The sequence below is a fragment of the Anguilla rostrata genome, chromosome 3, assembly GCF_018555375.3.
Source record: "Anguilla rostrata isolate EN2019 chromosome 3, ASM1855537v3, whole genome shotgun sequence".
Lineage (NCBI taxonomy): Eukaryota > Metazoa > Chordata > Actinopteri > Anguilliformes > Anguillidae > Anguilla > Anguilla rostrata.
The window spans coordinates 61103440-61164387 of NC_057935.1; the positions used below are offsets into that span (position 1 = coordinate 61103440).

General features: G+C 43.5%; 3 protein-coding genes across 7 annotated transcripts; 2 read left to right on the top strand and 1 right to left on the bottom strand.

The window, feature by feature from the left end:
• Positions 1–827: 827 nt before the first annotated feature.
• On the bottom strand, positions 828–12197 carry mepceb (methylphosphate capping enzyme b). Of its 2 annotated transcripts, none has more exons than XM_064329059.1 (6): positions 11959–12197; positions 11387–11666; positions 9277–11271; positions 6765–6983; positions 4923–5046; positions 828–2514 (listed from the first exon to the last, which is right to left on the bottom strand). In XM_064329059.1, exons 2-6 carry the CDS (start codon positions 11486–11488, stop codon positions 2459–2461), a joined length of 2496 nt encoding a protein of 831 aa, XP_064185129.1. In that variant the 5' UTR covers positions 11489–11666; positions 11959–12197; the 3' UTR covers positions 828–2458. The 2 variants fall into 2 exon arrangements, with proteins under 2 accessions (XP_064185129.1, XP_064185128.1); XM_064329058.1 differs by having other exon boundaries at positions 11785–12197.
• Positions 12198–13482: 1285 nt separating this feature from the next.
• On the top strand, positions 13483–32712 carry LOC135251516 (zinc finger CW-type PWWP domain protein 1-like). 2 transcript variants are annotated; one of them, XM_064329057.1, is made up of 17 exons: positions 13483–15214; positions 16405–17132; positions 17924–18014; positions 18633–18699; positions 20508–20686; positions 21323–21433; positions 21928–22048; positions 24527–24602; positions 24930–25034; positions 25768–25848; positions 27678–27750; positions 29288–29316; positions 29616–29682; positions 30301–30366; positions 30679–30777; positions 31396–31518; positions 32105–32712. In XM_064329057.1, exons 1-17 carry the CDS (start codon positions 15199–15201, stop codon positions 32605–32607), a joined length of 2535 nt encoding a protein of 844 aa, XP_064185127.1. In that variant the 5' UTR covers positions 13483–15198; the 3' UTR covers positions 32608–32712. The 2 variants fall into 2 exon arrangements, with proteins under 2 accessions (XP_064185127.1, XP_064185126.1); XM_064329056.1 differs by having other exon boundaries at positions 13485–15214; positions 20505–20686.
• Positions 32713–34251: 1539 nt separating this feature from the next.
• On the top strand, positions 34252–60004 carry zgc:158659 (uncharacterized protein LOC791141 homolog). Of its 3 annotated transcripts, none has more exons than XM_064329083.1 (22): positions 34252–34852; positions 39515–39758; positions 40139–40301; positions 40832–41041; positions 41836–42086; positions 43707–43958; positions 44300–44385; positions 44821–44926; positions 45735–45887; positions 46341–46472; positions 46795–46919; positions 47484–47565; positions 47912–48076; positions 48269–48372; positions 48913–49084; positions 49589–49695; positions 50664–50785; positions 51268–51346; positions 53109–53279; positions 54994–55111; positions 55376–55527; positions 56018–60004. In XM_064329083.1, exons 2-22 carry the CDS (start codon positions 39570–39572, stop codon positions 56289–56291), a joined length of 3213 nt encoding a protein of 1070 aa, XP_064185153.1. In that variant the 5' UTR covers positions 34252–34852; positions 39515–39569; the 3' UTR covers positions 56292–60004. The 3 variants fall into 3 exon arrangements, with proteins under 3 accessions (XP_064185153.1, XP_064185155.1, XP_064185154.1); XM_064329084.1 differs by lacking the exon at positions 34252–34852 and adding an exon at positions 36970–37258; XM_064329085.1 differs by lacking the exon at positions 45735–45887 and having other exon boundaries at positions 34253–34852.
• Positions 60005–60948: the final 944 nt, after the last annotated feature.

Here is a 60948-nt window from a genome sequence, read left to right on the forward strand (position 1 = left end):
ATGAAGACAAAACTGTTTGTACATGGGCTGCGAATGGATAACTGAACAGTGCATACATGTGAGGTAAACGTGTACTCTTTGTCAGGAGTCATGAGTTAATTTGTACAACTCTCTGATCTCGGTGTAAATTAGATGCCAGCAGATAATGGTAATTTCCCTCTCAGAATGAGACAGGGCTGGTCTCAGGCCTTTGCTTCTCTGCCGCGTGCCTGTTATTTTTATGTGGGGATGGTCGATGATCAGGTAATAGGTGACTTATGTACATGGTGACTCATCTGTACATCTTAAAGCGTCTGGGGTTGGAAGTGCATTCAAAATTGCACAAAAATTTAAAAAAGGACATAGCATTGTGGAATACCTCTGGTAGATTTATCTGTCTGCAACAGCTGCCTATGCAGTGCATTCAGCACATACTTCAAAGCCTATGACCGTGCAGCTCAGCTAGGGGACAGCGGAGGGAGAGGCAGCCGCTGACAGCTCATGATTTGGAGGACCTGCATGCTAGTGTTCTGCTAAACTGGTGGAAACCTACAATGAAAGAAAAAGTGGAATCTAAAACGGCAGATAGCAAAGATCCTGCAATTGCTCAGCCATTCATGAAGCATATTGGAGCAGAAGGGTGTGACTTATGGACCATTTCAGCTTTAGCATGAAATTAACAGTTCAGGAGAAGCAGCATTAGCAGTGCTTCCCATCTCCAGTTTTAGCTCATTTGGGGCAGTTGGACCTGTTAGTAGAGACCTGGAGACCATAGTAAATCGCATTATACATGAATATCTGCAAAGTAAAACAAGGGATTACAATGTACACGGACAGACAGCAGGTGATCCAATTGGAAACAGGTTTATTTTTTCTCTTCATTGTTTAAAACATTGAACGTTTTCAAAAACCTTTAAATTGTGACCGTCTGGAGGGAAGATGATCTTAAAATGAGTACGGACCTCCCTGTCACTCAAACTCACACACAAACCAAGCTGAACTGTGTTCCTCCAAATGTAGTTAAAAAATACACGAGAAACACATTGATGACCAACGCTCTGAGGTTTCACAGCAAAATGATGCAGTTGATACAGATGAGAATAGTGCTATGATTTAATGCTGAGGGGGAAAACGTGGTCCCCACACATTTGATCCACATGGCACCATTCTTCTCTCAACCAAAAGTCATGTTCAGCATCTAATAGTCCCAACAAATCCAAAAAATGTAAAAACAGGCTTCCAAAACGGGTTAGACCTGGTGAGTATCAAGATAAGCAGTGCTCCTTTTAATTATTTTTTTGATGCACAAGAGTTGGTTGCAGAATAAACAGTCTACAATGTGTAAGATTAGGGTCGTTTTGCACCGAAATGTCATCCTCTCTTGAGTGTGGCCTGGATTCAACAGGTCTTTGAAAATGGAGCGATACAGTCCAACGGTGTGTCCTCCACAGCACTAGAGGCCTGCAGTACAATCGGCACGTGTTGTGCAAGCCCATGCTGGCTGGACAGGCTGTACTGCTTCAGGCCTTTGTTTGGCATCACGGTTTGAGGCTTCCAGGACCACCTGGTTTTCAGTCACACCTCAGGTGTTGTTTCGATCACTTTCCTTGGGGGTGGGCGGGTCATGTCTGCGCCCCATAAGTTAACCTCCTCAGCTGACACATTCTCAGAATGAGTACAATGTTTTGTGACAATGTTCCAAAGGTCTTAGCACTGAGGTAGCGGCACAGAAACCCGAAGCTGCCTGTCCTCAATGCACTTATTTACCTTGCTCTGTCCAGAATAAAGCTAAGGTTTTACACTGAACATGGGTGGTTCATCCGAGCTGGCAAAAGAAAACCACCCCTTCAAAAGACAACCACAGCTTGACCAAGGACCAAGTTGGGCACCCCTCATCAGTTCTTCTATGAGACTCCCCCGGTCAGAGGGAATGAAAGTGATCTCATCACCCAGCAGCTTCAGAAGCTGGCAGTTACATAAAGCACTGTGTGCCAGTGAACAGGGACCGACACTGAACAGAGTGAGCTGTCACATCTTTACAGTGTTATCACCTCGAACAGATGCAGATCCACAGTGAGAAACAAACGCGTGAGGATAATACCCATTTTCTCACAAAGAAAGATTTGTAGCTGCACTTTTATATAGAAACCGTAGAATTGGAGCATAATGCTTTCAATGCTGTGTATGTGTGTGTGTATTTGTTAGTAGTCTGTTCTGAGTTTTTCACAATCTTAAAAAAAATTACAAGTTTCTGTTAAACAGGCAAATAAATCTAAAGCATGTCTGTTGGATGTACACCTTAGCATTTATCTTCCCTCTACTTTCTCCCCCTTTTTCCAAACCTCTCCCATTCCATTTTTCAAAAGTTAAAAATATCCATCAAAAAAAAAAAAAAGGTTATGCTGGCTTTTCAGATATAGGTGGATGAATGAAGTCTTGATTCTTTTCAGGTTCCATGTTTGTTCATCTTCCAAATGAGTCATTTCCTTGAGCAAGACGGTCCTTTGTGGAACAGGTAGATAGGCCTCTGAAATCCTGCAAGACGGACAAAGGTTTAACTCAAATAACGATGTGGCAACAGAGAAATACTAACAGCCTTTCAGTAGAGGCGTGATTGATGGAAAATCTGTAATAATGGCAGTAATGCAAGAACAGTTATCGTTTATTCAAAGAAGGTTGTGCAGCAGTCTGAAGTACAGCTGTTGACACACACGCCAGGAAACCCCTCTACGTTTTACATTTTCATCAACCTACCAGAACACGCATAACAAAGCCACAATGCCTTGTTTGCGCAAAATAGATTTTCCCTATAAGGTCAAATGAGATTTGAAAAAACAACCAATGTTTTTCAGACAAAATATGCTAGTCAGTATTTTTCAGAGTTACGCAATTTTAATGAAAGTGTGCATAAACACTTTTAAAGTGAATTTATGTGCAGTTTTTTCCTCGCTTAAGGCTGCATGTTATTCTACAGTTTGAGTGCCCGTTATTACTTGCAGATTTATGCATGCACAAACCTCTTCCAGTACTCAGAGTATAAACACGCTCATCTGCATATGACACTTTGCTTCTTAATCAAAACATGACCATTTCAATTGTACATGAACAGAATGTCAAGCTACACTATCTGCATGAATCATTGTCAAGTCATGAAGTGACATATCGTGTACACCACATCACACCTCCCCATGTTGCTCTGTGTGTAAAAGGCTCTTGGTCCAAGTACAGGCTCGAGCCTAGCCACTAGCCAACTATGACAGAGTAATAGGACACTTTCTTTGGAATTGTGCAAGCACACATACATTTGATTATAGCTGCCAATCAAATCACGTCTAAAACTAAAACCTAAAACTAAAAACAAGTAAGCCTAAAACCATGCACACAATTATCAAAGATTATATACAGAAGGAAATCCAAGGCTGGGGAACCAGTCAATGTAAATTGGACAAATGGGTGGTACAGCAAGGGAAATATCTGTACGAAGTTACACACCACTGGAACATACCACAAATTTTAATTATGCGTGTGCATTATTTAATCATTTTAATTATTTAATTATTATTAATGTTCAGTTAATGGCTACCACCAGGTCTCTGACAGGTCCATATGGCTGTACTAAGCATTTGGCAGAGGTCCCAGCCTGCCTGCCAAATTTGGTGAATTTGCCAACGCATACAGCAGACAATGAAGAAAACCAAAAATAAAAATAGGGCCCGTGTATTCAAGATGCAAGGCCCCCTAATGAATATTGGAAATGAGATCCCTGAATGATCACATACCATAAGCCTATTACTTTTTTAAGACTGGAAACCTACAGGTTTTTGGCAAAAAACAACCATTTCTTATCCAGTTTATTAAGGAACGGCACAACATTATGATGTTTTTTTTTGTACATCCAATTAGAGCTCTCGACTCATTTATTTACTGTAAGCTTCTGATTCAGACTAACAAATGTAAGAATTCCGTTTTTTATGCCCCCCCCGCTCCCCATTTTGGAATGCCAGATCATATTTACCGGGAGAGGGCAGACAAGTTACGTGCTCTCCTCTCCTCAAGCCCCACTTCTTATCGCGCTGCAGTTTGCAAGGCAGGCTCGCACGGACATGAGCCAGAGGAAGACCCTTGATGCACAGCTTAACAGGAGGACTTGGGAGTGCTCTGTCAACCAGGGGGAGGGTCACTGGTCCACAGTGAGATGCCATCATCCCCGCAGACCGGAACCCTCCCTTGGTGACAGTAGAGCCAATTGTCAGCAGTCCTGCAGGGCTGCAGGGCTGCAGGCCTCAGACAGCGTGGGTACAGTCCGGATTAGAAACATAAGAAGTCAGTGGCTCTGTTTCCAGGACGCAGTGCACCGGCTGCCAAAGCTACCGTGTCAGAGAACAAGTGCGGGCAGATCAGAGGCTTGCGACTGAGGCCCCTGAAATTCAGCAATAAGTCAGGAAGCTCCCTGGCAACTGAAAGTCTCCCTCCCTGGGTAATGCCTTTGCTAACTGAGTCCACAGGGCCAATCACAGCACAAAGGGATAAATGAGATGTGCTACAGCTGTGAACTGTTATTGTATTCTATAAAGCCTTACACACACTTACTGGTAAGCAATATTTCATACTTAGCCTTATTATTCTTCTCATAAATAAGTGAAATCGTGTAGGGTCTAAATTAATACCAATAATTCAACAAGTGGAGTGAATGGGGAATGCCGAATGAAGCAGTAAAAATGAGTTTTTTTAAAAAACCTGTCATGTTCGTCATGCCCAACCCTCCTACAATTTATAAAAACTAAACTTGTTTTAGTAATGTCTTGCAAGATTATTGGCTCATAACACAGGACATCTTCTGATCACCACTCTCCATTCTGGCTCCCTTTCTGTAATACTGAGAATTACTGATGGAGAGGCAGGTTTGTAATGGATGAGACAGTTGGAAGTGGAAGGGAACCAACCTCTGGAGGAGCTCTTAGGCGTGCCAAGGAGCTCATAGCTGGAAAAGCCCACTTCTGATGTCAGGTAGGAGGTGAACCGATCTGGCTTGAAGCGGATATTGTAGTAATTCTTATAGGTGGTCTCCTGGAGAGGTATGAAAAATAAAATTATCACAAACATTTGTATTTACCACAAGATGAGAAGGGGACAGCTCCCTGTTATTTTCCACCATTATCTGAACATAGATAAACCTCCTCATGAGAACATGGTCATCATTTAGAGCACCTAAACAGTTACACATTTTTAATAGTTTTTCAAATCATAACTGAAGCTACAATCTAAGATGGCTGCTACACTTCACATTTAAAACAATGTAGGATTGCTACACTACTTGCAGTCTTTTCATGGAACAGGCACATAGCATGAGAATCCTAGCTGAGCAAGGATGTGTATGTTTTGACTTGCAGGGATGATGTTAATGTGTTTGAGCCGGCACAGCAACCTCCTGGTTTTAGCAGCCAAGGGCCCTGGAGACCAGCACAGCAGAGGCTTGTGGGGGAAAGGGGGGAGAGCTACTTCTGCACTCTCCTCTCCCTTGGGCAGCAAGGCTTTGTGGTTTGTCACAGCAACTGACAAGGCTTGAATGAGCTTTCCTCCATTCCCATTTGCAGCTTGATGAACCCTACTGTGGGTCGTGTTTTCTTGACCCATCAATCTCTCACTGATTTTGACCAATTAAAGTTTTGTACTGCAGTTGCGCAGAGTGGGCAACAAGCTCAAATGAGCCAATGATTTGTAAGCCTCAAACATCTAAACTTATCGAGTATAGAGGCTCACAAAGATTTAAATAGCCTGCCTATCCATTATCTCAAGTAATAACATTTTTGAATGAATGCTTCCCTCAAATGAATCCAGGGGAGAACTGAGCAGGGTAATATGCATACTGAGGACAGGTAACACCAGTCCTTAAACTTGTCCATCCACAGTATGTCCATTACAAGGCTTGTTCACTCCAGACTCATTTGAATGGACCATACCTAGTAAATAAGGTAAGTTGAAGTCTTTTCCAAAGAATAACTTCAATTAAACAATGAAAACTTCAAGAAGAACAAAAACCAGCAGGTCATGGAGGACTGGAGTTGTCCTGCCCTGCAAATCATATTCAGTGCTTGATAAATGTCAAGTTTGGAACAGAACAATGACAAAATGGATGACAATGAAGACGGCAGCCCAGGTTTTAACATACTGAATGTGAACTCTCAACTAAAATGAACTGAAACACTTTGACTTTCCTTTGCCTCAGTTCACTCTGAGAAACTTGGAAAGGTATTTCCCTGACCAAAACCATGCACTGCAGCCTTGGTCAGCAGTACAGAATAAACCTATGTGCAGCGGAAAACAGATTTTCTCCAATATGTTAATCTAACACTGTTGAATGTCCTCATTTTACATTATATGAATCATATAACTGAGTAATCCGTCCAAAGCCTGGTTTAGTGGCTGGGGATTTTTTTATTCAGAGGTTATCATAAGATCTTTGCATAAGAATACGGAAGCTGTATGAGATCTTCACAACCCTCTGCAAATCCACAATGCTATGTAGCCATCTCCTATCCTCCCACTGGCTTTTCATTCCTGTATATGCCCTCACAGTGCCACAACACATTCAGATTCTTTGTCTGAACTTTAAATCCTTTTTTAATCTCTCCCACTTTGTCCACATCTTACGGTCTTCCTCCCAAATTCATGCCGTCTCCTTCCCCGTCCAGACTCCTTTGCCCATTCTCATTCGGTGCCTTTCCCTCTTTCGCTTGCTCTTCCCCTCCCTTCCACCCTCCCTCCCTCCCTCAGCCCTCTCTCACCGTGAGCCTCTTCCTCTTTCCGTACGAGGCCCATGGCTGTGGCTCCAGAATGAAGATTCCTCCAGGCTGCAGGTGCCTGAAGGCCCGTTTGAAGAGGCGCTGCACCCCACCGTCGCCCCAGTTCAGGTGCACCCACTTGGTCATGCTCAGGCACAGGATAACGTCATACTCCGGCTGCTGGGTGTGCAGGAGCGCGTCACTCTCCAGGACGTAGTTTCCCTGCGAGGGAGGGAGGGAGGTTCATGGGGGGTTGTCAGGCAACCCCAAACACCAGTCTTCACTGAATTCTGATACAGACTTACTTTTACATTACAGCATTCCTGAAAGTCTGCTACATATCAAAACGGTTTCCCTATGAAATGGCCTCTTGCCTACCTGTACGGACATGCCTTTCTGAAAGCCAATGAAACATCCCATCATAATTTATCATGTTCACATTACTGGTTTTTTTGGGCTCAAATGTCTTTCATGACGAGTGTAGTAAATTTAGAAATGTAAATTTACAAAATCCAGAATGACAAACATGTCAGAGGCTGTTTCATAAAGTATTGTTCAGAGACTAAATTCACAAGCATCCACAATTTATTCTTTCTTAAATAAGCACAAGCAATAATAATTTTCCTTTCCTCCACAACATGCTCATGGTACTCCATGGGTTTTAAACTCAGTTATTTTATGCAAGACTTGGCTTCTCTTAATTAAATTTTACAAATGTAATCAATCTGACTCTTCTTTTTTGATTAGTCAGAGGATGCTGGGTACACAGTTTTCAAATCAACAGTGACTTAAATTTGTGCATGTAAATAAACTAATTTCCAATCTTCTCTTTTGGGCAAGCAATACGGAGTGATAGCGAACTATTTATTTAGACTGATATACCAACTAACTTTTTTCTTTCTTGTACTGACCTTTTCTTAACACTGAGAAAACTCATCCACCATCTATGTAAGCTTTGTTATCAGGCTAATCAGGCATTAATAATAAAATCCAATCCAACCAGGTTTTGGTCTGCATAATGAGTAAACTGTCTTATCAAAATTGAAATTAGTAACAACTTGACAGTTGTGGGTAACAATAAAACAGGAAAAACTTGACCTTTCACAAACACCAATGAAATGAGGGCTGTTGACAAATGCATGCTGAAGCCTGCAATCCGAAATGCACGCAGACACAGTGTCATACTCACACCCCCAACACATTAATACCCTCCATTAACACACAGCTACTAAGCAGCCAAACGTTTTTGCATACACACTCACACAGATCAACAAATGCATGCACAAACAAGACAGCAAACCCACATACCCATTAACACACTAAATGGCGTGCACACATGCCTCAAATCCCCTCTCACAGACTTAAACATGGGGTTTTAAATCACCTTTCACACAGTCACACTATAAAAATCGAAAATCAACCGTATGCATGAAGAGTCATTGAGTGTCTCTCTCTCTCTCTCAGCTGCCTGCTAACACTAGCCATGTTGTGAGTGTGAGCGAGAGAGAGAGTGAGTGAGAGAGAGAGAGATAAAGCAAGTCAGCAGTAAGGCAGAGGGGAAGTGTGCAGCAGTGGGCGTGATCCAAGGTCTTTCGGAGAGGACGAGGAGACAAACAACCCCTCCCCCCATCCACCACTCGCAAGGGGAAATACTGAATTCCATCAACTGCTCATCAAATTCCACCCTCACGCTGAGATACAAAACAAAAGTGCAGGCCCAACGCTGCACAAACAGAAGGCCCCTTGTGCTGGGGTTTCCATTCGGACTCCAGCTGTCTGCAGAGACAAACGCGATCTCAGAGTGCTCCGTCACAGCTGCCTGCAAACTAGTGCAGCTCGGGGCTGAGACCTGGTAGGCCTCACACAGTACTCCGCTACGCTGTAGAGTGCCAGCACAGATACTTCAAAGAATATGGACTTTACACCATCACACAAATACAAATACACATACACACTGACTAACTACTGCAATTACGTATAGACGTATGTATACACACACACACACACACTCTGAGCCATGTATGCTAGTTTGCCCCGTTTTGTCTAAACAAATAATTGGAATGTGCATCTTTTAACAAGCAGCTGTGGCACTTCTCGTCATGCTACGCCAAAAACGGAACACACAGTTTACGGTCAGCGCCTGGGTGAATTAACCTTCTGAAGGGATGATTATGAAAAAGGTCAATTTTGTAACAATTTAGTATTTGTCCATCAGGGCCTGGAGAAATAAAGGCTCTCACAAGCTTTGCGGTAGCTTCTGACCCATGTCTGACCCAAATATATTGTTTACATACCAACACACTGATAAGGAAGTAGTATCCTGCCACAACACTTAAAGTAAACTATGGAGCATGTTACACAACCTTAACACAACACTGACATGCAGCTAATCAATCCCAGCACATGCGATCATTGATTGAATTGCGAAATATTACATATGGCAGAGGCCAAAATTTCATTTTCACCAATAATGCAACTAAGTTAATAATCAAGCCCATACACAACAAGCCCTTACCTTGACAAAGGAGACATTGGCAGGGAAGTCCCCAGGGATGGTGCGTAAAAGGGGGGGTGCTGCAATGGGGCCCCTACAGATCCGCAGTGAAATAGGAAAAGGGCGGCCTATGCTCACGGGACCTCCAAGGGGCTCCCTAGAGGCCACAACACGTTCTGTCAGTCCCACCTTTCCTGCCTTCCCCGCCTTCCCTGTACCCCTCTTTTCTGTGGGACCTGAAGTGTCCATTGGTGTAACCTCTTCTTGCTTTTGTCCTGCTTCCTGTTTGTCCTCCATTTTGTTTCCTCCCTTTTCAGTCACCTTTGCTTTCTGCTCCTGGATCCTGTGCTTCTTCCTCTCCTTCAATCCCCCCTCCTGGGTTTTGACTCCTGTTCCCTCCTCCGCCTGCCACCCCACCGCAGTCCGTCGGGCCTCTTGTGCCTGCAACTCCGACAGGTAGTGCCTGATGTTCTGTCGTGCCGCATGAATCAGTCCGCCGTCAATGTCCAGGCCTAGAATGCGGGCAGGGCGCCAGTTGGTGGCGATGGTGAGGGTCACGTGGCCTGTGTTGCAGCCCAGGTCTAGCACTGCTTTGCCCCGGAACCATTCCGGCTTCAGCACGCGCAACCGCGAGTCCTCACTCAGACCCAGGTTGCGATAGCCATAATACTTATTGTAGTTGCCATACTGGAACTTCTGCTGTTTGCGACGATTCCGAGGCTGCTGGTGGCCAGACTTACCACTTGCAGGGAGGCTCCCTGCTCGACCGCCCCCTACTGGTGTATGGAAGGTTTGTGGTCGCTTCCCTGAACCAGGTCCTCGCCCCTTTTCCACGCTCCCTTTCTTAGCCGGCTGGGTGGGGGTGATCGATGAGTCGGACTTGCTGGACGTGCGCCGGCGCTTGCGGTGCCGGGATGAAGGAAGCTGGTGGGTGGCCGAGGATGAGACGGGGACTGAATTTGCCGAGCCTTGTGCCTGAGACTGGACAGTGGAGCTAGTCACAGCATGTGACTGGCTGCGTGGCAGGATGGGCTGCACAACCTCATCCCGGCAGTTGATAGAGGTGTTGAGCTCATATGGGCGAGGGGACTCTGGAACAGGTGTGAGGTGGATAACAGCGCCCTCCTTGGGGGCCTCCGGAACCACACTTGCTGCTGCACCCCTGGATGCAGGCAGTGATTGCAAGGACGCCCCTCCAGCTGCTGCAACACACCCCTCGGCGGGCTTACCCCTCTCAGACAAAGAGAGGTCAAGCTGTGCGGTTGCCATGCCTCCTCCTCCTCCTCCATGATGCCGGTTACGATGTCTCTTCCTGCCCCCGCTCTTCAAAGGTGACACAAGGATATCACTGTTCCCCCCAGCACTGTTAAGGTTTAAAGGGTCTGTGATGTCTTTGGGAATTAGTATTTCCACGGGATCACGACTCTTAGCAGGCAATGGCGAAGACTTTGGCGTCTCTGCATTCAGGGCCCGGTTCACCTCGTCGTCCAGCAAGCTGTTGAGATTCAGTGGGTCAAAGATGTTTCCACCCAGCAGGAAGTTGGTGGGCAAGACCGGGTCGCTCTCCGAGTTAGCCCGCCGCCTCCTCTTGCTGAAGCCCGGGTGCTTGAAACCCACATTCATGCTGTAACGGCGCTTGTTCATCTTCTGCTGCTGCTGTGGTTGTTGCAGCCCGTTTTTTGGGCGAAAATGGTTCCGAGGCCCTAGGCCCATGCTTTCAGTGCGGCTGCAGCCCCCAGAAGAATTTGATTCATTAGTCAGCTGCTCTGTCAGAACCACACTACCCGAAAAAGCAGCTACGGTGCAAGCGGTGCCATCTTCCAAGCTACCAGATGTGGCCACCAAAGATTTGGGGGCATTAGTGCAGCTTCCAGTACATTCTGTGAGCTGTTGGGGTTGCTGATGCGTCATGGGGTCCACTCTTCCATCACCAGCTAAAACAGTCTCTTTGTCCACTGACATCTCGATCATCTTCCACTCAGTACTGCGGAGACTGATTCTGGAGCTGACGGTTAACTTTGAAAGGGAATTAAAGAGACATTACGAAAAGTCTTTCAAAATATGCTTCTACAACTCATCAATAGATACTTAAAAAAGAAAAACAAAACATATTAGCTGTCTATGTACTTACTCTGGAATGCCATTTTCTTGATTTGCTTAAAAGACTAGTCTTATTTATTTTGCGGTAGGCGTGCTCCCTGAATTCATAATCTACAGTACACTGAAAAGACATGCGTCTTCAGAGCACCGGCTGCATAACTTCCCCGCTGTCTGACAGTAGCTACAAGCTTGGAGCACAAGCCAGTAAGCCACTCATCACAAGCTTTGCAAGAAAGCCAGGAGAGAAAACGCGTGCGTCCAACGACGTAAATCCACCCTCTCCTCTGCGCGCGTGTATGAACCCGCCTCCTCTGTATTGAGAAAAGTGCAAACTATTTACATAAACCCGCCTCTAAAATAAACGTCACCCAAGCTAATGAATTATTCATTAGCAATGAGAGCTCTAGGAAGGAAAAAAGGCACACGCACACACATTCACATAGGGATAGAGCGATGGGCTCTCTCACACACAACGCCTGGTCGCCGCTCTCTCCGCCTTCTTTTAAGCTTGGCTGCCCCAGCCCTCCCTCTCGAATGACAGTATATTCTACAAAATGAAAAAAATCCACCCAAAACTGACTTAGCGCGCAAATTTTTTTTTACCTCGTCTGCAAGTTTCCGTATTCAATACATTTTATACAAAAGTATAATACGGATCAAAATAATGAAGCCTGGAAGACCCCCCTCCAAAAATCGATAGATTGTAATATAAAAAAATAGTTCAAACTCGCAGTCAGTCTGTGTGTGAGTGTGTATGTTAGTGAGCTCGTTCTCTCAACTCCCCTACGCTCAAGTAAGTAGACCAAGCTTGAGCTGCTGGATCTCGCGCTGCGTTCAGCCCCTCTACGCGTTTTATATGCTGTCGTAGAGCCTTAAAAAGACAGATAGACAGCCATTCTAGCCAATAGTTTAGTGCTCTGGGGCTCGTCCTCCCGATTGTAACCAATGGTATATACGCAGAGGCTGGCGTTGACAACAACCCCCCTTCTAATTCAGTAGGTATCTGATTCGATGCCTGTTGGTAGAAAACTAGCCTTCATTAACACAGGCAAATGCCGCAAAACGAAAGCTTGTTTTAGAATGAAAAGCGTTCGTAGGCATTTAAGTAAATTTACATCACGGTTATGCGCACTAGATAAATCATTTATTTAACTTTTTCACTGGATAACAGGAATCTGACCTGGACACCTATTACCCGTGTAAACAACCTTCGGTGTTGTGATGTGTTTTTTTCGTTGATTATCTTATCATTTCAAGACAGGCATCTCAGAATATGTGGATAGGATACGCATGTGTATGAATTTGGTATATACGGGTAGTTATTCCCGAAATTAAAAGGTATTTTACTCCAACTCGTTTCCCGCCCCTCCCCCCTTCTCGCTCCCCTCTTTCCTCTGTGTCGGATTGCAACTGTATGTGTGGGATATGTAGTTTTTACATTCTTTCCTATCGTGTTTGGGCCGCCAGGCGCAGCTGTAGGTTTGCACGCTGTGAAACCGATTGCGAGTATTAGCTTAGTACAATAATATTGTGACTTGTGATAATTCCAATACTTATCAACAACAGTTTAACTAGACATTGTTAGATAATAGTACTTGGATCATTCTTCAATACTTAAGTTATTTCATAATTGACAAACAAATGACGTTATTATCATTTAATATCAAACCCAATGATGATGGTGATAATGATTTTTATTTTTACTGTTGTTGTACTGGTTATTTGTAGTATTAGTAGTAGTTGTAGAAGTAGTTGGTTTGCTTTTGGTATATTGTGTGCTGGAATAGGGGTAAGCAGAAGGAAACAGTGGAGTGAAATTGTTCAGTGACTCATAAGATACATTTTTTCTAGAAGAAAAATGAATCAGTCTTGCTCTTTGGATAACAGCACATAGGTCTGAATGTGAAACCTGAAACATTGTAATATTCATCAATTTTAAGTACAATTTAGCAATTAGCTAAAGCCACTTACAACAGTGCAAGCACTTTCAACATGGTAAGTTAACACCAACAGAGCTAGAGATATGCAAAGTTGCAAACAGATACACAATTCTTTTTTAAAACATCTAATGAACTTAGTGTGTTGATAAACTGAAATATTGCTTGAGATTCCATCTGAAAGGTGGATTTGCGACTTTTGCAGAAAACAACCAGTGTCTGCCTTCCTGATTGGGGAAGGTCATTCCACAGCCTGGAGACAAGAGCAGAGAAGAGTCAGGGATGCAAGGGGCAGTGGGAGGATGTCTTAAGAGATCGGGCAGCCAGATGACAACAAGAGACTGAAACCTGTCTGGTTTTAATGTACGCACTAAAAGCGTCTGTGTTAAAGAAATTTGTACAGAGTACATTTAAGTCACAATTTGACGCTTGTGTACTCTGTTAGAGTTTAATTAACGCTAGACATTAATGTATATGGTGAAACCATTGTCTGAAGATAGGAAGGAACTGTGTCATTTACAGTTTGGAATGCCACAGAATGTTACAGAAATTTTAATTGAATGTAGGCAGCTACTGGAAGTTGATCAAAAGTGGCCTGAAGACCAGGCAAGCAGCAGGATTCTGGACCAGTTTCAGTAGCCTGATGGCACAGGACAGAAAGCTGGCCAGCAATGCATTTGCAATTGTCCAAGCAAGAAATTAGGAGTGCTTCAACAAGTAACCAAGTGGGCTGTTGGGTGAGGAGGGGCAGATTGTTCTGATGTTTGAACAGAGAACCTGCAGGGTCATTGCAGTGTGTTTTAAGAAGCTTAGCTGGTCATCCAGGGTCACACCAAGTTTCTTAGCTGAGCAGGAGGGAGACACTGGGGAGCTATCAGTAGTAATTGAGGCATCAATCCACTGGGAAAACTTTGCCAGGAGGAACAAGACTTCTGTCTCACCCAGGGTGAGCTTCAAGTGATGGATGGACATTCAGGCTACAATGTCCGTTAGGTGTGCAAAGGTATGGGCTGAACTTGTCTGAGGAGAAAAATGAGTAAAAGCGTTGAGTATTATAGAGTTGAGCATAGCAATGATTTGACTGGGCCAAGTTATAGCTGTAAAAACAGAGGAAGAAATGACCAAGCACCAAGCCCTGCTGTGGGCTAGTCTGGATATACCATCAGGATGGCTTGGGTGCGCAAGGAAAAATAAAAATATAATGGGAAATTGTGATGAGTAATTCACAAATCTTTCAAATGAATGAACTGATTTTCTGCTGTTTGCAGGCAGTTTACATTCTGCACAGCAGAATAGTTAGGCTGTCACAGATATATATGCAGTATAAAGCTAAATCCTGTTGACCTTTTAAATTTCCTGTAATACTATAGCCGGCTATTTAAGAAAAGTTATTTCACAAAAACCTCAATAGCCTGTACTCAGTCATAGTGGGGGGGAATAGTGGAATTGACTACCCAGGGACCCGGCAGGGAGGAAAAGTGGGGTGGGTGTCTCAAGAGGCCTGGACTAAGGGGAAGGTGGCCCACAGAGACTGTATTTGCACAGGGCCCAGAATTCCATGCTACACCTCTTCCTGTATCACCCCTCCTTCTTTAGCCTAAATAAACAAATTAAGGCTAAATTGATACTGGTAGTATTTGCATTTGGAGTGTTACCAGACAAGTACACATTGAAGGGTCCAAATACTGTGAGGTTATGGGTGTTTTTTTTTTTTTTTTTTTTTTTTTTTGTTTTTTATTCACCTGAGACCGCCTTCTGCTGTGCACGAGCCAGTGATATTCTCAACGGCAATCTGAGACAAGAGCGCGGGAAACGTCTTCACAATCAGCGGTCTCGAGATTAGAACTCAATGCAATCTAGCTAATCCTGAGGAGACGCGAGAACGTTGCAACACTCATCCAAGATTATGGATACAACACGGGGTAAATATATTTATTTAAATACACTTTTTGAAATAAGTATGCATATTTGCAGCAACAGTTTGGTTGGTATGTGTAATACATAGCTACTAAAGTCTGAACTACAAGAAATGTAGGTAGGTATCTTAGCTAGTTAACGTTCGTTAGTTATGTCTCAAAGAATGCCTTCGAAAGTGGCTTTATTTAGCCTAACGTTAGCCTAGCAATGTTAATTTTCGCTAGATTAGATACTAAAAATCAGACGGTTAAATATTGTTTCAAACGGTTGTAACACCTGCGGGAAATTGTGTCTAACCAGCCTCTTTTGAATACAAATGTTTTTGTGATAACTTGCTAACTGCGCTATCTAATATACGACGTTTGCAAAGTTGGCAAAGTTATCATGCCTGTAAAGTCACTGCTGTAAGTAATCACTAGCATAAATTCGCTAATTCGGAATTCGAACAGAATGTGAATTCATATGTGGACGGAATAAGGTTGAAGGAAAGAGAAGTTCAAATGGGAATGAATACAGTTAAACTTGGGAGCAGTGGCGTTGATTTTCGTTTGAACATTGGGGGGACACGTCCTACCCGTCCCGCCCGGTTCCTACGCCAATGCTTGTGGGTGTGTCAGAGCATGGTAGCGTTAACCTGTCACTTAAATTAAAGTTACAGAAAATACTTTCGGTCTGCAAGTTACCATACACAAAAAAATGGTTCGTTGGATAAATAGAAACAAATTGCGTTAGTCTGGCTCACCTGTTTTTTAGGGTTTCTCATTTAAAGTTCAAGTGAACCTAATATTTTCCAATTGTGAAAACCTAAAAAATAAACGTGCAACAAATTGAAGTAAAAATTCTGGGTTTGTACATGAAACATTTTTTTTCAGTGTAGCATCAGAGAGGTCATTGGAAAATAAGGTTTGATTGTCATTGGGCCAGGTAGCCCATGAGAACATATAGGCCGAATTCAGATCCAGAATAAATCAAATCTGATACATTTGCCCAATACACTGACTGCTTGAAGGATTTTTGCTTGCTAATGAAACTGTTCTTGCTACTTTGCGCAAGAAAGTTATTTGTTCAGGTTGGATTTTTAGCCCAACACCACTTGGTGTTCCAGATACAGTGCACAGCTTTGCTGGAAAATATGTATAATTTAACACGTCCTATTGTACATTTCCTCTGAGAATGCATGTGTGTCACATCTAAGGTCTAAAGGAAAAGCCCAGGTTTGCCTCCCCAGTTGCTCGAAGTGGGCAGAATGAAGGAGAGAGGAAGAACCAGATCCAAAAAGAGGAAATGATCAAAAAAACAAAAGAAAGGGAAGAGAAAGAAGGTCCAGAGGGAGAAAGAGAATCTTTTCATGCCTCAGGAAAAAAAGAGTTTGAAACGGGAGAGGTTTTGGAATGCAGTGAAAAATCAGAGATAGGCAAGGGTAATAGAAGCACAGGTGTAGAGCCAAAACAAACAAAGATCTTAAAATCAGAGAAGAAAAATCTGTCTGCAAAAGAGGTGAAAGGTGGAAAGTTTACCAAAGCTAAAAGAAAGAGAACCATAGGGTGTGTTGCGCCAGATGAAAATCTGGAAGCAGAAGATGCAGAGTCAGGGGTCGTGCAGGGAGATGGAGGGGGCGTGGCTGAATGTAGGGAGCAGGAGGCCGACACAGGGAACTTGCTGGAGGAAAAGAAACCCATGCTGTCAGGAGGAGCCCAAAGCTCAACATCAGTGGGGAAGAAAAGCAAAACCAAGAAGAAGGATTTGGGGGTAGAAGTGCAGGAGGAGGAAGGGATTAAGAAAAACAAGAGCAAGAGTATGAGAGCAGAAGGAGGAGATAAGGAGAAGCGGAGAGGGAACAGTGTGGAGTCCAAGCAGAAAGCCAGCCAGGGAGCTACGACAGGGCTAGGGAAGGCCAGGGTGCAAAGTGTCATCAAGAGCCAGGTAACAAAATTAATGGCAAGATGTGATTTGGAGGTTTAGATGAAAACCAGGCGAATGGTAGGAAACCACAGGGCATATTCCTGGGAGTAACCCCAGTCGAGTTCTCTATGAGAATGGGAATTAGGACAAATAAGTGTGGAGTCGAATATGCAAAGAGGCATGTAAGATAGGGCAGCGTTCGGGGAGAATCATTATAACTGGGCGATTTGGGCTGCAGTGGTCGCTGTGTTGCACAGTTCACTTGTTCTGCAGAATGGAGTTATGACAGAGACATGCATACATATAATGCGGAAGCCCCACTTTTCACAGACGAGACGGGCTGTCTTTTCCCCAGTAATCTCAGGGCCAATTGGTTTTGCTCTTGATGAAAACTGGAGCGAGCAATTGTGCCCCCCAGGCAGCTGAAGCACACATCGTTATCCGCCTCCTCCACTTCTGTCATTGCTGGCAGTCCTGTGGCAAGGGAATTTGTTCCCAGGACAAATCGGTGTTAGTCTAGAGGTACCAGTCTTATAGCAGTTGTTCAGTTTAATAATACTAGAAATTGTGGTGGTAAGTTGCAGTGTAGTTACATTTTTTAAAAAATGATGTACTTTAAATAGTAATTGTTGCGTTTTGTTTTACCACCATATGCTTAGTACATTTGAAAATAAGTGACAGAGAAAGACTACGTCAAAAATTTGAAACATGCATGTAAAGTGTGGATCACTGCTTAGAAATGCAGAAATAACGTCAAATGCAACAACACCGGTCAACCTTTGTCCTCTCCGTGTGACTTTGTCTCTGAGTAGGAGCCCCAGCCCATCAGCTCCCTGCTGTCTGACAGCCAGTACAATGAGATCTTCGAAAGTGTGCTGGACTCCTCACTGGAACACTGTCTGGGTAAGGTGGCACATCTTTACTGTCTGTCTCTCACTGCCCTCTCGGTTTCAGATTACAAAGTTACAGGGAGATATATTTAAAGATTATTGCTAAACAGAGAGAAACAAGTTATCCAAATATTAGACTCGCTAAAAAAAGGGATTCATGTAGGCGATCAGTTTTATCATAATAACACTATATTTGGTCAATGTACTACATAAAATACTATCGTTTGTTAGTACCTGATGGCCAAATAAGAAATGTAAGTTAGTAAAGATTAACAGTAGTTTACCTCAGAGCTTTAGTTGTTAAGTTAAGTGTTTATTAACCAATGATATCACTAAACCAGTGGTAAACAGTAAAGATGTGAATAGTGTTAAAGGAGAAAAACTGCAGAAAGTGTCGAAACCTTTTAAATTTCATGTGTGCCATTTTTATAAAACAGTCCAGTGCACTTATCTTCTAATTACCTCTCCAAATTACCAAGGCATGTGTTTCATTGCCCTTTCTCTTTTATGCCTTTGACATGATTCCTTTTAGCTAGATTTATTTTGGGTTCTGTCAACACCATGAAGCCTCAGTTGACCTGTGTAGTAGTTATTTAAATGACTAAATGTTAAAGCGTGTCCGTGTGTTTAGAGGATGCCAGGGCAGTGCTGAGTGAAGTGGAGTTGTTGCAGGCCAGTATTGGCAAAAGCTGTGAAAGGTAAGAAAAATTACTCTCTCCCTTAAGGATAATTTAAAATCACACTTGTCTTCATCTTTGGTTAATTCATAATGTCAGGTATAATTTTATTTAATGTATTATTATCTCTTGGACACTCATATTGGATAGTAAGCCAACTGAAACAATTGAGTCCCATGTGTGCTGCTCTTCCCACTTACCCTATCATTACCTGTCTGTCAGCACAGTAATATTCAGAGGCAATTAGTGTTTCTGTTCGCTGATAATTGTTGGTCTCTGTCCATTTGAGATCCTTGGGACCTGACTCAAACTTGGCCGTGAGTTTGATTTACAGAAAATGCCCCTCAAAATATCTTCGCTTCAGAAGTTTCACTCACTCAAGAGGGTGCAGAATCAGATTTATCTAGTAGCAAGTCTTGTGTAGCCATTCATAATTTGATAGCTGCCAAGCCAACGTAATATTCTGATAAAAAAAGCACTGAAGTGAAGAGCTAGGTAAATGGAATGACTATTTCGCATCAGACATCACGATGCAATTATTTAACAAAAACACCTCAAGCTGCTGCAAGCTGAGCAAAAATCGTATCCGAAAATCTGTCAAAAGAACACCCACAAGTCCATTCTGATAATACTCCATAATTATAGTGTCAACCATGAAAATGATTTTTTCCACTATTACATTAAAGTTGGGCAGCAGGAGTTGCTTTACGGAAAAAAAAAACTGACGAGATGTTTGCCATTTGCTGGAAAGACATTCAGTTTTTGATTGTGAACAGGCCGTCCGCACGTCTCTGCTGATAACATAAAATTTTACATTTGAACATATCAGAATTATTCAAGCCAAAATGAAGAAGACGGGTTTGCTCTGCATCTTCCTGTTAGGCTTGCTGAAACTACAATATCCCATAATGTATTTCTTTCTCCAGCTTTCAGAAATTCTAGAGCTACGCATGAATGGGAAATAAAAGAATCGCTAGTTAAGTTTCCAGCCAAATGCTCTGCAAATGTTAAGCGGAGTTCCAAAAGTTGGCTAAAGAAAATGCGAAACAGTGTGTTTCCTTCAAGTACTGTGAATATTCTGATGAGGGCACAACTAGATTGCGTAATCAGAAGAGTGCCAGCCAAACACATGCTGCCATTTTTTGGGCTTTCTGGAGCGGAAGCATGTGACTTAGGTCGCCGGCACATCATAATTTATTCCAAAAATCCCCTCTATTGCGTCCTCTTTTTGTGTGATATTTTGGCATCTTTTCGAATTCCAGGCGTTCCCAGTCACGTTTACTTATGAGCAAATTCAAATTTTGCATAAAAACAGTTGGATGGGAACCCCACTACTGTCTTTAAATTTGAAAAAAATATTCATCTTTGTGATGTAATTCACGTAATGTACACAAATGCCGCATTGCACTCGGATTTCCGAACTTGGTGTAAAGGGTGGTGATGAAGCATACGTTCTTCAAATCAGGAACTTGCTGACACTATGTGGAGAGAAACTGTAAATGTTCTGCCTAATGGAATCTTCCATTAAATCCATGATTTGATCTTAAATCTTATACTGCTAGGGTTAGGTCCCTGGTATCTCTTTAAGATTCTGCAGTCATTGCCATCCTAGAACCAACATGTCTGATTTTAGGGGCCTGTTTTTGCAGTCACATTCCTTGCCGCCACTGGTATATTACTGCCCTGGGAGTATTTGTGTGAGCGTGCCTGACTCCTAATTGGTGCCTAACTCCCAGTTCGTCCGTCCGTTACAGGGATTGCATTTTTAGCATTTGACTGCCCTATTGTGACAGTTGTAAGGTATCGGTGGTATATTTGTTCCCCAGCAGTGCCATTGGTGGAAACTGGGAGGGAGAGCTTGAATCGAGCCAATCCGGCAGGAGCAGTCGGGGCACTGGTCAGGGAAAGAAAGGAAAACTACAGGAAAAGAGTGTGGAGAAGACCAGTGGCGAGCAAACTGAAGAGTGTGAGCAGGAGCCCAAAAAAAGCAACTGCAATGGAGATGAATGTGAGTGTGAGCCGACGTTCGCAAAAAGACGCCATCTTCTGGTTGCGACTTCATTCTGATGAGGTGTTTGAACGTGATGATTTAACTGCATTACAGATGTATCGCTCCCAAAGTGCTGTGTTTTTCAGCTGGCATAATAACACAACAGGAAGCTCTGTGTGTGAGAGCTTGTTGAGACCTATGCATTAGCGCCTTACCTTCACTTCTTGATGCTCATAATGCTCATGGTTGGTTTCATGATGATGCTCATGGAACCAGCCATGTAAATGGAGTCTAAAAGAAGAGTAATCTCCTGAGAGGTTATAGGTAGGTCACCGGAGTTATTGTCGGTATTTCATTTTCAGTGCAGTAAAATATGTGACCGTAAACATGGAAAGGTGTAAAAACTATATTCATCTGACTCCCCTGATATATAATATATGATTCAAAGTGTTTGCTGGCATTGATTTTAACATGTCTGCGTGTGTGGAATTGGACACTGCTGTTGGGTAAATAGATTTTTACTCCAGTAATGATGTAGCTGTGTAAGTATGTTGAACATGTGCGCGTTGTGAAAGTGCAGAAGTACAGCAGTCCTGGGCGGAGGCGGCTTGCTAAGCCAGCGAACGCTAATGTAACGCGTGCGTGCGCATTTAGATGACTTGTGGGCCCAGTGCAGCAGGAACAGCTGTAAGAAGTGGAGGAAGCTGAAGTGGCAGGAGGACCTTTCAGTTCTGCCGGCAGACTGGGCCTGCTCCCAGAACACAGGTACTCTGCGCACGTTCACACGTTGACCCTTGGCTCAGTCAAATCCGCAGTGTTCAGACTCTCGATATTATGACCGTACTCCTCTGAGAGTGGTTCTTTAGGCTGAGGGGAGGTACGTGAGCTCCCTGTTGAAATGAATCTTGTGGTGCAAATGGCCTCTAGTGGCTGCCCACCATTGCTTTAATGGCCTTAATTATTTTAGAGGTTCTGGCACCTGCACTCTCACACAATCAGTCACTTTCAAATGAAGCTGTTGGTTGAGATTGGCTATCGACGGGTTTGTAAAATTAAAAATTAGACAGTAACCATCCCTTTCAATTAACATGCGTTAACATTTAAAACAAGCTCTGCCACTTTAAGCATATGTTATTCAATTCATTTTCACCCAAGGTTGTAGACAATAGTGAAGATGGTTTCCCATGAAATAAGTGGTCAACCTTCCCCCCATCCCGTGGCTTTATATCTGAGGCGTGCTTGTCCCTTCTGTGGCACAGACCCCCAGCACAGCAGCTGCGACTGCCCGGAGGAGAACTGGAGCGGCAGTGAGGAGGACCTGGTCCACAGCAGCCTGGTCCCTGGATCCATGGTGTGGGCTCAGCAACCCGGCTTCCCCTGGTAAGAGACCACACACCCAGCATAGAGCACGCATACATTTATGCCATGTGTGAGATCCATGGGATTTTTATTTTTTAGTTTGTATTTCAGTCCTCCAAACCCCAAGTCAATACAGGACTTTCTGAAGCCACTTGTTAAGCGATGACTACAATACCTTATTTATCTCAGTTACGCATTGCATTTGCACAATTATCTAATCTTTATTATTTTACATTTTAGGGATTTAGCAGACACATGTCCAGAGACTAGCTCATAAGTAGGTTTAATTTGTCACTTTTCTTTAATTTATTATCAGAAAAACTCTTAAATTGATATTTATTTGCTCAAACATTTGTTTTGCATGTTATGTATTATGTCATGTATTATGTCATTTTTTATTAATTCAAAATGCTTCCTTCAAAACATGTCAGCCACTCTTTTGTATTGTACTCAGTTTGCAAGTCAGGCTCACAGAATGGTGCACTTATGTCCGGGGTTTTGCTGGATATTTTCAGAGGCATACTTTTCTGAAAGTGAACGACTGTTTTGGGCTCATAAATATGATGCACAGCTTCGCTTTAAAAACAAGATGCAGTTTTGCTGAAGTTTTCCTTCAACAACAACGACACGTGATCATGGCCGCCCAAGTGTGGAACACTTCCACTGTACGGTTAGAAAATAGTATTGAGGGTATTTTTGTATACTGCCTATCGCAAACTGGTATGCACTAAACAGTACACAGTATGCTTAGTAGACAGTACATACCTCAGTAGTTAGGAGGCTAATTCGGACACAGCCCATGTTATAAATAAACCATTGCCTGGCCTAGTTTGTTACTGCTTTTTACCACTAGAGGTCAGGCTCAACTTTTTTGACTCAACGCCTATGTTTTGTTCTTTTTATGAGCAACCCTGGGCTCATTCCAATAGCTTATTTTCACTCCTTGCATCTCTCAAGTCCTTTCCTCGCTCCTTACCTCCACCCAATGGAGGACATGAGGAAGAGCTTCAAGGATGAGATTTTATTTTATTTATTTAACCTTTATTTAACTGGATAGGAGGATTAGGCAAATAGAATGTCCTTGCTCAGTAAAGTGTGCAGTTGAAACAACGTTATTTACCAATGACGTGTTGCACAGCTGTATCTCCTGCCAGCGGGCTTGCACCAATGGATTGTTCTGGACTGATTGTTTTGAAAGGACAGGGGTTAACATTGAGCATTGAAGGTTGAGTTTCCTATGGAGTAACAAACAAACTGAACAATATGGGAAACAAAAATATCAGCATACCAATAGCACTGCAGGAACTGGAATGTCCTTTAAGACGGCGGACCGAGGAGATGAGGACAGATAAAAATGAGCGATTGGAGTCTCCTTTTCCTGCTACCTAATTTGGTGGTCCTTTCCACTTTACAAGAAGCAAGGTCAGGCACTTTGTCCAAGACACTGATTACTGCCTTTTACCCATGTAGTAGTATAAAAAATGCACAGTCATCACTTTAGGGCAGCAGTGCACATTTTCAAGCAGTTAGAGCGAGAAGTTCTGTTGTTTTAAGGGCTGCTTCATTGTAGCCAAAAATAGAATTTTTGTTCCCTCTGGAGTGACACAGGACAGGCTGAACACTACAGCCTGGTAATCGCTAGTTCTAGTGGCTATATCAGTAACCATCTTTGACTTCAGTCCACCAGGGATCCTCAAGTTACAGCTGCACGAGCACCACACAGCCGATCAGCAGCACAGGTTATCAGGTCCTGACAGGGATAGATGCACCTGTTCTCCTGTTTGCCACAAACTTTCCCGTAGAAGGTTGTGCAGCTTGTAGTGTCAGGGAATACATGAGCTCAGCTACAGTTCAGATGGAGAATGGGACACAGAGTGGTTATGTACAAAAAGATACATATATTTATGCCTGCATTTTCTCCATAATGAATCCTGTTTTGCTGGACAGCTGAAGACTGTTCTTGATGCCCTGGATGAAATGTTATATTGTGGTCTATGGTTGCTCTGATACACATTTTTGGGTGCCAGTGGCGATGTATACTAATATGTTCGGTTTTGAGGTTCTTGGTAAAAGTTGCTGATAAATTTCCAAAATAAGAATCAATGTCCCTGTTTTTCTAAGGACAGCATTCAGAGTTGCTGTGCAGCTATGTTTGGTCAAAGCAAGGTAATAAACTTACAAGTTATTTATAATTCATAAACGGGTACCTTTCCTGGGAGGCCTCAAGAAGAAAACGTATTTAGGAATTTATGTGTAAGTAAGTAAATCTGTTCCTTTTTATTTTTTAAATAGATTTAGATAGAGATGGATATATCAATACTGAATACTGGTACTTTAACACTTTTTTTAAACTCTTATGTTATTCCCAACTGTTTCGTCGTGTCAGAGGAGAAATCGTCCTTGTGAACTCTTGGGAAGGGGTCATGTTGACCTCTTATCAGGTATTCCTGGAGCCTGCTCGTGATTGTAAGCCGCTGTTTTTGTCTGTTGTGTGCACAGGTGGCCAGCGATGATTGAGTCTGACCCGGACGCCAAGTCATCCTTCCTTTTCAAGAACAAGACGGAGAAATCCCCCGTAAGCTCAGGAAGCAATGCCTCAGAGTGAAAGGATTTCCAATAAGTACCCAATACTCCAGCCTCAAATTGTCAGTTGTCCACCTGTTTTTGTCACCAGTTACCCACAGGCGGCAATCTTGTGATTGTGTATATTGCCTTATTGACCTGGCCCTCTCCCCATGAGCGGTGTCATCTGATAATGAAACAAATCACAGCCCAAAAAATTCAATATTGTGCGAATGAATGTTTTTGTCAGAAACGGAATGATAACCTTCTTAGATCAAAATAGTTTCCTGTTCGAGGTACAGACGGGCGGCAAAACCACAGCTTTCTTTTTGCTCCGCAGTCCAAGTACCACGTGACGTACTTTGGAGAGCCGGCCACCCGCGCGTGGGTGTCTGCCTGCAGGGTGAAGGCCTTCCACGCTCTCTCCGAGGAGGCCGCGTCGAGCGTGAGTCCCTTTGATCAGCCGCGAAGCGCCGCGGCTCTGTCCCTCAGACCGCTGTGCCGTTAGAGCCTGCCCGCCCGCCGTAGGGCCGGGAGACTGCGGGACTAATCAATCTGACGTGACGGTCATTGTCAGCGCAGTCGGAGGTAGTCGTCACGGCGACAGCGGCAGTCGGGTAGATTGCCTCCTCGGGTTGTGTCTTAGCCCGTCGCCTGTCCGTTACTCACAGACAAATCTGCGGCCCTTCCATAGACACGCTGTTTCCTGGGAGCTAAATAGGAACTCGGCAGTCACAACAGCGAGTAAAAATAATGGGACAGCAGTGCAGCAGCAATTCTCTTGTAACATATAGCTGTGTAGTTTATTTTTATTTTACAAGCTCTTGTCGGGGTTTAGCTCCAAATCATATAGTCAGCCTGTCCGCATTCATGTTCCTTTAGGCAATATGTTGTACGGCCAAAATTACAGAAGTGTATTTATTAAATGAGAGCTGTTGTGTGTATAACTCATTTTCTTATGTTAGTTTGCTGGCCAGCATTTTGACTCTATAGAAAACCCTTCATAGTTTTGCTGATAAATTCTGTGGAAGTTCCAGCATGGCGTCGGGTCCATGTGACTCAGTGTGTCACGGCTCTTGCTTTCCTCACAGACCTGGAGACCCACTCCTCAGCCGGGCCTGTCGTCTGCTCTGACGGACCGTGCTTCTCTGACTTTGGTTTCTGTTGTTGCTTAACAGATGGTCAGGCAGCAGAGCTACAAGAAGATGTTCAGCGTATCGCTGAACATGAGCAGACAGGCAGAGAAACTTCCTCTAAAGGTAAAAACTGCACTACTCTGAATGAAGCAGGGCCTCTGGGCTGAAACAAGATGTCTACATGGGAGTCCTGTTGGTCCCATAAAGGATTTTTTGTTGTTTTCTACAGTTTATTTCTGCATCTGTCACTTTGTGATCAATGCCTTTGTAAATGGCAAATTAGTACCTAAGTGAACCATTGGGGTTTGAAATTTTCACATGTACCTAACATGAAGAAATTGTAAATGTTCTCCTTGGAAGACCTTAAGTGATCTGTAAAAGCACTGATAGTAATATTTTCATGTAATAGTTGCACAGCTCATAGGTGATTTTAATATTTTTTCCGTGATGTTTTTGATCTGCCATAAAATCATTTAAAACACCTTAATTTGGTTATTTCAGTCAAATAAAAAAGTATTTCAATATTATGACTATTTTTGTTTTAACATTGAACTCTCTGTCGTCATAATGTAGGTAAAATTCAGTCATATGACCTTACGCATTGACCTTATAGCATTACGTCGTTTATATAAATTTGGCAGTGCAGGTGGCACAGAAGATTCTTTCTGAAGCAGGGGATACCGTGCCGAATTAAATCCTGCCTTTCTGGGCAAGGCGTTACCCGATTACGACACTTCCAGTTAGGACATGAGTCTGCGGGACAGGTCACTGCACTGTGCACTAGTGCAAAAAGCTGGACCTGCCGGCCAGAAGGGCCAAGCCTATTGGCTGTTCCGGTTAGAAGTTGCAAGCTAACCTAACGCTCTGGCTGAAGACGGCGTTTGTAAAAGGTAATATGCACTGTACATTCAACAATGGCTTGGTGTCCGCCCAGTGGCATGCGTCACGGTTTGCCCGCCACTCCCCCCAGAGAGAGCAGTTCTACTAGCTATTGTGTCCTTGCGTTCCAGCACAGCACGGCATTCCCTGAATGTTGTTGTGCTCCGTATCAATGTGACACAGAGACATGGGGAGAACATTACGTGCTGTGTAGGTTGTGTTTAGCCTGGTGACAGAAAGCATCAGGCCCTCCTCACACCACTTAGCAGACTTCTTTTTTTTTTGGCAATCTTCACACTTTCACAAGCTCCAGCGTAAATTGTAATGAATATTCAACGTAGTCAAGGCAATTAGATTTTTCATTTTCTGCTTTTTCATTCACGCTATTTAAATCCTCTAGCATCTTTCATTGTTGTACATACGTTAAACCAATTAACATTTAGATAACTCGCATCCCCCTTCCCTCTCTGTCAGTTCCCACTGCTGTGAAAAATTGCAAAATCCTCAGCAGTCATCCCATTTCTGTGAAGCTGCAATAGGATTATTTTTCCCTCTGGACCGGCTGAACTCTACCAGTCAGTCTTCAGTTGCAGCATATCAATGGAAAGTGCCATTTCAGCCATATGCTAAACATTTCCCACAAAACCACAGAGTTGCATTCAGCTAATACAGAAATATTCTTCACTCTTGCCAACAGGTCTGCCCGTTCATGCGGAAGCTTTGCACAGAGCTTTTCTCTTCCCATTTCTTTGATTAATTACAGGCTAGTTTTGAGTGTCAATACGTTTACGCCCACTTATTGCTTCAGTTTTTTTCCAGTCTAAAGAAAACTCTCCACACGACAAAATCAAAGCTACTTTTTCAAGAGACGTCAGCTGATTTCCAGCTGCCATTTGACCGTTTCTGAGAGGGTGATGGAGAGGTTTGGTGGGAGGATTCTCAGATTCAGTGGCCCTGTGTGAGTCTTTGTTGAGCGCTGACTGATGGTCAGTGATGGGGACCGTGTGGGAAGTCTTGCTCCAGAGTCGGCGCTGTGAGTGAGTTCATGCGTTTGTCCTGCCTCTGTCCTGCAGCGGAGGCTGGCAAAGTTTGGGTTTTTGAGCCGGTACCAGGACAGCAAGGTCTCTGTGGGGGACAACAGCACAGGTAACACTAACATATTCGTGCTCACATGCTTGCTCCTCTGTCCCACTGCAGATAGGCCTCAATCACCAACACACACACTCTCGTGTATACACACACACACACACACACATACATACACACTCGCACACACACATGGTGTTTGCCACAGTAGGTAAGCCTTTCCTCGCCAACACAACTAGACATTCACACATTTTTCAGTGATTAATTGGGTTTGATTTTGTGAGTTCTGCTATTTGCTAGGTGCAGTGTTTTCCTACTTTGTTTCCGCTATGGCTGGGTGGCTTCTCAAACTGGTTTCTGTGCATTACACTGCAGGACTACCCTTTTGCATGACAAATAACATTAATTTGTAAAGCTGTTATTAATGGTTAATGCCTTGCAAGCTTTTATTTAAAAATGAATCGTATGCTCGAATGAGACTCAGTGTAGTTCCCCAGTGACAGACGTCACCATGACAAAATTGAAAATGAAAGCCGAGTACATTAAATATAAGTATTACTTCTCACAGTGGTGAAGGTAGTAAATCTTTCTGTCCAATGTGTTGAAAACTCTCAAAGAAAATAGCTGTTTGACTGAAAGTTCTGGAGGAGTGTTGGGTGGTGAGTGCAGCACTAGGGGACTTTGTTTAGTTTACACAGAGACAGTCTGGGCAGCATGTCCCCATCGGGAGACTGTGTTGAGCAAACTACAGGAAGAGACTGGTTAGAGTGATCACAGCGTTACAGTCCCAAAGGCTTCTCCGCTATCACGAAGATGGAAGCTGCTCCGATGGAACGGCGAGTGGGGAATGTGCCTCTGGGTAGGCTGGGAGGAGGCCTCTTTCCGCACTTTATTCTCCAGCACTGCTGTACTGACTGAAGCAATGCACGTAGATAATTCGTTAACCAAGCGAGGCGAAGCCACAGAAAATAAAACGTACCTGCGAGTGAGCTAAATAGACTCATTTGATGCTTCCTCATTGGCAGCATGTCATTTTATTTTTTCGTGAAACTGTCTACTCCTGCAATAATCCTCCATTCCCAGTTACAAAACAGATAGACTGGTAGTTCAGCGCCTTGTGCCCGTGACAGTACTGACATGCTGAATAATCCAGTTTGTGTTCTTGTACAGTTCCACCTCCCACAGATTGCAGGTTAACATGGCGGTTTCTTCAGTTTCATATTTCTAGAGACCTGATTTTTCTGCAAGTCTGGGTATTGCGATCATACTGTAGCAACTTTTACCCATTTTGAACAAAGATGAATTTAAAAAATCCTAAAGCCTAGAAACATGCATATCCATTTATTTTATTTGTTCAGTTTTACTGCTGAAAATTAGCATTTAGTAGTGTGTAAAAAATGTTTTTTTAAAGCATTGATTGCATTTATAAAATGACGTCTACAGATAAATTACTATTTGGACAGAAAGTATGCAAACCTGATACTAAGAGTAAATAATTTACGAACCACGATGTACAGTGTGTTTCACTATGCTTTTTCTGTTCCATTATTCAAAATCTACCAGTATCCCTTCTGAAGTTTTGCCTTTGTTCCGACAGAAAGCAGCGAGGAGTACTCTTGTGATGAGGTAAAACATCCTCCATATTCTAGTTCATAAATAATGAATGCAAAACAGTTATGCAACATTTACATTTACTACACTAAGTGTGACTAATCCACACTGTGTTGAGTGTGTGGATGTGTGTACATGCCTGCCTGTGTGTATGTGCATGTGCATCCCTGTGTGTGGATGTGTGTACATGCCTGCCTGTGTGTATGTGCATGTGCATCCCTGTGTGTGGATGTATGTACATGCCTGCCTGTGTGTATGTGCATGTGCATCCCTGTGTGTGGGTGGCTATATGTATGTACCCATGTGTGTTTCAGGAGGATTTTGCTGGCACATCTAAGAAAAGATGCAAGAAAGGAGCAAAGCCAGAAGCTAAAAAGAAGGGTGGGTTTAAGCTAGAAAACCTACATTTCCTAAACCCTTTTGACGGCATCCAAATGGTTAGCTTTAAACTGATATATTTAGCACGTGCTACAATTTTTGTATGTGACACGCACGACACTGGAATGGCGTATATGCTTTTATATGCATGTGCCTTAGTGATTTACTGTGCCACAAAAAAGTATTTGAGATTCTTTTAAGTAAAACTTACATTTTTGTGTTATTGTAGGTAGAAAAAAAAACCGTTTGTACTATTCTATAAATGTGCGTATATTAACTGAATTCTTCTCTACCTAAAGATTTTTTTTAAAGCACGGGTGGCCTAATACTTTTGGCCGGCACTGTATGTGTACGGTATGTATAGACAGTGAGCACCATAATGTTTGGGACAAAGAAATAAGAGAGCAAGATATTTAAATGGGCAAAGATTAATATGTGATTCACAATAATGAATATCCTAAGGAGATTGTAGTTACCGCTGGATGATTATTGGTTGATTTAACAAATTCATGCTAAATGTTGAGATGTTGTATGTAGCTGAGTGGTGTAAAGACTGTGAGTGGACAGTGAAAAACGGTGGATGAGTTGAGCTCACTGTGTGACCTGCTGTTACACCTGCAGCGGCCAAACTGCCTTCGAACCAGAAACAGAATGGCCGAAATGGACCAAAGCTGAACAGTAATAAAGGTACCTTATTTTACATGCAGTAGCTTAATGCATTATTGATACATACCTCAGGGTTGCGGACTGTCTAGTCAGCCAAGCAGGTAGTAAACTGGAAGTAGCAAACATAATTAGACCTTATCAAGCTCCTTATTTCCGCTGATGTAAAAATGTTTGTGTTAAGCAAGTCGCACTTTGCACTTGCAAAGTCTTGGAAACATGTTTTCTGGATTGTGAACATTATGGGTTCTTTTTATTTAGAGTGTGATGTAAGTGATATAATTGATCGCAGTGGAGCAAACAGTGTGGTAATCCCATTTCTTTGGGCATCTGCAGAGCTTGGGAAAAAGGAGAAGGGAAAGGAGGAGGAGAAAAAGAAAGCAGCAAATACACTGTTCCCTGGACCAAAAGAGAAGAAAGCTGCCAGCAAACCAGGTCAGAACTTCTCAGGAGTAAGATTAGTAAATATCCATAGTGTGCCTGCAGTTGATCTTAGCCTAACTGACTCCATTGCTCATCCTTACTGAAGTAAAATAGTGTGTAAAATAATTCTCATTTCTCAAGTGAGGAAACAGGTGACCCATGAATTCATGGACATGGAATACCTAGATGCTGGCTGATGGTGTCTTTCCGATAGGACGGCTTCTTGAATGCAGTTGGTTGCTCAGTTGGTTGCTCAGAGTACACACTGCAAAAAACCTTTTGTAATAATTGTTTGCTTGGCAAGTGAAATTTTCTTACTACATTGGCAAATCGAAATGAGTAAAACTCTCATCTCATTGGCAATATTTCTGTCATAAATTTGCAATATAGTTACAGAAGTGAGATTTTAAGTATAAATTTAAGACTAAAATGTTTGTTCAGACCTGCTTATTTTTTGGTTTTTGCAGTGCATTCTCCATCTGTTGCAAATTTCATCGAGTTTTAACCAATGCTAGATTCCATCTTCCTCATTTTGGCTTGACTGGAGTGACAAGCGCATGTATAATTCATGCCCATCAGTGGGAGTTGAGCTCTCACTTTGGGCTGATCCTGGGCTGTATTCGTTCACAGAGTCAGCGGGGGAGGCCGACTCCCGTGGAAAAGAGCTGGGAGCAGGAGGAGAGCGAGCGGAGAAGAAAGTGCTCACTCCTTCATTCACCAAGCCGAAGGATAAGAAAACCACAGACAAACAAGGTCAGAGCTTATTAATGACTATCTAACATCAAAACAGGGTTCATCGGGGAAAACATTGCTAGAAGACACTGTGCAATCAAAATCATATTTTTTAATGGTGCATGCATTATACATTAGGGAGGAAAAAATATGATGGTATTAAGCCTGTGTTGTTCTGATGAGATTTTATCCTGAAGGCAATAAAGTAGTTACACTGCCCACTACAGGAGGATTTGGTGTTGGTCATTTGGAGACCATTGCATGTTGAAAACCAGCATAAACAGGGGGGCCTCAGGACCGAGGTTGGGAATAACTGCCTTAAAGCGCTTCTCTGATGTAGCTATGTCAAACTGAAGTACTATAGAGCTACTGTTTCTCCCTTCCCTCTGTTTCCTTTCTTATCACTCCATCAGTAGCAAAGGCGGGCCTTGGAAATGAGGTGCGCACACTCTTTTAGCCAACCGGTGACTTCAATTAATTAGTTAAGGGTTGGGCCACCCCAAAAACTGGCAGACACTGTGGCCCTTCAGGACTGCAGGCTGCCACGCCTGCTTTACAGCACGCAGGTAATGAATGAGTTATTTACCCCATTTTTCCCATACACCAGCGCTGCAAGTGGAAAAGCCCCAGCTCAAAGTCAGAGAGCAGACCATCCCAGGTATCACTGCTCCCAGAGGTCAGGAGGGGGGAGAGGGAGAGAGGGGCTCGGAAAGTACAGGAGAGGACAGGAAAGCCGGAAAGATAAAGGAAAAGGATGATGGGGTCAAGAGAGATGTGGAAAAGGAAGGGAGTGGAGAGGAGAGGAAGAACAAAATACTGCCGGAGGTGAAAAGGGAAGGGAGCGTGACAAAGGAGGACAGAAGAGGGAGCGCCACTGAGGGAGAGATGAAAGAAGAGAGTGAAGGGGAGGCACTGGAAGAGGAATGCACGAAGAAGACAGAGAAGAGCGCTGCATTGGAGGACCTGACCGGCTTTCTGGAGGATGACATGGAGATCCTGAACTGCCAGCAGGAGTTTCTCAATGATGTGGGCACTGAGGAGGAAGAGGACGGAGAAGAGTTTAATTTAATGCTGTTTAAGGGAGTAAGGGCGACTTACCTTCCTGCTTGACTTAAACGATAATATTTGGCTCTTAAAGAATGGTTTTATGCATTATTTATAATCTGTGTTTTGGCTTGTGACGAGAAATAAAATATTGAGTTACGAATTGTGAAACAGTTTTTCACTTGTGTTTTATGATGGATAACCTTTGACGTGGATATTCCCCCTTTGACTATTCTCCCTTTTTCCCCCTGTGAAATTGGTACAGTTTATAGAAACAGGAACTAAATATTTCAGCCACTTAATTGGGGGAGTAAATGGCTTCCTCGTGCTGACAGCCTAAGTGGTGGGACTGTATGTTTGAACAATTTAAGAAAGTATATTATTCTTAAGATTTATCCTTTTTAGGGAGTTTGGTATGTTTTACATGAGTAATAACACTAGCATGTTATTAATGTTATAATTACTTCAATAACAGCTTATCAAACAAACTAGAAATGAAATACCTTTGGATAATGGAGGTATGGCTAACACTGTGTGGACATGGTTTCAGGTTAGCAGTGCATGTATTTCCTGTTTGATTTTCTATAACATAACAAATATGAATAGTAACATAGTAGTAACTCAACAGTTACTTTGTTCAGAACTTTCTCAGGGAAGGGATTACAAACATGCCAATAATGATCTGTTTCCAGTAGTGTCAACAGTGCTTTGTGTGCTTGCGACATGAGATTTTTGAATTTTCAATATTCAAAGTAAAAAGAGTCATCTCAAAATGGATTCAGTTGCATTTCAGTAAACAGGAGGGTATTGGTGCAATTTATTAAGCTTTATGTATAAACAAATGCGTTATCTTAACAAAAGCAAAATGAGTCTTAGATTTATATGACTTAATTCAAGTCCACTAGGGGGCATGTGCATGGCATCAAGACTTGATTGTTTTATTTAACCTTTATGTAACCAAGTAGTCTGAAATGTTCTTTTTTGCAAGCAATGCAAACAAATAAGACTGGTGCGTCATATGAAACAGGAGAATCTCCCTAAGTAAAACAACACATCAGTTAGACTTGAACAGTCATACATTAGATACAGTTGTCTACCTACTTTAAACTTAAAGTTTTTGATTGCTGGCTGAATTTAAAATGCTGTTATCCTGTTTTCACGCCTGGCATTTGTACTCTTTCATTAAATCTGGCGAGTCAGTTTTTCAACATGAATTAATAAGTATTGTGCTCTAGCCTACTGTTTGCATTGCCTGATGACCACACTGTGCGTTCATGTGAAAAGCACATTTGATAAGTATAAATCAGGCTTTAAATTCCCACAAAGTTTCCCACAACTGTGTTGACAGAGCTTTTAAAAATAAATATGGAAGGAAAGTGTGGGAGTGAGGGCTGTTTGTTATTCTTTCCTTGTTTGTCCAATTCACAAAAAAACAGAGCCCCCGACCCCCCCCCCCCCCCCCCCCCACCCCCCACCCTTAACATGCGCTTAAGTCGGCATTGTTTGGTTAGAAGATGTGAGGGGAAAACACCCTGTTTCCTGAGATTGTTGTGGTTTGGTGGAGGACCTGCAAAGAGAGGGATTGAGGGGAGCCGGAGAGAAAGAGGAAGTCAGAGGCCAGAGAGTGCAGGTCTGGGGTGAGGGCGGGGGGGAGCAGGGAGGGGGGAGGGGGGGGTACAGACGCAGACACGCTGCACAGAAAACAGGAAAGCATGAACAATGGCATGGCAAGGCCCAGCACCCAGGTCCTGGCATGAGGATGAATTATTAATGCGTAGCCCCTCGTCGCACACACACACACACACACACACACACAGGAGAGAGGCGCACACCCTGGCTGGACTAACTGGCTACTGAGGAATCATCTTCAGAGCAGCCCATTGTGGTTCACAGAGGACTGGAGGACTTGTATTCCATTGCAGAGACGCCTGTTCCATCTCATGCCTACGAACCGAGGATCCAGAGTAAGAAGGAAAGCTTTGAGGCACCAAAAGAGCGCGCTGTAGGGTTAATGGCATCTTCAGAATCGTTCCATCAGGATTTGATCTCCCTGTAGAGCAAAAGCTGGTTTGTGACTTGTGACTCATTTTGCCATACTAGGAAAATAAATCAAAAGGAAGAGAGGAAGTGGGGACATTGTTCCAGCTGTGCCTTGATTAACAGTGAACCATCTGGTGAATACAAAACACGACAGAGAGGGCCCTCGATTGAGCAAGTAAAGTTACGGTTGTGAAGTGATCAGCTAAGCCATAAGAAAATGTTATGAAATGCAGCTGCAAGTCCACCTACATTTGAGGAGTGGATGCTTCTGGTGAGTTCTGTTTCTACCTTTTTTGGTGACCGGGAAGTTTCATTACAAAAATGGGGGGGGAGGGTCAGGGGTTGGTAATTAAAGGATAGATTGTGCTTTACTGATGCCAATATATGAATATATTTGAAACATCAGGACTGGCAATAGCAATAGTGGAGTGTTAAAATCCAGGGTTTGTTGGATATCACAATCCAAATGTAAGCTTTCTTCAAATGAACAGGCACAGTATTCCTGTTCCTGGTTCATCATGATTCCATTGAATAGCAACATAACCAAATTTGGCTATAGCCTTGATAGTGGCAATATGCTTTATATTATTAAATAATTAAATGTAAATAATATTGTCAGTAGGTGTATTTGTTGTTAAGTGAGAAACAAATAGAAGCAAGTTGTTACGATAACAAGCAACACCAAGGTAAAAGGGTTTGTCATTCAGAAATGAGTGAAGCCTCACATAACAAACAGAACTTTCAGAATTTTAGTAGTTTAAATAGTGTGTGGTTGGATCTAGCATTACTGTAAAATGAGGCAGAAATGGCCTGAATGATCTGCTCATTCAGCCTGTTGTCCATTTTGACAACTCTTTTCACATGTCTGTTCCCAGCTTTCTTCTGGTCAGGAAATAATTTACTGTCTTCCTGAAGGTCAAATGGGTGGAGAGTCGCTCGCTTGATTGGAATGGCAGGTGGGGTGCTGCCAGTCAACCCTTGAGCTGTGTACTCCATTTATATTCCACACATACAGAACGAAAAAAAACTGCTCATTTCAAACACGGATCTGCTAAACCTTCATGTCAAACGTGGATGATGGAAATAATGATTATTTCTGCTTGAGTGCCTCCGTTGTGTTCGTCATACACCTTTAGGAGAAGGGGAGGTGCGGGGAAGAGTAAGGAGGCACCGTCCGATTTTAATCCGTAATGCTGACCCCATCCGTAAACAGATAAAGGGGAGGGGATAGAGACCACGCCATGCTTAATCTCCACTCCGCTACACACAAACACTCACAGTAAAAGCTGGGGGGGGGGAGGAGCAGAGCGGGGGGGTCCTTGTGGCTTCTCTTGTCATTTCCAGGGAAGCTGGCTTGGTCACATCTGCCCAGCAACTGGGGGCATCTGTCACAATAACAACACTCCCTCCAGGAAAACAAAAACATGCTTCCACTGGGGGGACTGAGGCTTGTGGGGGCAAGTCTAGTAATGGAAAATAATTACGTGGCTAATGCTGAGATTATGTTCGTGCTGGTCATTGGGGAAGCTGTGCTTGCAAAAAGAAACAAGGTGCACATTATGTGTGTGTGTGTGTGTGTGTGTGTGTGTGCGCGTACATGAGAGCTTGTGTGCGACTGTATGTGTGTGTGTGCATCTGCGTGTATGTTTGTGTGTATGGGTGATATAGATAAATAGATGCCCAGTCTTTCAATGTAAAGTGAGGAGGCCTAGTAATGAAGTGAGATTAGATCATTTTAGGCTACAGCGCATTCCCTCAGTTGGATAGGGTCTGTATGGAAGACATGATTTGTTTTTGTTTTTGCAATGGACTAGTATTATTAGTCTATTGTTTGTTGCTGGCACATGATGAACTTCAGACAAGGGTGTATAGCTACTGTTAGACCCGAAACACTAAATACAGTTACACAGACATGATAACAAATTTTCATCATGAAGAGACGAACACGATGCAGAAAATTTTATCCGTAATAACAAATTCTAGATTAACAATAAAATTTCGGAAGCAGCCAATTAATTCAACTCACGCGCACACATTAATTTATCAAAGAGAAAAGTCGCCAGCGATGATGTCACCATGATATTCGACAGGGCGTGCGAGAATAAGTAATATTACCACATGTTTATGATATAAATTACAGTCTGTAAATAAGGATTTAAATACAGTGAAACTGGAACTGATGTCACTGTCCTCAACACCGCGTGTTTTATTTCACCTTATCATTGTCACCTCTATTCGAAACACAAGTAGTTTAAACAACAGGACATCTTAAAGCTACACCTCTTATGTCTGTCTGCACGCCACCGTTGCTCTCGCTGTAAACAGCTGATTGTGCGGTACTTCCCCTTTAAAAATGAATTATGCGATTACCCACCATTTCTCCATCCTTTCCCCAATCCTCACACCCCCTCCCTTGCAGTGCATATTGTTCTCGGTTTAAAACCCTGGGCCCTATAAATTGTTGCAACAGTTAATCGTTTGTATAAGCGTCAGGACGGGTGCAGATTCGGATAGCAGCAGGCCATCAGAGCGAGAGGGTATCACACAAGGACAACAATGCTATGACCGTACCTCCCCCGCGCTGGTGTGGTGGCACGGGGGAGGACATACGCCAGGGCAGCGGATCAACCGAGTAAAATTTCGATTTTGGACAGGCTGGCGCAAGTGTTGGTCAGCGGTGAGTGAAACTTAGAGAAAGACACATTACTGTTTTAGTGTTTCTAGGTAATTCATATTCTCACTCTTTCAGTATCGAAGCAATGCTATTAATGAAATGTTGCCAGATAAAACGGTTGTAATCTAAGCAAAATATTTCGTAATTTCATGGTAGGCTATTTGCGTTTGGAATCCTAATTCTTTTAAGACATGAAGCTATTTCGACTGAATCTCTTAAGACAGAGTAGTTAAAACTGGACAGTGGCACTTATAGCATGAGTCACTTTACAAAGGTAAATAGCAACTGCGCACATCGTACCATACCACAGCATCCTGACTGTAAGAGTGACAAGCCGGTCGGAGAAAAGGGAAGAAAGTCATCACCGATGTGCAAAGTACCGTATGGTCTTGTAGCAACCTAAACAACGGAATCGAACGGAAGCAGTTGAAAGGACTGTGTATGGAATCTCATTTTTTCAGCTTTTGTCAATGGATACTAAATATACGATATTTTGCTGTTGCGACAATATTATCATTTAAAAATACCTAGTTAAAAAATCGATATTTTCTGTCTGTCATTACTAGGGTTGTGTTTTATTGTTAAATCGTTGCATCTTGTCTGCCACCAAAAATTATGATTAAAAAAAAAGACCTGAAATCATAGGCTATAGCCTTTATATTTGGATACAAATACTATATTTGTAGGCTACTTCACGTATGCTATCGGTAATTGGCCTATTGATAAATAGTTGTGGGCTGATTACATTAAAATGTACGAATTATTTGTTGTGATTTTATAAGAAACCAGTTGTCGTGTGGAGATGTTAAATCTTTTGAGGCTAAGCAAAGAAGTTACAGCGAGATAACATCCTGCTAAAACCGCTTTTGCCCCGCAGCCAGCGACAGAATGGCCCAAATTCAGCCAACAAATACATCACAACAAACTGCCTGCCAAAGAGAGTGAGAGATCATGATTGTGTGCGTAAAAGTCAAATTTTTGTTTTAGGAATCATTCCTAATATATGGTAATAGAAACAGTTTGCAACCTATCTTGCGTAATTGCCACATAATTGTACATGTTCGTGTTGTTACGTTGGATATCTGTAAGTGGGCTATGCCTAAGTGTAATCACTCGTATATCAAAACGAGAGTGAATTTTAATTGGTCAGAGGTGAAGAGTATTTAACAGGTTCTCCTTTGGGACCTCCCTGGCTGTGGGTCTTTGTACATCTGCCGCGGATGCGTGTCCTACTTTCTCTTGGTTGGCCCCGGCTTTTCCCTCTCGATGCGCCTTTGTTCATGCAGGCGCCGCGTGGTTACATTGGTTTGCTTCAGTGTTGCGTCGGATTGCGTTTGACTTTGACTCGCAGCAGCTTCATGACAACACGGGGGACCGACCAGATAACAAAGGCGGGGGACCAGTTAACCTCCTCGATGTGGGCCGGTCATTCGATCTTGACAATATTATGACGATGTTATATAATTTACGTTTATAACAACGGCTACGAGATCAGTCGTTAATACAACTAAGTTGTTAACGGCAAATATTTATTAGCATATGGTGAATTTATGATCATTTTTATTACAATTATTTTAACAACAACTAACACAGCAATATGCTATATACCTACATACGGTGTTTACACATTCATACAGTACATATGTTTAAATACAGACTGTATGAAATTCTTGGTTAAAAAATATTTTTCTCTGTTTTTCTGCATTTCTCACTTCCTCTTGTATCTATGCATCTTTCTTAATCTGTTATTTTATCCCACCCCTCTTTTTCTTTACCCTGTTTGTTTCTCATCCTCCTCCCAACTTTCCCTTTTTTCCTTCAATGCCTATTTCATCTCCACTTTTCTCTCTTCTACTTGTTAACCTCCTTTCACAACCCTCACTACTCTTTCTCCACTGCTATCCTGTGGTCTCCTTTTTGTTATTCTTTATCACCTTTCTACCTTCCAATCTTGCTCTTATACCCTTCAATTGTAACCCTGCTGCCACCTCTCTCTAATACTTTTCCCCTAATTGCTTTGTCCTCTTTCATCCTTTCTTCATGTCCTGGACGCACTCCTCTCTTCTCCCTCCGGTCTATATCTCTATGCACCATAATTTCCTCCATTCTCACCTTTCTCACTCCTCTATTCTGTTTCCTATATCCCACCGTCATTCTCTCATCTCTCCTTCCTCTTGTTGCCCTCGCTGCCCTCCTGCTTAACTTCCTCCTCTTTTGCCCCTACGGCCATCCTCCTTCTATCTCTGTCTCCGTTCACAGTACCTAGTAGTGTGGTGTGTGCTGGAGAACTTGGGCGGGGCCCTGTTTTCCCAGCATGCCACCACGGCCGTCATCGGGGGAGCTATGGGGCCTGCACCTCATGCCCCCTCGCATCCTGGTGGATTGCTGCCTGCCGAACGGCATGCTGGTCAGCCTGGAGTGCCTACGGGAGGCCCCGCTCATCAGCATCAAACAGCAGCTCTTCGCTGAAGCGCGCAAATATCCTCTCTACCACCTCCTACAGGTCAGTCCCTGCAAAGTATTTTAGTCCTGTCCATCTGAAAACACACGACTGTAAAGACATGCACAGGAAACTGTCTGCCGCCCCTTAAAGCTCAGCACTAGTACTACACCATATTATCCTTAAATGGAAAACATTAGCCTGTAAATATAAATACACAGAAACCTCACTACCACTTACTACCTTCCCTCATGTGACTGGAATTACATCAGTATACACATATAAAACAGCTCCTTCTTAGAACCTCTTACTGAGGCTGTTGTGTATAACTTTGTGGTACTGCAGAACAAACTCGGGTTAACTGCCTAGAATACTAAATCCATTTACCTCCCACTACGGAGTTTGGGAGACGACATATTTTCCACTCTCTATGTATTTCACAGGAGGAGTCGTGTTACATCTTCGTTGGGGTGACGCAGGAGGCGGAGAGGGAGGAGTTCTATGATGAGACGCGGCGACTGTGCGACCTTCGGCTCTTCCACCCCATTCTCAAGGTCATTGAGCCACTAGGGAACCGGGAAGAGAAGATTCTCAACCGGGAGATCGGTCAGTGTCCCATCTCTGTCTTTTGCCGGTCACTGTTTGGTGCAGATAGCTGAGGTCAGTGTGGCTGAGGGGAGCGGCTTGGAATCTTTGGCTTTTTAGAGTGTCTGTGTGTAACTCTTGACACTGCATTTCATTTTGATTAGCATTTTATTTTCCTCTTTATTTCCTTGGATTTGGATGTGATGCTCATAGTTAAAGGCCCATTACTCTAACATACTTGTCAGTTTGGGAGCCACACACTGCAGCCAAGGCCTCTGAATTTCATGGAGCCAGCCAGCTGCTTCTTCTCATGCTGTCTGCCAAAAGCCGCTGTAGCTACTGTGTCCAGGGATTGTGCAACTGGTACAGTTGTTGCAACTGGCAGAGGTGTGTGATCTCCTAGTGGTGCAGAGAGGCGAGGAATACTCCAAAAAACTGAGAGTACTGGGGAGTCACAGACTTCACTTGCTTGGCTGGGACCATGGCTGGAACCAGAGTTACATATGTGCTTAAACTGCATGCACTTACGTTTCACTATTGTTTCTGTACAGGCTTTGCAATAGGCATGCCCATTTGTGAATTTGAGTTGGTAAAGGACCCGGAGGTGCAGGACTTCCGGCGGAGCATTCTGAGCGTGTGCAGGGAGGCAATGGAAGAGCGGGAAGGGGGAGGAGCCCACAGCCAGGCCCTCTATGTGTACCCTCCCAATGTGGAGTCGTCTGCCGACTTGCCCCAACACATCTTCTGCAAGCTAGACAAAGGTCTGTCCTGCCATGCACAAATGTAGCTTGCTAGTAACAGCACATTTCTTTAACAAATAAACCATATAAATAGCTTTGAGAAGCTTTGAGTACGTGATACATGAATTGCCATAACAAAATAGTGGCAATAAAATCCTACAATAAATAAAATACTGAATAGCAGTCACAGAACAGAGGATAGCACATTTAGAACAATATGCCCCTATACTTCTTAAATTCAGTGAACTGTGTACCAAAAGGTTCTCAAACTTTCCACACATCTCATAATATTGAACAATACCATTTAATCGATTGCTTTGTGAAAGAGCATCATATGTATGAACAATTTAGGTTATCTGTTCTGCATTATGTATGGTATATGTTGTACATACTGTATGATGCCTGTTCTGCATGCTGTATGTCCTTTCTACATGCTGTATAGTGTCTGTTATACATGCTGTATGTTGTCTGTCCTGCATACTGTATGGTGCCTGTTCCGCATGCTGTACAGTGTCTGTTCTGCATGCTGTATAGTGTCTGTTCTGCATGCTGTGTATTGTCTGTCCTGCATGCTGTATGGTGCCTGTTCCGTATGCTGTACACTGTCTGTTCTGCATGCTGTATAGTGTCTGTTCTGCATGCTGTGTATTGTCTGTCCTGCATGCTGTATGCTGTCTGTTCTCCATGCAGTATGGTGTCTGTCCACAATGCTATACCGTGTCTGCTCTGTCCCTCTCACTGTACCCTTCATCTTCTCCACGTTGCGCCCGTCCTACCCCCTGACCCGCGCCGACCTCGGCTCCCCCCCCGTCCAGGTCGTTTGATCGTGACCATCTGGGTGATCGTCTCGCCCTCCAACGCCAAGCAGAAGTACACCCTGAAGATCGCCCACGACTGCCTGCCCGAGCAGCTGATCGCCGAGGCCATCCGCAAGAAGACGCGCAGCATGCACCTGTCCGCGCAGCAGCTGCGGCTCTGCGTGCAGGAGTACCAGGGCCAGTACATCCTCAAGGTGTGCGGCTGCGACGAGTACCTGCTGGAGAAGTACCCGCTCAGCCAGTACAAGGTGAGGGCGCGGCCCCTTAATGACCCCCCTTAACAATAGCTTTGTTTGTGTAGCACTTTTCAATACAGGTAACAAAGTGCTTCACAATGGTCAGTACAAAACACAGAAACAAATAAAAATAATGAAATAACATAAAATAAAAGATCACCCAATAAACGCTTCATTATGAAAATATGCCTTAAGAAGTGAAATAAGTGAAACCCCACAGGGACTCCCTCCACAGCTCCTCAATAACTCACCCTCAAATAACCTGCAGTTTCTGCTGGCTTGCACTTGTGGAGTTGGCTCCCAATTTACTGTGATGCTTCAGCATAAAAGCGTGAGGTCGCTAACGTGTAATCAGTGTGCCATTAGAATGACCTGTAGGCTGCCTGTAGTTGACAGTAATACCGAGCTCTCAAAATGAGCACGTTACAAATTGTAATTATTGTTAAAAAGAAAAGATGTATATTGTCCTTTTCAAAGATACTGAAAGATGTTGATCAAGAAGTGCACTGGGTTTTTGAAAATATCACTTTGAAATGTGAGCTGCATACAGCTGGGCATTGTTTTAGTCAGTAAAGACCATCTGGGCTTTTAAGTGTCTTTTTAAAAAAAAAGAAATTAGGTTGAAACCCTCCCTCTGCAGAAGTGGACTCTTTCAAGTGTTCATCTCTTTACAAGGGATTATCTCCCCGTGTTACACTGCAAATGTATTCGCCACATGTGCAGCTGGTTCACAGTGAGAGATAATCAGCTTCAATGTGTTATATTTCCATCTGGTTTCACTCAGTTAACCATACCAGCCCTGCTGTGCCAGGAACATTTCAAGTGTGATATGGTTTGCGCTGCCACAACTTCATGTTCCAACTCCTGAGACCCTGTATTATTCATGCGACTAGCAGCTCTGAAAATGGCAGTTTTAGTATCACCATAAAAAACGAGATTAAAGCAGTCTCTGGGGGTATAATTATTCACACTCCTGGGTTTTCTGTTCATATGAGGTGTGCGCACAGTACCTGTGGAAACATTGGACTGATGTCTTTCAAGAAATTCAGAGTCAGCCAAAATAGTTCTTCAAATGCTTCACGCAAGTATAAAAGGCTGGTTGGCTTGGCTGAATAGACTCATCCTACGCCAGAAGCACATTCTAGGAAAGATTGTGTGTCTGGGGCTCAGAAATGCCGAATGTGGAACACAAGCAATTCGCTGAGGGACAACAGAGAAAATCTGAACACAAACCGTCTAAACTGTGGTATGAGCAATGTTCATTCACTGCACTCAAAGTGGAGTCTGTCTTTCTGCATTATTAATGACTATAAATCCTGGATTTGGAAGTTGATCCGCTCTCTCTCTCTGTCTCTCTATCTCTCTCTTTCCCCTTCTTTCTTTCTCTCTCTCCCCCTCTTCTCTCCACTTTATTTCCCTTTCTCTCTCTCTCTGTCTCTTTCCCCCCTTTCTTTCTCTCTCCCTCTCTCTTCCCCTCAATCTCCCCCTCTCTCACTCTTTCTATCTCTCGCCCCCACTTCCCTTCTCCCTCTCTCTTCCCTTTTCCTTCCCTTTCACTCCCTCTCTATCTCTTTCCCTCCTTTCTTTCCCTCTCTCTCCCCCTCTCTCTCTCTCTCTCTCTCTCTCTCTCAGTATATCCGCAGCTGTATCACTGTGGGCAGGTTGCCGCATCTCATGCTGGTGTCCAAGGACAGTTTGTACAGCCAGCTCCCCGCCAGCGGGTTTGTTGCCCCCTCCTACAGCCGGCGCACCCCCCAGCCCAGCCCCTGCCCTGGAGGAGGGGACCCCAGCGCCCCCCGCTCCCTCTGGGCCTTTAACACTCTCCTGAGGGTCCGGCTGCTCTGCGCCACTTACGTTAACGTCAACATCAGGGACATAGACAAGGTGAGGGGCGAGACGGGCAGATGGAGAAAGGGGGGAGAGGGGGAAAGAGGGAGGAGGAGGAAAGAGGGGGCTATAGATGTGGGTAGCGAAATGAGAGTGGAGGAGGCACGGAAAGTTGGAAGGAGGCATAGAAAGGGGGCGGAGGAGAAAAGGGAGAGCGAACAGAAGATAGAGAGGGTGGAAATGGACAGAGATGAAAGGAGGGAAGTGAGGAGAGGGAATAGGGAATGGGTGTAGAGTGACAGAAGAGAAGCTGGAGAGGGACATAGAGCTTTTGCTGCAATGCACTTAACATGCTGTAATTTCACAATGTACTGATACAGCATGTCTGTGTGTGTCAGATCTATGTGAGAACAGGTATCTATCATGGAGGAGAGCCACTGTGTGACAATGTCAATACCCAAAGAGTCCCTTGCTCCAATCCCAGGTAATGCAACCATGCTGTATTCACAATCCCACATTTATACACCAGCACACGTCCACGGTCCTGACCCTAACCCTTACCCTAACACAGCCACACCACTGTATTAACAACCGCAACCAGCCTGTCACACAACGACACACATCCACATAACACAACCACAACAGATTGAGACCAAGGCAATGCTGAAGACCATAGTAGCACCTGTAGTAGCTCATGTTTAGCTGATGGCTGCTTGTCTGCCATGCAGTGCTTCATGTATTTGAATGTTCAGTTAAGGGTTGTGTTTTCTGCAAAACTTTGGTGACCGGGTGGTTGGGGTCATATCCCTGTGATGTCAGTGAATACTGTAAGCATGCATCCCACTGTGCCCTGCCTACCTACTTCTGGGAGAAGCATTCAGAGACTTATAGTGAATTGGTGCCTATGCTTGGTCTCCAGGTGGAACGAGTGGCTGTCGTATGACATCTACCTGACAGACCTGCCCCGCTCCGCCCGCCTCTGTCTGTCCATCTGCTCTGTGAAAGGCCGGAAGGGGGCCAAAGAGGTAAGAGACCGGCCCCCTGCCGCTGGATGCTGGAGAGCTGTGTGCTTGGGTTGGGCTTGAGGGAAGGGATGGATGGATATGAAGGAGTGAGCAAATATGGCAACTCCGTTCTCTGTCGTCTCACTCCCTTCCTCATCTTTCAGCGCATCCGTCCTTATTCATCTTTTCAACCCTGTGTCCTCTTTTCTGTGTCTTCTGAGTGTTCTCTGTCACTCCCTCCAATCCGCTGTGAGCCGAATATATGCAGAATTGTAAAATAGCAGTCTTGTTAGAATATTGTATGAAGGCGAAGTAGCTTGTCTGTGGAGTTGCTTTTGTTAACTGAAATAACCAGGTTTCTGTAAATACCATTACAAGCTATCATTTCCTAAATACATTCGTTCTCTCTTTGTAGCTGGCAGGTCGCTAGCCTTTCTTAGAAAAAGAATTCTGTTTTAATGTGGTATCTGAGTAGTGCAGTAACTGGCTTTGTTTATGTGGAAAATTAAATAAAGTGCAGATTTTCCTTCAATTCATGTAAGTTGTGCAATACCCTGTGAAGCACTGAATTTTTTTTAATGACTAGAACAGCATATGTACCAATGGAATTTAACCATTGGTTGGTAGTTGTAGTTATGCTGTGTGCAGGAGGTTTGTGTATTTGTGGCTACAAGTTTATGTTTGCGTGTTTCCGTGTATGCTATGCATGTGAATGTGCATGTGTGTGTGTGTGTGTGTGTGTGCACGTGCATGTGTGCAGATGTGCAATATATTGCCAGAAAAATGTGTGTTTTTGTATGCAAGCTCTGATTGGTTTGTTCATCTTCAGGAGCACTGTCCCTTGGCCTGGGGAAATGTTAACCTGTTTGACTATAAGGACACGCTGGTGTCCGGGAAGGTAGCGTTGAGCCTATGGCCTGTACCGCATGGCCTGGAGGACCTGCTTAACCCCATTGGAGTGGCTGGATCCAACCCCAACAAGGTCAGGGAGGAGGGATGGAGAGAGGGAGGGAAGTGGAAAGGGAAGGAAGGAAAAAAAAATCAGATAGAGGGTTGGACGAGGATTTTGTGGTGTGGCGAATGGCAGCCGTTAATCCTGTACAGTTTTAGCATATTCCATTCTAGCTGTTATGCTCTTCATTTATGCATTATGTATTATGTGTAGTCATTGGCAATTGGGAGTGCTGGGGCAGATGTACAGTGCTTGCTTTTCTTTCTCCTCTCGCTCCAAACAGCCTCCTCTCTTTCTCATGTTTCTACTCTTCTTCTACCTCTCTCTTCCCCCTTCCTTATCTCTGCCTCCTTACTCCATTCCCCTCTTTTCCCCTTTTGTTTTTGCTACTTCACCGTCTCACGCATACGCATACGCTCCATTAACTTTCTCCTCTCCTTCCCGCTCCCTCCTGTATGTTCCCTCCCTCTCCTTGTCTCTCAGGAGACGCCCTGTGTGGAGCTGGAGTTTTCCTGGTTCAACCAGACGGTGATCTTCCCCGACGAGCAGCAGATAGAGGAACATGCCAACTGGACTATCTCCAGAGAGCTGGGCTACAACTACTGCCTGGGGCTGGTGAGGGAGGGAGGGAGGGAGGGAGGGGGGAGAGAGGAGGGTGCGTGGGCAGAGGGAGGGAGAGAGAGAGGGGGGGGGTAGAAAATGGAGAGATCAAGAGGGAATGAGGGAGATGGTTGCATGATGAGAGGGAGGAGATGAGAGGCTGGGATGAGGTCAGAATGTGAAGGATGGATGTGGGGAAGGAGGAATTAAAAGCAGGACGTGAGAGAGAGAGGGGCGTTGGAAGGACAGAGTTAAAGAGAGAGGCGCGTTGGAAGGAGAGAGCTGAAGATGTGGTGTGGGATGCTGATCCCCGCGGTCGCTCCTCTCTCCCACACAGAGCAGCCGGCTGGCGTGTGACAGCACCGTGTCGCAGACGGACTCAGAGCAGCTGCGCAGTCTGTGCAGCCGGGACCCTCTGTATGAGCTCTCAGAGCAGGAGAAGGACTTCCTCTGGAGACACAGGTACTTCATTTACACACATTCTGACATTCTGGGTGTTTCCAGGGTTTGTCGGTAGGGTTACCACAGATTAAGCCTGAGGGATGATGTCCCATGAACCTTTGCTTTTGTGTGTTCAGTTCTGTGGCTTCCCAGTACATGTCTCTTCATAAACTACATCTCGCTTGGTTATTTTTGCTGTCTCAAATTTCCATTAAACACAGTGGATTTCCATTCCTCAAGTAAGCAGATCCGTTTTCAGCAGAAGTGCTGCTCCTGGGACTGCCAAAAAACATTATCTGCCTCAAAATCCAAACTAACTGTGGGGGGAAGAAAAATAATTAACTTTTGATTTGAATTCAGTTTAAACATTTTCAAACAAAAACATATTTTCATGCTAATGTTGTGCAATATGTAAGCAATATTTAAGTGCCTGATAAAGATGACACAGCATTGTCCAATCCTTATCTTATTCTGTCACTGATGCAGAAGGAGAACAATAGGTTTCCATGCATTCATAATGTATATTTTCATGCATTTTTGGGTTCCCACTTGTGTATTTATGCCCCTCCAAACTTTCTCTCTAAGGCATTACTGCGTAAACATTCCCGAGAGTCTTCCCAAACTGCTCCTATCGGTCAAGTGGAATTCCCGAGATGAGGTGTCCCAGGTAAGAATAGAGGGAAGGGCGGTATGAAAATGTGAGTTAAAAGAAAGGAGGGCCATGTGTAGCATGCTATGTTTAAGTGATACCTCTGCAGTTGGGCATTTATTTTTAAATATATATATATATATATATATATATATATGTTAATCTTTCCCTGATTCCTCTGCTTCTCTGCATCCTTCCATACCTCTTCCCATCTCACATTCACACCAGTTTAAAAACTATTTTGATAGGCGGTCTCTTAAAGGCAGAGAGAAGGCTTAAAGTTCCATATTTGGCCTGGGATTGGCTCGTGTGTATGAGTGATAGATGCCGGTTGATGCTGTGTGATGTGGCCCCTCCCTCTCAGATGTACTGCCTGCTGAGGGACTGGCCCCTGATGCAGCCCGAGAGCGCCCTGGAGCTGCTGGACTGTAACTTCCCGGACCCCATGGTGCGGGAGTTCGCCCTGCGCTGCCTGGTGCAGGGACTGACCGATGACAAACTCAGCCAGTACCTACTGCAGCTGGTGCAGGTCAGAGACACACCACCTCTGTCTGGCTTTTACAGAATGGCTAGTGTGTGTGTGTGTGTGTGTGTGTGCACATTTGTGTCTGTGTGTCTGTGTGCTTTATGCATGTCCTTGCACAGATGTGCATATATTTGTTTGTGTGTGTTGGACAGACACCGCAATGAGGCAGCTCACTGTGTACTTGCATGTTTTCAGGTACTGAAGTACGAGATGTACCTAGACAATCCTCTAGCAAGGTTCCTCATCAAGAAGGCACTGACCAACCAGCGGATCGGACACTTCTTCTTCTGGCATCTCAAGTGAGTTTAGAGCGTGATAATTATGATGGCAATGATGGTAGCAAAGATTTCATATTGATGAAGCAGTCGATGATGAAAATCATTCTAGAAATGCTGATATAATTAAAATAACAGTAAGGGTGACTGTGGTGATAGTGATACTGATAGTGATAGTAATGATTAATGTGACCACAATGATTATGACAGTAATTTTGGTAATTGCTTATGTATATGATGATGATGATGATGATGATTATGATGATGATGATGATGATGATGATGATGATGATGATTATGATGATGATGATGATGATGATGATGATGATGATGATGTGATTGAGGTGATGGTGATGATGATGATGATGGTGATGATGATGATGGATGATGATGATGATGATGATGTGGATGATGATGTGATGATGATGATGTGATGGTGATGTTATGTGATGATGATGATGATGATGATGATGATGATGATGATGATGATGATGATGATGATGATGATGATGATGATGATGATGATGATGATGATGATGATGATGATGATGGTGATGTTTCCAGGTCAGAGATGCACAATAAGACGGTGTCGCGGCGTTTCGGCCTGCTCTTGGAGGCGTTCTGCCGCGCGTGCGGGATGTACCTCAAACACCTCAACAGGCAGGTGGAGGCCATGGACAAGCTGGTCAATCTGACCGACACCCTCAAGCAGGAGAAGAAGGACGAGACGCAGAAGGTACAGAGCCCCCCGCACCCCCCGTGTGTAGCTCTCCGTCGCTACCGTCCATGATGTTATCCCCATTCACAAAGTGCTTCACGGGGAATCGTGAAATATCAAATGGCATCCCTCAGTCCCTTTAAGGGCCTGTACTTACTCACTGTCTGGTCACGTGACGATGTCATTGGTCATTAAATAATTTAAGCTGTGAGGTTTGGAAGTCTCTCACAAAAGCTGACGTGGACCCTTTTTAAATCCCTTGAGGACTAAAGATTATTTTTTCTCGGGAGCTGTATAAATTTGATCTGATCCTCTTTGTATTGCTAAGACTTGCATTGAAGTGCAGTGCGTCTCTTTGCACCGGAAGCATCTGGAAATGAGCGCGTCTGCACGCGCTTGCGTGCAGGGGCCGCGTGCGTACGCGCTCTGTGTGGCTCTGTGTGTTGATTGGTGGAAGCGTGCTCACGGGGGACAGACGCACGTGCGGTGCAGTAACTCGGGCCTCTTGTCTGGCTTCTGCAGACGCAGATGAAGTTCCTGGTGGAGCACATGTCTCGCCCTGATTACATGGAGGCCCTGCAGGGATTCGTCTCTCCCCTCAACCCTGTCCACCAGCTGGGAAACCTCAGGTGCTCCGCCTGTCTGTCTGAGGCCAAGTCTGTTTGTCTGACTTGTCACGAACCCCCTGCTCCTGCTGGGCAACTTCACGTTGTGCGCCTGTCTAACTGTCTGTCTACCTCTAAACCCTGCCAGCTGTGCCCAGTAGCTTAGCAACCTGTATGCCTGAGACTGACTCTCTCTGTCTATCAGTCTGTTTCCTCACCTCTGTCTACCAGCTGCGCAGCCTTAGCAACTGCACCTCTCTGTCTGATGTGGAGTCTTACTGTTCCCCTGTCTGTCTGCCTGCCTATTGTCTCCTCAGCCCTGTCCACCAACTGGACAACAACAGGTACCGCACCTGTCTGTCTCTGCCTGTCTGTCTGTCTGTCTGTCTCTGTCTCCTCAGTTCCCTTCCAACTCTCTCCTTTCCTCTCTAGTCCTTTGTTTTCTGTCTTCTGTTGCTCACTGTTGGGCCTCTAGCAATAAAGCTGTATCTGCACTTCATAAAAAATGTGTCACAACACATTTTCAATTCAAATGAGACCATTGTGGCTTGCCATACTTCGCTGTGCGATATCAAGATGCTAAGTAGCGTGCTTTGTTGATAGCGGTTTGGTCACAGCTTTGCCCTTTTGTGCCAGAAATCTGTTCTGCAATATGCAGACATCTACAGCTATATCATACTTTCCTTTCTAACAATCTACCATAGCTTGACGCCCCTCTGGGAAAAAAAAGGTGTTGAAATATTCCTCTTCCCATAAGCCATTGCAGCACATATGCACTCAAGTGATGGCGATGATGGCACAGTTGGGCTCTGAGAAGGTGCCAGTACAGCTTAACGTGCAGGGGCTCCGGTGTTGTGTTTATGTACAGAGCCTTGTTAGCCGCATCTTGGCTTTGCTCCCCTTTGCCCAGCATATCAATGTAATGACACTGCGTGCTAGTTTCTGTGAATGCTTGAACTCAAACCATTCTTCGCCCTTCTCCTTTTGACCAGGCTGGAGGAGTGTAGGATTATGTCATCTGCAAAACGGCCCCTGTGGCTGAACTGGGAAAATCCTGACATCATGAGCGAGTTGCTCTTCACCAACAATGAGGTCATCTTCAAGAATGGAGATGGTGAGAGCTGGGAGAGGGGGATGTAGCCAGCCTCGTAAATAATGCAAATAAACATGCAGCTCATTATTAATATTTTGAGGTTTGGTTTTTTTTTTTTTATCGGAGAGATGAAAACAAAGATGAAATCCGGTGCTTGTGCCTGTTTAAAGGTGTTCTGTTGCTTTTTCTTTTTTTAGAAGTGAAGCACTACATCACATAACTTATTAATTTCATGCATTATTCATGGGGGTTGATTCTATTCCCCAGAACAGCATCAATGCTGGGAATCAGTGCTCAAGTTTAGTTTTTCCACAATGAACAGACAGCAACCCATGGACTCTGCTCACTCTGCGTTCAAGTTCACAATTCTCCCACACCTCCTCTCCTTACTGTTCCCAAAGGCAATTTTAACCACCAGTCTAATTAAGCAGTTAACGGCTTCTTAATGTATCATTCACATTTGCCCCTCTCTGTGTGTGCGCATGTGTGTGTCTTTCCCTCAGATCTGCGTCAGGACATGTTGACTCTTCAGATTATCAAGATCATGGAGAACATCTGGCAGAACCAGGGACTGGACCTGCGGTACAGACTGATCCTCTCTCTTATTGCAGTTACACTGATCCTCTCTCTTATTGCAGTTACACTGATCCTCTCTCTTATTGCAGTTACACTGATCCTCTCTCTTATTACAGTTACACTGATCCTCTCTCTTATTACAGTTACACTGATCCCCTCTCTTACTACAGTTACACTGATCCTCTTTCTTATTGCAGTTACACTGATCCTCTCTCTTATTACAGTTACACTGATCCTCTCTCTTATTGCAGTTACACTGATCCTCTCTCTTATTGCAGTTACACTGATCCTCTCTCTTATTACAGTTACACTGATCCTCTCTCTTATTACAGTTACACTGATCCCCTCTCTTACTACAGTTACACTGATCCTCTCTCTTACTACAGTTACACTGATCCTCTCTCTTATTGCAGTTACACTGATCCCCTCTCTTACTATGCTCCCACTGCTCTTCTTTTTAAATGCACTCATCACTCTTTAATTTATTACAGGTTATCCAACAGATCCTCACTCTTAGTTACATCACCACATGCTCTCTCTCTGCTTCGTTACAGTTACACACCTCCTCTTATTAAAGTTACCACTGATACTTCCTTTATTACAGTTCACATTTGCCCTCTCTGTGTGTGCAGTGTGTGTCTGATCCTCTCTTCTTACTTCAAATTACAAGATCTGCACTCATAATTAGGACTCGACCTGCTCCTTCTCTCTTATTAGCACTCCACTGATCCTCTCTCTATTGCAGTTATACTGATCCTCTCTCTTATTACAGTTACACTGATCCTCTCTATTCTTGATTACAGTTACACTGATCCTCACTCTCTCCTACCTCACAGTTACACTCATCCCTCTCTTTTACAGTTACACTGATCCTCACTCTTATTATAGTTACACTGATCCTCTCTCTTATTACAGTTACACTGATCCTCACTCTTATGACAGTTACACTGATCTTCTTTATAATACTCCCACTGTTGCTCCACTCACTGATCCGCAGCCCAATTACAATCAAGCCAAATACATGCATGATTATCAGTAATGACCCTTTTACTGTTTATACCTAAATACTTTTCTCAGTTACCCTTACTCTCATTTATGGGGCAACATACCTCAGGAGGTAAGAGCGATTGTCTGGCAGTCGTAGGGTTGCCGGTTCGATCCCCTGCCCTGGGTGTGTCAAAGTGTCCCTGAGCAAGATGCCTAATCCCTAATTGCTACGAGCTGATTGGTACCTTGCATGGCAGCCTTCACCATTGGTGTATGAGTGTATGAATGAGAGGTATCAATTGTAAAGCACTTTGGATAAAAGCGCTATATTTATGTTCTCACAGACACACTCAAAGTCTTACTGCTTCTACCGCATGGTCAGAATCTTCTCACTGAATCCACAATATGAATGAGTTTTGTCCCTAGTGCTGATCAGCTAATCATTTAAAAGCGTATACTGATGTAATCATGCAATGTACGGAGTATGAATGGCGTGTCAACTGGCAGGCTGTACTTTATCAGAGAAACGTGATTATAACACAACCCCTGCAGGGAAGGGATGTATGTACACAGTAAAATGTCCAGTGTTAATTTGACTCTTTAACAGTGTTAATTCAACTCGTAACAGATAACATTTGGTCCGACTCTGTAATGTGGGATGAAGTGTTGTCTGATAAAAGATGAATTTTAACACTGTTCCAGCTGAATTAACACTGTATGTATTACTGTTTATGCAGTGTGCGTTTATGGGTTTGAGTAATGCTGTTGTCTCTCTCCATAGCATGCTGCCGTATGGCTGTCTGTCCATCGGCGACTGTGTGGGACTGATCGAGGTGGTGAAGAACTCGCACACCATCATGCAGATCCAGTGCAAGGGAGGCCTGAAGGGGGCGCTGCAGTTCAACAGTAACACGCTGCACCACTGGATCAAAGACAAGAACCGCGGAGAGAGGTGAGTCACCGTGCCTCTCAAGAGTTCAGGCTTCTCTCGTTTTTCTCTCTTTCAGAATGTGTCCACGTCGGTCTGGCTGGCTCCAGGCACAGTCAAAAAAATAAAAATAAATAAAAATCTATAATGCGCCTGAGCTGCGGCTGAATATCTACATTAAATCCGTGGTGAATTTCACTGGCAGCATATTGTTATATTGATTCCTTGAAAAAGGTTTGGAAATGGTGGTATGTATATATTACGAAGGTAAGGTTGGAGTAATGCACAGATCTTTGCCAAACATTGCAGTCCCTCAGTTTAGAACAGAATGCAGCAGCCAGAGTGCTTACCCACACGTGTCTCAGATAACGTCATCCCTATCCTTATGTCAGTGTATTGGCTCTCAGTGAAACTCAGGGAAATTTAAGGTGTTGGTTAGCACCTATAAAACACTTCATGACCTTTAAAGGATCTGACCGAAATTTATGTTCCCATTTTCACACTACATTCAGCAGCACTTGGCAGAGGTGCACTTACAATTGGCTCATTTAAATCAGGTCTTATGGCTTACCTTTTTTCATGTGATTATTCCTCAGTATGTACTTTTAGGTGCTTCTGTTTTTTAAAATAGATTTCTACAGGAATCTTCACCATAAAGGTGACAATCTGAGCAATTATACATAATACACATTTGTCAATTTATCTTAACACATGTATCTGTATCTGGTATCTGGTTAGTCATTTTATCTTGTGCAAAAGCTACAAAAAAATATGTTCATTAACTTATGTTTGCGGTATTGGAACAACATTTCCTGTAGACAGTGCACCAAAACACAAATCCGTTTGGTGTCAGAGTGCCACATGTTAAGCTGTGAGACATTGCCATTCAGTGGTCATGATTTCAGTTTCAAAAAAGAATTTAGTTAGTACAGGATTCAACCATAATGCGTGCCTGGGGAAAGTAAAACCAGGTGTTGAGCAAGTAAAACTGGCTTGGATCAATGTGCATTGTCTCTTATTAAAAGAATTGCAGAATGTAGCTATCTGTCATTACTGTTTATGTAAACAGTTATTTATACTTTGTAGATTCCAAAATCGAATACTTAGTTAAATGTAATTACAGAGCCTTTGTTTTTTTAGCCACTTCATGTTAGGCACTGAAAGCTTTGTCATATCCAGGCAAGTATTAATTTAGTTTGGGCAGGTAGATTTTTTTTAACAAATGAAAAAAGGGAGCATTTCATTTTGCAGTATTAAAGTACTGTAATATCTGAATTATGGAAAAACATTTTGCTGTAATTGTATTGACAGTCTAGCGCAGGTTTCCTGACCTTAGATCTGGGTACCACTGTGTATTCTGGTTTATTGTTCCAGCTAATCCCATGATGAATTAAGGTAACTGAGGACATTAAAAAAAAAAAAACATTTTTTTTAGACCTTATTTATTTTCCACAGGACATGTTTGGTTTCAGTTACCAGGTACCCACACCTGCACAATCTAGGACTAGGATTTTTCCCATCAATCAATCTATCAATCAATGAATCAGTCAATCAGGAGCATGTAATGTAGCTTTCCTTGCAGATTATTGCTAAATGGAGAGTGCATTAAACACTATAAAATACTCTATTTGATAAAGCCAGATCCAGCATACACTGGGATGCCCAGGACTGAGTTTGGTGCTCTAGTCTAGTGTAAGGAAGCGGATTCAGCCATGGAAGTCTCCCTTTTCTCTTTCAGCTATGACCGCGCGATCGAGCTGTTCACACGGTCATGCGCCGGGTACTGTGTGGCCACGTTCATCTTGGGGATCGGAGACCGACACAACAGCAACATCATGGTCAAGGAGAACGGACAGGTGCTGCCTCACAAAAAAAGTAGAACATGTAGAACACATTCACGTATGTTAGGTTTTGAAATAATAAAAGGTATATTTGTAAATGGACATCTGAATTTGTGTTTTTTCAGAAAAGCATCTATTGTACGTGCACTTTTACAGTTGGACAAAATATTAACGCATAGGATATTTTTTTATATATTTATTTATGTCAAATGGATCACAAGAAAGCACAGAAAAGCTACACACAAATACCTATCATTTCATTCTCTTGCTCACTTTCAGCTGTTCCACATTGACTTTGGGCACTTCCTGGATCACAAGAAGAAGAAGTTCGGCTACAAGCGAGAGCGCGTGCCCTTCGTCCTCACGCAGGACTTTCTCATCGTCATCAGCAAGGGTGTGCAAGAATGCACGAAGACGAAAGAGTTTGAGAGGTACGCAAACTTATCGGTGAACACCGTCCCTGCCCTGAGTTATACAAACCCTGTTTTCGGTATGGCTGTATTTTGCATGCGTAGCTTTTTAATTTCCGACTGGCCGCAAAGCCCTTGTAAATAATAATAGCACCGCAGTTGAACTGAATTACTGGAGTGTTTTTTTGGGGGTTCATTTTGACAAGTCACACAAATCTCTTTAGGGAACTAAATGAAACCCTTTGGCAGGCTTCCAGAACCTATGTTTGACTCCCCAGATTTAGAAAGATTGTCATGCTCTGCTGTATTGCTGCAGTGTAGGGTTGCTTGCCCTTGCAGCATACTCATATTATGTTACACCAGGCTGGGCATGAGTTGCTGATGCAGTGGTATGCTGGTGGAAGGGTCTTTCCGCTGACTCAGCTATACAGACGGGCACTCATATTGCACAACTGCCCTCCGCCCCCCCCCCCCCCCTTGCCCCCCACCCGCCCTTTCCGGTCGGCTGCAGGTTCCAGGAGATATGCTACAAGGCCTACCTGGCCATCCGCCAACACGCCAGCCTGTTCATCAACCTGTTCTCCCTCCTGCTGGGCTGCGGCATGCCCGAGCTGCAGAGCTTCGACGACATTGCCTACCTGCGCAAGACGCTGGCGCTGGAGAAGAGCCAGCAGGAGGCGCTGGAGTACTTCACCAAGCAGATGAACGACGCCCACCACGGCGGCTGGACCACCAAGATGGACTGGATCTTCCACACCATCCGCCACATGCCCAACGAGCACTGAGTCCCGCTGGAGGCCCACTGACTCTCCCACGTGCTGACCAACTCTCTCCACTTGCACATTTACTGGCACTCCAACACTGACTGAAACTCCCCCGCTGACTGACCCTCCAACTTGTAGACTGACACACGGACTTACACAGACTTGATCCTGCACTGAAATCCCACGCTGTCTGACAATCTCACACAGTGACAGTTGCACTGATATATTTATTCAGTGATATTTATTCTTACACACAGACCGATTCATTGATACACAGGCTGGGGTTCTTGTACCAACCTTACGCTCACATTCTAACACCATTATAGACTGACACACACACACGACACTTCACACAGGAATTTGCACTTTCACAAATATAATTAAGCTCTTATTTACATTGTTACTCACAGACTGATTGCTGTACTGACTGATATAGAGGTATATGCAGGTCCCACAGGGTTCTTAAAAGCAGCTGTATTCTGATACTCTCATTGTAGGGATTTTCTTTTGATTTAGATTTGATACACTGACACACTGATACTCTTACACACATCATTATGAATGCATTCTCAAATACAAACTTCGCCCTCACGTTCTTACACTTTCACAAACTCAGTGACACTCACAAGTGGACTTATGTTCAGATTTAAGTACAGACTTATATGTGAACAGACTCAAAGACACTCACAGACAGTAATGTCTGATATCATTCCTGATGCACATGCACTGACTGACAATTTGCCTGACTGACAATCAGATACTGACTGATAATCGTACAGTATATACTGACCACAGACTCTCACACATGCTGACTAAGGGTATAAAAATGCAACATACAGATGTTATGACTGACATAAACAGTTATTCTCCAAGCAATATATTGTATGGTGCACTGACTGTCATAAATGATGGACTATGGATATCATTTAAGTGAAGCATGAACCATGTGGACATTCTGAAGTAGACGGATAAATTCACTGACAGAGCTAAGCACCAACTGGTAGCATACCTGCTCCAGCTTGAACTCATACTCTCACCTATTCTGTCGTTCCTGTACTGAACTACAGTGAATGCCATGGAAGACCAACAGGCGCTTGGGTCACCCCGGAGAGCAAGACTGACAATCTGCCTACATCATGTTTGAGAGAATATGAGACAAATTTGGGATCTGAGGTAGAGGCAGTCCGTGCGACTTAATATGGTTTATGTGAAGCCTTTTACATTATGACCAGGCTACACACACATTGACTGTGATGTCGTTGTGTTATCTGCAGTGTTATCTTCATGCTGTGGTCACACTCAAAGCACGCTAAGTATGGCTGTGATATGGCAGCTTTACAGTTTGTATTACACTCCTGCATCTTAACAGTTCTGTAACATAGTGTGACTGAATATGATGGGGACTGTGCTATGACTCCATTATTGCACTGTGACTGAATATGTCTGTCATGTGACTGCTACAGTTGTATTGTGACTTAGTAAGACTTGACTATGTTATTGCATGGAGTCCTGCTGTGACTTGGTATGACTGTGCAGTGACTCAGTATGACTGCTTGTGGAGCGCTGTGACACCGTATGACTGCACTGTGACTGCGCTTTGACTCAGTGCGACTATGCTGACTGCCCTGCGTCTGTGCTATGACTAGATAAGACTATGCTTTGACTGAAAATGACTTTGTAATTATACAGTACGATTGCACTGTGATTGTGCGGTGTACTCAGTATGACCGTGTTGTTACTCAGCGTCACTTTTCCATGACTTGATGCGACTGCACTATGACTACGGGACTGCATTGCAGCTCAGCGTGACTGCCCTGCAGCCTGGCGCGACCGCATTGCACCGGTCCATTGTGTAGTTGTATGAAGTGCACAAGCGGAGGGGCTACAGCCGTGTAGACAGCCGAACTCCTGCACCGGGGTCGACCTATTAGAGAAGCGTACTGCACTACAGTGGTGTCTTAACACTCACACACTGCACAGCTCAACTGCACTACATAGGGACCATTGAGTTAGCATTAGTGTTAGGTTTGATGATTACTGTGATAAATAGGGTTAAAATGGCTGCTGATGGTGACATCAGGCAGACTCACTTGATGGGCCTTTTTAGGTTTATGAAGGCTAGTCAATTCTGAGACGGCAATAAGACCCCATTACACCTCGGGTTGACCCTCCTCAGGTTTTCTAAAGTGGAAGCTCTCACCGAAGGTTGACGTATTTTGTAAGATTTGGCGGACAGAATTAGCCGCCCCCGTTACAGTTAGCTTTGAGGAAGCAGTTTATTCTGCGTCCAGACAAAAATAGCAAGAGTACTGGAGCATGCTGACCCAGGTCTGATAATGACAATATTGATAATCATTTGGAGTGCTCAAATGTAGTCTTCCTCATTACGTATAATGTGTATGTATGGAGAAAAAAAAACAAGTTCATCATTGTTCTTGTGTTTGAATTCAGTATTCTATAGTGAGAATTGTTCTAATTGCAATTATGAATGAGCTTTAAAACCAGCAAAACAAACATGTTTTTGTGGTGGAAGTCACTGTGAGTGCAATAAAGCCCTGTGCACACTACATACGTACATGCATCTGACATGTATCCTGCATGTTGTCATTCAGGCTTGATCTTGTAGGTCAACTGGGGGGAATTCATTCTGACAAAATATTTCAAATCATGTGATATGTGCAGGGCTTATGAAGTTGTGTACCATCAGGGAAATGTTCAAACTGACAATCTCAGAGAACCCTGGAAATGATTACAGGTTTTCATGTTGACCATCAATAGACTATACAATCATCCCCTCAGACAACCCCAAATCAGAAGAAATTTTGTGTTGCCATGGAGAAAGTCTGATTCTCTTTAAACAAGATGTAGGTTTTCCATATTTGCCATACCTTTGGGGTAAAAGCTATGAAAGGCCAGCAGGAAGCAGTGTCCTCATTTCTTAGTGGTGTTCAATAAGGGTATCATTTTTAAGGATCTGTTTGTGTTGCTTGTTGATGTTTTATCAGTGTCCTGTTTCAATTTGTGGTCAAAGTCGATCAATTATTTACGGAGTTTGTTTCCAAATTCCAGCGATAATGAGTCACGTTCAGAAAGGAAGCTCAGGCTGTGTTTTTGTGTGGCATGAAAGAGAACTTGATCGGAGGCCAAGAGTCCATGCTGATGACAGCCAGCCCGTTAGCAGCGAAACGAAAAACACTACTGATTCTTTTGTATACCGTCCTGGTCATGCAGGCTACCAAGCACGATAGCACAGCGTGAATACTGTGTGGGGTCCAAAAAGCATTTAATTAACACTTTTAAGATGTTGCTTTTGACATCAAATTTGACCTTTCGTTATTTTTTTTTTTCAACTATTTCTTGATAATCAGAAAGTAATATTGATAAATCATTGAGAAGTAGCACCTTAGCGTAAATTATTTCCATTTGTGGTTTCTGGCACTGATAAACCCAAAGCAATATTACCCAATAAAATTGGGAGTGATGACCCAGAGGGAGCTGAATAGTACTGTTTCAATAGCAGTAGACATTAGTTATTGAGTGTTGATGTTGTGGTGGGACTTTGTTGAAGAATCGCTGTACTGTATTTTGATAAAAGTTTGCATACTGATGTCAACATTGTCTAAAGTCAAACCAGTGGGACTGACTGGATTGTTATAACTTATAATTGGTCTTTTGGATGTTTTATCATGTTTCTAGTGATATTTAACTTAATAAACATTTCTCATTCTTGTCAATCTTCCCCTGTCTAGCTGTGTACAGTTGGTGTGTTCTTTGCGCACACTGTAATAAATTGGTTTTTTTGGGCACAGGAAAACTAATGTTTTAGCCTGTCCTGAACTGATCACTTAAAGCATAGAGTGTAGAAATTTCTAAATTTCTGTGTTTGAGAATCCACCCCACATATCTTCTGACCTACTGTACGTAAGCCATTTAAGAAGACTTTTCAAGGTAAATATCTCAACGAAAATAAATTAAATTTAAAAAGCCAACTCGCATACACTATACTCAACGTATATATACTCTATGCGTCTGTAAAACACAATTAATAAAATATATCTGTGTACTGTACCAGACTGATATCAAAACAATGCCAAATTCTAATATATAGCTTTCACCAATATGTGTCCAAACTAAACTAGCACTATTTAAAAGCAATGCTACCCATAAGACGTGTTTTAAGATGGCAAAATTCCAAACTCTGGAGAGCTCTGCCTGTGGGGACCACATATCCCAGTGGGTCCCAGATTTCAGTGCTACACATCTTATGCAACACGTCTTTTGTTGTGCTCTGCTGATGTTAAACAATGAAAATGACTGACATGTGGTATATATAGTCATACATTGACGTACATTATCGATTGGTGCAAAGTTACAGAAAATAAACGTATTAAAAATTTTAAGATATAACAATATGCAGGCCCTAGGGCTCCTAAATGGCAAAAGTATCACACTATTCACCAGTGTGAAATATGGCTGCCATATTTAATAAAATAAGTCATAGGGCCCTCTCAGGGTGTATCTAACTTAATATACTGCATTATGCTCTTATCCAATGGTTATCCAACAGAGAGGAAGCTTTGGGTGCACTTAGATAACTTCTTCTAGAAATGTCTTCTAGTCCATGAGGAGCTATATAATGAAAAGAACATGGTGGTCGTACACAGAAGAGGAATGGACC

What these genes read in the sequence shown, in the direction of transcription:
- mepceb (XM_064329059.1), bottom strand. Translation starts at nt 11,488, where the DNA reads ATGTCTTTTCAGTGTACTGTAGATTATGAATTCAGGGAGCACGCCTAC. An exon ending in CAAGAAAATGGCATTCCAGA is followed by an intron (nt 11,272 to 11,386) that starts GTAAGTACATAG and finishes TCCCTTTCAAAG; the next exon opens with TTAACCGTCAGCTCCAGAAT. An exon ending in CCAATGTCTCCTTTGTCAAG is followed by an intron (nt 6,984 to 9,276) that starts GTAAGGGCTTGT and finishes CCTCCCTCGCAG; the next exon opens with GGAAACTACGTCCTGGAGAG.
- LOC135251516 (XM_064329056.1), top strand. An exon ending in CAGCAACCCGGCTTCCCCTG is followed by an intron (nt 22,049 to 24,526) that starts GTAAGAGACCAC and finishes TTGTGTGCACAG; the next exon opens with GTGGCCAGCGATGATTGAGT. An exon ending in ACAAGACGGAGAAATCCCCC is followed by an intron (nt 24,603 to 24,929) that starts GTAAGCTCAGGA and finishes TTTGCTCCGCAG; the next exon opens with TCCAAGTACCACGTGACGTA.
- zgc:158659 (XM_064329083.1), top strand. Translation starts at nt 39,570, where the DNA reads ATGCCACCACGGCCGTCATCGGGGGAGCTATGGGGCCTGCACCTCATG. An exon ending in ACCCGCTCAGCCAGTACAAG is followed by an intron (nt 42,087 to 43,706) that starts GTGAGGGCGCGG and finishes TCTCTCTCTCAG; the next exon opens with TATATCCGCAGCTGTATCAC. An exon ending in TTCTTCTTCTGGCATCTCAA is followed by an intron (nt 48,373 to 48,912) that starts GTGAGTTTAGAG and finishes TGATGTTTCCAG; the next exon opens with GTCAGAGATGCACAATAAGA.